This window comes from Rana temporaria, chromosome 1 (assembly GCF_905171775.1).
Source record: "Rana temporaria chromosome 1, aRanTem1.1, whole genome shotgun sequence".
Taxonomy (NCBI): Eukaryota; Metazoa; Chordata; class Amphibia; order Anura; family Ranidae; genus Rana; species Rana temporaria.
The window spans coordinates 178,229,609-178,301,697 of NC_053489.1; the positions used below are offsets into that span (position 1 = coordinate 178,229,609).

General features: G+C 44.6%; 1 protein-coding gene across 1 annotated transcript; it reads left to right on the plus strand.

The window, feature by feature from the left end:
- The first annotated feature begins 1,347 nt into the window (after nucleotides 1-1,347).
- Nucleotides 1,348-57,252, plus strand: PPTC7 (protein phosphatase targeting COQ7). The gene is made up of 6 exons (XM_040346640.1): nucleotides 1,348-1,807; nucleotides 20,229-20,408; nucleotides 32,934-33,132; nucleotides 35,816-35,939; nucleotides 41,462-41,591; nucleotides 54,808-57,252. The coding sequence occupies exons 1-6, from the start codon at nucleotides 1,606-1,608 to the stop codon at nucleotides 54,864-54,866; spliced, it is 894 nt and encodes a 297-aa protein (XP_040202574.1). The 5' UTR covers nucleotides 1,348-1,605; the 3' UTR covers nucleotides 54,867-57,252.
- Nucleotides 57,253-72,089: the final 14,837 nt, after the last annotated feature.

Consider the following 72,089-nt stretch of genomic DNA (forward strand, 5'->3'; position numbering starts at 1 on the left):
CCTACAATATGTCCGCAGTCTGGTAATATCGTGCAGTGTGTCCGCAGACTGGTAATCTCCTACAGTATGTCCGCAGTCTGGTAATATCGTGCAGTATGTCTGCAGACTGGTAATCTCCTACAGTATGTCCGCAGTCTGGTAATATCGTGCAGTATGTCTGCAGACTGGTAATCTCCTACAGTATGTCCGCAGTCTGGTAAAATCGTGAAGTATGTCCGCAGTCTGGTAATCTCCTGCAGTATGTCCGCAGTCTCTGAGCCTCTCCTGTAGTATGTCCACAGTCTCTGACCCTCTTCTGTAGTATGTGTATTAATGTGCCGCTTTACTTGCTCAATTATTTGGGATTGCTCCACTGCTCAGTGAGTGGTAATGATGTGCATTAACCTATAGCAACCAATCAGTGAAGCAAGCGGGAAGCAGAAATGATGTGTTGTAACCTCTAGCAACCAACCACTGAGCGGTAAGGATAGGCTGTAACCTCTGGCAAAGAATTGCAATCACTGCATGATCTGCTGCAGTAAACTAATTTTGAGTCCATCTGCTATTTATTTTTTTAAAGCGGTAGTTCACCCTCACTTGCATCATTTTTCCATCGAGACAGGCATTGTAGCGCGAGCTACAGTATGCCTGTCCTGATTTTTTTACCCCCGTACTCACTGTGTACCTGTACGATAAAGATTTCGGCTCCCGCGGGGAATGGGCGTGCCTAGGGAGAGGGAGGATGATTGACGACCGGCCCTGGCACGTCACTCTCCCCGAAGACAGCTGGAGTAGGTCTCGGCTCTTCACGGCGCCTGCGCACAGGCTATGCGCAGGCAACGTGAAGAGCCAAGCCTATTTCGGCTATTTCCGGAGAAGCGTGACGCGCCAGAGCCGGCCGTCAATCATCCTCCGTCTCCATAGGCACGCCCATTCCCCGGTAGCTTCGATCTACGAGTACAAGGTGAGTACGGGGGTAAAAAAATCGGGACAGGCATACTGTAGCTCGCGCTACAATGCCTGATTTTATGGTACAATAAAAAAAAAACTTTTTTTCGTTCATAGGGTGAACCCCCGCTTTAAAGACAGCCCTATGGCTATATGTAGTACCTGGGCTGCCTGGAAGTGGAGATACAACAGATTTTACACTGGACGCAGCCTCATACACTTGTGTGGACTGGGCCTAACTGCCATTTTGATTTCCCTTTGCACATGCTAGCCTAGTCCTGGTTTCTGATTAGTTGGGTAGACTGCGGAGCTAGGTGTGTGGAGATGTGTCCAGGGATCCTCTACTACCCGCTGACGTCACAAGAACTCCCCCCCCATACACAGCTAGCCACTGCGGGGAATCCTGGTGACGGAGGAGCGACGTCGGCGCGGTCACGTGCCTCGCTGCAGTCACCTCCTTCCTCCGGAGTGTCAGTGCGCTCCAAGATGGCGGTAGAGGTCGGCCGGACTCGTGTTAGCCGGCACTGAGTGCGGAGAGAAAGGTCAAGCTAACTGAGACAGAGAGGGCTGCGGGAAGAGGACGGACCCGCGCCTTGGCGCCACAGGGATAGCGAGGTGCCCTTGAGGAAGACGGAGGAGGACAAGGAGGAGAGAGGGAAGAGGTGGCCGGCCGGGGCCATGTTCTCGGTACTCTCCTATGGCAGGTTGGTGGCCAGAGCGGTGCTCGGAGGACTCTCACAGACCGACTCCCGGGACTACAGCCTGGTGACCGCCAGCTGCGGCTTCGGGAAGGATGCCAGGAAGGGGATCCTAAAGAAAGGCATGTGCTACGGGGACGACGCCTGCTTCATCGCCCGGCACCGCACCGCCGATGTCCTGGGTAAGTGCACGGGGACTACATGTACCAGCGGGCACTCAGGGGTGCTGGGACTTCCAGTGTGGCCATGTACTCATCAGTGTGTGAGGTATGCAGGGCCGGACACCACCACACCATGACCTGGAGTGTTCTACAAGTGTACCCTTATCACAGGTAGAATCTACCTATCCGACCTCTGCGGAGCCGCCTCTTCTCCCCCTTCCCCCCACCTCTGCGGAGCCGCCCCTTCTCCCCCCCCACCTCTGCGGAGCCGCCCCTTCTTTCCCCCCCCACCTCTGCGGAGCCGCCCCTTCTCTCTCCCCCCCTTCCCCCCCCCACCTCTGCGGAGCCGCCTCTTCTCTCCCCCCCCCCACCTCTGCGGAGCTGCCTCTTCTCCCCCCCCCCCACCCCACCTCTGCGGAGCCGCCTCTTCTCTCCCCCACCTCTGCGGAGCCGCCTCTTCTCTCCCCCCCCCCCCACCTCTGCGGAGCCGCCTCTTCTCTCTCCCCCCCCCCACCTCTGCGGAGCCGCCTCTTCTCTCTCTCCCCCCCCCCACCTCTGCGGAGCCGCCTCTTCTCTCTCTCCCCCCCCCCACCTCTGCAGAGCCGCCTCTTCTCTCTCTCTCCCCCCCTCTGCAGAGCCGCCTCTTTCTCTCCCCCCCACCTCTGCGGAGCTGCCTCTTTCTCTCCCCCCCCCCACCTCTGCGGAGCTGCCTCTTCTCTAGCCCCCCCCACCTCTGCGGAGCCGCCTCTTCTCTCCCCCCCACCTCTGCGGAGCCGCCTCTTCTCTCCCCCCCACCTCTGCGGAGCTGCCTCTTCTCTAGCCCCCCCTCTCTGCGGAGCCGCCTCTTCTCTCTCTCTTCCCCCCCCCCACCTCCTGCGGAGCCGCCTTTTCTCTCCCCCCCCCCCCCCACCTCTGCGGAGCCGCCTCTTCTCTCCCCCCCCCCACCTCTGCGGAGCCGCCTCTTCTCTCCCCCCCCCACCTCTGCGGAGCCGCCTCTTCTCTCTCCCCCCCCCCCCCACCTCTGCGGAGCCGCCTCTTCTCTCTCCCCCCCCCCCCACCTCTGCAGAGCCGCCTCTTCTCTCTCTCTCTCTCTCCCCCCCCACCTCTGCAGAGCCGCCTCTTTCTCTCCCCCCCCACCTCTGCGGAGCCGCCTCTTCTCTCCCCCCCCACCTCTGCGGAGCTGCCTCTTCTCTAGCCCCCCCCCACCTCTGCGGAGCCGCCTCTTCTCTCTCTCTTCCCCCCCCCCACCTCTGCGGAGCCGCCTCTTCTCTCTCCCCCCCCCACCTCTGCGGAGCCGCCTCTTCTCTCCCCCCCACCTCTGCGGAGCTGCCTCTTCTCTAGCCCCCCCCTCTCTGCGGAGCCGCCTCTTCTCTCTCTCTTCCCCCCACCTCTGCGGAGCCGCCTCTTCTCTCCCCCCCCCCCCACCTCCTGCGGAGCCGCCTCTTCTCTCTCCCCCCCCACCTCCTGCGGAGCCGCCTCTTCTCTCTCCCCCCCCACCTCTGCGGAGCCGCCTCTTCTCTCTCCCCCCCCCCACCTCTGCGGAGCCGCCTCTCCCCCCCCCCCCCCCCCCTGCGGAGCCGCCTCTTCTCCCCCCCCCCCTGCGGAGCCGCCTCTTCTCTCTCTCTCTCTCTCTCTCTCTCTCTCTCTCTCTCTCTCTCTCTCTCTCCCCCCCCACCTCTGCGGAGCCGCCTCTTCTCTCTTCCCCCCCCCACCTCTGCGGAGCCGCCTCTTCTCTCTCTCCCCCCCCCCCCCACCTCTGCAGAGCCGCCTCTTCTCCCCCCCCCACCTCTGCGGAGCAGCCTCTTCTTCTCTCCCCCGCCCCTCTGCGGAGCAGCCTCTTCTTCTCTTCCCCCCCACCTCTGCGGAGCCGCCTCTTCTTCTCTCCCCCCCCACCTCTGCGGAGCCGCCTCTTCTCCCCCCCCCTCTGCGGAGCTGCCTCTTCTCCTCTCTCCCCCCACCTGCGCGGAGCCCGCCGCACCACAACATGCTGCAGTGCATAGACGTGAATGAATTGTCATTTTGTGACACTTCAATAAAGTAGGAAAAAAAGAAACCATGACTTGCATTGTAACAACGTAAGTCGGCGCCCTTGCCGTCCCACACAGTGAACACCGGATTACTTGCACACTTTAACATGTGGTCCGGTGTGCCCTTAGGAAACCATTGCGTCTTTAGAAAGACTTTTTCAGTTTTGCACATATCAGGGAATAGTTAGACCCCATGTCAAGTTTTCATTGTGGTCTGTGATTGTATAGGGGAAGCCACAATTGCTCTCTAGAGCAAGAGGAAGGTGGAATCTTTTAGTAGGGATGCTTGGTATAAAGGGGGGAGTTCTCCTTTTTTCCTCCGCTTCCTGTTGCATCTCTTTGGACAGGAAGTTATATTCAGGAAGCAACAAAAAACTGACAGGTGCTTTAACCCTTACTACTCTATCCAAATCTACAAAACAATTGTATACAATATGTAGTGTGATGAGCTTACTTGATTTTACCTAAGTGGTGGTGTGGCCAGTTTCAGAAATACTGCAGCACTTTTTATTTTACATTGGACTGCATTCCAAATCATCCGTTGGGGTCATTTGCTTTGATGGCATGAAAATCAGGATGCAGAGCATTTCCCTGCCTTGGTCTGGTGACTTTGAAAGCTGTTCTGCCCTTGGAGGAAACATGGTGCCCTACCTCTTTTGGCATGAAACCCTACCCCAGCCTTGTTTTTGCTGGATTGATTTCTTTGCCAGTGTATATAAAATAAACTTTTCTGTGTGCTGAACATGTGACCTGTGTGTTTCCATTATCTTATTAGAAGGGGAATGTTTGTAGAATACATATCCTCCCTGATAAGTTGTAACAGCCATGTTAGACTTGCAAAGGGTTAATACCGTCATCTAAACATGTACCTGTTCATAAGGTAGTGCAGACTTTGCTGCCCTTCCATACTCAAGGTCACACTGAGGTCTAGACTGGTATAGAAGCATGGATATACGTTTGTCACATTCCAGTTATTTTTGCTACATGTAACCCGCGGTGTTCAAAGACCCACAGAAATTGTCCACTGTAGCCATGTCACACACAATAACAAAGCCAGGAATATGTATCCATATAGATCTCTCACTCACTTTCTTAAAGTTATTGCTGTGAACCAGCTCTTATCTTTAGTTTGTTTGAATAGTGGGGAAGAGTTGGAACCCCTGACTGTTTTTACTGCTACCTTGGCTCTGCTAGAGTTCCCTCATTTCCTGTTCTACTTGCAGTACAGGCATACCCCGCTTTACGGACACTCACTTTACGTACACTCGCGAGTACGGACATGCCCGCGAGTGTACGTAAAGTGTCTCACAAGTAAAAATATTCCGCGCCGTGCACCCGCATTAGACGGAACTGAAGTTCTGAGCACTTAGCCTGCCCAGTTCCAGTGTGCTCTTTCTGTATCCTGGCTGCCTCCCCACCTCCGGTGACATCACATCCCCTCAGGCTTCCCTGTCAGCCACAGAATGCCATGCAGCCTCTCAATAGCACTGTCCTTTGTGCACAGCGCGATGTCCGGGGGATGGATTGGAGTGGCCCCCCTTGCATCAGATGAGCTTATTTACATGTGAGTGTTCCGTTGATGCCCCCACTAAAGCCCCTGGCACCCCCACTACAGCCCAGAAGTGAAAAAAGGCATTGCTTCACTTTAAGTACATTTTCGTTTTACATCAATGCTCTGGTCCCGTTGTGTACTTAAAAGTGGGGTATGCCTGTATTTGATTAGACTGGAATGTAGAGGAACTCTCCAATAGCAACAGACATTAAATACTACAGGTGCACCTAATGGAAATGTTGGTGCCGACACCGAAAATTTAGGATGCACTGAAACCAAAAATTGCAGTATAACAAAATGTTTTTATATATAATTGTATAATTTAAACTTTTTAATTTAAAGCGGAGGTTCCGCCAATTATTTGTTTATTTTAAAAAGGCCAGCAGCTACAAATACTGCAGCTGCTGACTTTTAATAAATGGACACTTACCTGTCCAGCGAGCCCACGATGTTGTCAGCCGAGGACGAGCAATCGCTCGTCCCTCGGCTGCACCCGCCGCCATCCTCGGTAAGGGAAGTCCCTTCTCTACTGCGCATACGCAAGTAGCGCGTCGCGCCGTCACTGGTCCCTGCTCTCCCCTGAGAACAGTGTGTTTCCCAGAAGACAGCGGGGGCTGCGGGTAGAGACGTGTCTGCCGCAGTCCCGTATTCCTGGAAGTGGGTGGAAATACCTGTCTTAGACAGGTATCTGCACCCCCCCTCCCCCCGAAAGGTGCCAAATATGACAGCGGAGGGTTCCAAAAAGCGCAAGCTCCATTTTTGGATGGAGCTCTGCTTTAATATCATAAATTTAAATGAATATGAATTTATTGTTGGCCATTATCGGCACCTTTTTTAGCGCAAGAAAAAGCTCTAGAAAAATGCATCCCTGATTTTGTGTGTGTCATCACTGTTTTGTTGTGCTTCTGTTGTGTTGAAAATCTTGCTTGCTGCATTTTCGGTCAGTTAAAAAAAAAACACATCAATAACGCACCTGTGTTTTTTTGTTGCTGCAGTTTTGAGTCGCATGACCTATGAAAAACGCACCATAAGCGCAGTGTAATCGCAGCAAAATTGCATGCGCCTTAATCGGCACCTTTTATCTCTATCAGCAAAATGCCGAAACACAATTTTTTCCGATGTTTCGGCCGGCCACTGATATTTTGGTGCATCTCTAATAAAAACCTTTTATTTTAGCAGAGGAGGGGGAAGAATAGAAACCCTGTCCGCTATTTCTATCAGTCTGTCTGCAGACTAATGCTGTCCTTTGCGTGGATTTAAAGTGGTTGTACAGCTCAGAAATTAAATATGAACAAAGCATATCCCTCTATGGCAGCCCCCTTGCTCACATTTGGTGGAAATTAGATGAGGGTGAATCTGAAATGCCAGCCGCTGTCAAAGTCCTGCCTACTGGACCGGCTCTTATGATGGGCAATCTGGTCCACTGCCGGGAAATTGTAGTGTGATGTCTATCATAGCAACTGGTCCAGAAGGCGGGACTATGTTTAATGGCTGCTGGCATTTCAGATCCAAGCTGTCACAGCAGGAGATCCCCTCTCTGTGATCCAGCCGGCTCCCCTCCCCGATTGCCCCCCTGTGGCTGCACTGATGGGCACTGATTCATGACTAAAACATTTTAAATAATTTCATGAGATAATTTTATGAGAGTGTGTTTAGGGGCAGGGTAGCGTTTGGGTGGGGGAACTGGTGGCGAACTCTTTACTAGCTAGTAGCTCAGGACTTGCATTTTTGAGCCCTGCTCTATAGTGTGTGTGTGTGTGTGTGTATACTTGTCTCAATTAAGAGCACAAAGTGTCATTTTTGTCTGCTGCTCTGTTTTTTTCTATCGGCATGAGACTCTTTCGACACGTTATCTTGGCACCAAAAAGAAAAAGGAGACACAAGGGAGGGACCTACAGCAGATTGACAGCCTGAGCTCTGTTTTGTGCTGTCTGAGAGGGGGGTGTGTCCTTTCCTTCCAGTCAGCTCTCGGAGCTCCCCCTGCTGAGCTCTGCAGAGTGTAATTTTAGCTATCCACCCCCTTTTTTCTGACAGCTCAAAGCAGCTTTTTTATAAATTCTGAACTTGATTGAATGTAGAGAAGTGAAGGCTGCAAAAAAAAAAAACAGGAACAAGTAATATATGAGGATTTGATTAATCTCTGTATCACCAGAGGCCAGTTACTTCACTGGGTATATGTAAGGGTTTACAACCATTTTAGATTTAATTAAGCTTTGAGGCTTTATGCCCAAGGATGGTACATGATCGCCCTTTCTTTGACTATAAATTTGATACAGTAGTGAAATAAGACTGGGTTTACTCTGTTCCATGTGCATGCAGGCCTTATAGTAATGCACACATGTAGGTTTTACTGACTTTCACACTACACTACAGCACATAGATGTGAACTAACCCCATAGGAAAGAATGGGATTTTTTATTTGGCATGCCTAAGTTTATGCTGCATTAAAACAGACAAGTGTGAATAGGCTGTAAATGAATTGGGGAATGCCTTCCTAATATGAGAAATGCTATTTTACATTTTTTTTAACGTAAGACTTCATGTCTATACGTGGGTATATTTAGTACATCTAAATGTTCACGCGTATGGACAGTGTATTTTTTGTTCAATTTTTTTTTTTTATTATTATTTGGATTTGTGGCCTTGCTAGCATTTAGCACTTGGCCTTCCATTAGGATGATCAGACTTAAAGCTCTGGCACAGCATGCCGCATACTTGTGTTGTAATGCATTTGAGAGCCATTCAAAATGAATGTCCCAGCAATGCACCACAATTTGTGCATTACATTAGCATATGATAAATATGTATTTTAGTGCATATTACTGCAAAACCAAGATCTGAATAATATCCTTATTCTCCAGAAATAAACACCCACTCCCTAATGGCAATGAATCAAAAAAATTTTTTTGCCTCCTTGTAATGTCTTTCTGAAACCCCCCCCCCCCCCCACTCCTGTACATGCAAGTTGTGGTCGTGTGCACTGCTGTATGAAAACCACAAATCATCCCCATTTTATTTGCTGCCACACAGTACCAAATGTGTGAGCAGTTATACGCGTGGGGTAAAGTATTAATGGGCTTCTGGTTTTTGTGGTAAAGAGTAACTTTTATGCTTTTCACCTTTTACAGAAGCTATACATTTGGGGGGGGGGGGGGGGACTACAAATCCCATGGTCTATCTTGGGAACGAGCAAGAGAGGCCACATTCCTATATACTTGAAGGCCTCTTGCACATGATGCTCCCATTTTTAAGCTACTTTTTTCAGATGTTTTTTTCTTTGTATATTTACACATATTTTTGCATATATGCTTTTGTGCAAATGCATTTAAAGCGTATTCTCTCATTCTGCACAATATTTAATTGGGCATTTGTGCACATTCGCACGTGAGGTGTAAATTACTGACCATAATGCAGATTTAAAAAAAAAAAAGATGCACAGTGCTTGGGTTTTTTTTTTTTTTTTTTGTTTGTTTGTTTTCTTAATCGGAAACAAGTTTATTAAAGAACAAGTTTTACATACATGTCATAGCATCCAGTTCCACCAAATCATAGTGCACATACATTATGTCCAGTCATCCCCATCCCACCGCCCCATGCATGGTAATTGCAACTTAGTTTATAAAGAATGCCCATCCGCCCACATGATTTCCTTTTATTTTTATTTATTTTACTTTTTATTTTTACACTGTCCTTTTTAACCAATTTGTTTGGCATGACAGGACCTCCTTAAATGTGATATCTTGGGTTAAAATGACCTCAGATCTCATATTTACACTTTAATGCAATTTTTAAAAAGGTAATTTTATTTTTTGCCAAAAAAAATCCCCATTTAAGACCATTGGGCGCAAGTGACATTTGATGTCACTTCCATCATCCAATTGTATGGAGTCGAGTGGGGGCCATCTTTCTCTCAGCATCCAGCCTCACGGAGGAAAGGATGACATTGTCCATGCCACTACCGACGGGCTCCACTAAGTGGCAGAGATGACCAGGGTGCCCCCGATTTTTAAAAGTGATCTCACGGTAAATTCGCCATGGAGAACACTTATCTGAAAGAGGAACGACGTACAATGATGGCGGGCGGTCTGCAAGTGGTTAATGCATTCTATGGATTAAGGTAAAAAAAACTTCTGTGTACAGCTTGTGCCACCTCAGCCTCCTTTTACTTACTTGAGCTCCATCTCGATCTAGCGGTGTGCATGAAAGCAGTGGCTCTCCCGGGTCTATTTCGCTCTCTCTCCTCATTGGCTCACACAGCAGCCAGAGCCATTGGGCTCCTGCTGCTGTTCATCATAGCCAGAGAGCCAATGAGGAGAGAGTGGGGGGCAGGGCCAAGCTACAACGTGGTTTGAGAGCGAGCCTGCTTGAGTGCCCCCATAGTATTGCTATGCCATTTTCTTTCCTTCAGCCACAGGTTAGATCAATTTTCAGTACAACCAGCCTGCCCTAGATGGATCGAAATTCATCAGTTTCCTACTGAACTAGCCAAGTTTTGATAGTCTGTGGCCAGCTTTAGAGGCCTGGCTAAGATGTTTCTGCTTTTCATTCAGGCAGATCTGCTTTATGTCACTGTGTCTTTAGCTGCTTGTTTTAGTGGGGGGTTAAAGGTTACCTTTACTTGCTGCTCACCGACATAAGATTTACATCTGATTGTTTTGTCAGCGACTTGCGTGTTCCCATCATATAGTTTGAAGCTCATCAAACCTCATCACAGCAGCACCAGTTTTCCAGGTTCCAAGCTAATCTGGATTTCTGAACCATGTGGGGGTCATACTTCTGCTGTCTTGCAGAGTGTATAGATTGCATGTATGACCACAAATGCATGTACACAATAAAGCTGGCCATACATTATACAATCTTCCTATTCAATTTACATTGATACAAGGGCCTACCTTGTTGCATACAAATTGAAGGTGTTAAGGTTCTAGCCTCCTATTATATGGTTTTTGGTAAGTCTAAGCCCTGGTTCACATTGATGCTACTTTAAAAATTACGCTATTTCACTTGAAGTAGCGCAGCTTCAAAGCAGCAAGGTCAGCGCGATTTCAGGTGCTACTTGATAGACGCCTGTGTGGCTTCATACACAAGTGTCTATTGAAGCCGCATCTGAAATCGGCAAAAGTAGTGCAGGAACTAATTTTTAAAATCAGTGTCGCACTGATTGGAACAGTGCCATTGCCGCCAATAGGCTGAGACTTGTCATGCGATTTTATCTCAAATCGCTCCAATGTGAACCTAGGCTAAAAAGAAATTGTATAATGTATGGCCAGCCAATACTTGAATTAGCTTGAATACATGAAAGATGAGCACGGATGTAAACCTGTAAATTGGATCAGGGTAATAACATATAAAAAAGGAAGAGTAGGGGGGGGGGGGGACAACCATAATAATTAATCATGTTAGACTAGTTACAATGGGTTAGAGGACACATACTGTTTGTAGTAGAGGTTATGTATTTGGAAGTGGGCCTGGCCGGTAGTTTTGTTTGCTGGGTGAACAAATGGTTTCTTGGGCTATAAATGGATTCTAAAGCCATATACTGCAACGGCTTTACACGATTTGGGTCATTATAAACTACAGTGCTGTTTTTGTTAGTTTTTCTCTGGAATGGGGTACAATAGATATGGAATGAGTCACAGAAGTATTTTCTATTTTATCTTGTGAATTTTTCCACAGTGAAGACCAAAAAAGTTCAATGACTCATACACGAGGCCAATTCTGTTATTTGATTCAGGCCATATAAGGGATTAACCCTGTCTGCACATTAATTGGTAAGATCGAAAAATCTTCTTTAAAGTGTCTCTTTTTAAATAAATAAAAAGCACAATCCTTTCATACTTTGCTACTCTGTGTAATGGATTTGCACAAAACAGCCCAGCTCCTGCCAAATGCCTCCACAGCAAGCAGATTTTTTTTTGCCAGTAACTGCCTTATGCAGCCCACTTCCTATTTGTCATTAGGATTACGACCTCATGCACAGCTCTCACGAGAGTTTACCATGAAGGGAAGGGGATGAGTCCTAAGAGGGTCAATGAGTACTGCAGAGCTGGAAGTGTGTGTCTGTCTAAATCCAGGAAGTGAACAAGCAGCAGCTTCAGCTGCCCACAATTAAAATGGATGCAGCCAGACTTGGTGGGGGGAGATTTCTGCAGCATGTTTGGCAAGTACAGAATCACAGTATATATAAAATATGCAAAGTGGTTGGAGGGAAGCTTCAGAATGGCAAACATGTTTTTATTACAAATTGTTTGAGCAGACTGCAGTTCCTCTTTAAACCACTTTAATTTATTCATCCCATACCCTCTGTTAAATAACGTGTCTGAGCTACAGTACAGACCAAAAGTTTGGACACACCGTCTCAATCAAAGAGTGACTATGAAAATTGTAGATTCACACTGAAGGCATCAAAACTATGAATGAACACATGTGGAATTATACATAACAAAAAAGTGTGAAACAACTGAAAATAGATTTCATATTCTAGGTTCTTCCACCTCTTGCAGCAGACACATCTCTAGGACTGGTAAGAGGAGACTGTGTGACTATCTGTTAGGAAACCACTGCTAAGGAAAGGCAACAAGCAGAAGAGACTTGTTTGGGCTAAAGAACACAAGGAATGAACATTGGACCAGTGGAAATCTGTGCTTTGGTCTGACGAGTCCAAACTTGAGATCTTTGGTTCCAACCCCCGTGTCTTTGTGCGATGCAGAAAAGGTGAACGGATGGACTCTACATGCCTGGTTCCCACCGTGAAGCATGGAGGAGGAGGTGTGATGGTGTGGGGGTGCTTTGCTGGTGACACTGTTGGGGATTTATTCAAAATTGAAGGCATACTGAACCAGCATGGCTACCACAGCATCTTGCAGCGGCATGCTATTCCATCCGGTTTGCGTTTAGTTGGACCATCATTTATTTTTCAACAGGACAATGACCCCAAACACACCTCCAGGCTGTGTAAGGGCTATTTGACCAAGAAGGAGAGTGATGGGGTGCTACGCCAGGTGACTACCTCTTGAAGCTCATCAAGAGAATGCCAAGCAGTAATCAAAGCAAAAGGTGGCTACTTTGAAGAACCTAGAATATGAAATATATTTTCAGTTTCACACTTTTTTGTTATGTATAATTCCACATGTGTTAATTCATAGTTTTGATGCCTTCAGTGTGAATCTACAATTTTCATAGTCATGAAAATAAAGAAAACTCTGAATGAGAAGGTGTGTCCAAACTTTTGGTCTGTACTGTATATAAAAAAGATGCAGATTTGTACCTTATATCAGAGCGTCCCCCGGTGCTCACGTGACTCTGGCTCTCTCCTCTCCCAGGCTGACGGCTACAGTGGGACGGGCCGAGGTCGTCAGTCGGGAGGAGAGGGAGCTGAGCAGTCATGTGAGCTCCAGGAAACTGATATAGGGTACAAATCATCATATTTTTTGATATAGCTCAAACACTCGGACACGTTTTTATTGCAGCAGAAGGGGAGGGATGGTCAGTGTCTCGAGCGTACAGGGAGGCAGAGGACAGAGCAGGGCGGTGGTTTCAGGGCTCAGCAGATAAATTTTGGTCAGTTTACAGGGGCAAGGGCAGGATCAGCCAGGTATTTTGGGTTAAACAAGGGGCCAATTACACGGCACAAGCACTGTGCTGTTATGCATGCTTTAAAGCAGAGCTCCGCCATAAAAAAATATTAAAAGCCAGCAGCTACAAATACTGCAGCTGCTGACTTTTTTAATATTGGGACACTTACCCGTCCTGGAGTCCAGCAACGTCGGCAGCAGAAGAGGGGCAATCGCTCGTCACTGCTGCCCCCACCGCCATCCTCGGTGAAGAGTGATCAGACTGTGGATTGCTCTTCAGAGGGTATAGCGTGTAAATGAGCCCTAAGGCTGTTCAGGCATTCCTGTATTTTCCAACAAATGAGCAGGGAACTGGGGGCAGGAACAGGACTAAATGCTTACTTCACGGCACTGCTAACCTCTTGTCTGCAGCAATTACAAACATACTTCTGCTCACCTGGGGAAGAAACTGGACTATTTAAATCCTGGGCTTAAGCCCTTCTTGTAATTTTCATCACTATTCATGGCATATATGCAATGGTTTAAGAAAAATCCTGACCTTCTACAGGAATCCACTGGGGCATGTAATTCCCGGGAACGGCACGACCAGCAATACTCCTCTTCTGCACTAAAATCATCACATGGTCCCGGCGGAGTAATCCTTGTGCTGTTGCTCCTGGCAATCTCAAAGCTCCAGCGGCGTGGTATAGAAGAGGGGACAGGACTTTAGTTTTAATTGACGGGGGCCACAGGACAAGTAACACTCCGCCGGGGCCATTTGATGATTTTTGGGCAGAGGAGTAATGCTTCTCCTGCGGTTCCCAGGAATTTCATGCCCCGGCTGATTGCTGTAGAAGAGGAATCCATCAAAACTGTTCCTAGTTCTGTTCCTTCCCCACCCCCAAAGCTGAGTAAATGGAGCCCAGAGCCACATTCTGGTGTGAACAACGTGTCCAGGTCTCGGGTGGACTATGACTCTGACATAGGGTTGCCACCTGTCTGGGATTGAACCATAACTGTATACCTTGCAACCTCTACCGTAAATTACATAGGGAAGAGTGCTTTGCTGCCATTTTCCCTATGCAGTAACAAAATCGTACAATATGTGCATTTAATTAAACGGCTTGTTTAAAACTACTCATTTGAATGTGATTTCTTGTTTATACTCTGTGGCATAACAAGTTGTTCTGTTATAATCAGATGTGTTCCTATTTTGTCTGCTAGCCTTGGGATAGGGCGTTAGCGGCTTCTGTAATTTCTATGGCTCAGTTCTGTTCTCACTTTGTAACCTTCAGTACAGGTTCTTCCTAAAGCTTTTCTGAACAGATGAGTGGTTGAAATGTGACAATTTGGCATTCAAAATGTTAGGCATTTTTAGTGCTGTTCTCAGGAGGCCGTACATCCAAGGCTGACCTCAATGATTGTGAAGCAATCAGCACTTGCAGGGCTTTCCTGAAGGGCGATTGTGCAATTGGAGTGCTGCTGTTGGTTCTGTGAAATATTCAATTTTGCAGGATGTCTGAGAGTGCCCCTTGCAGTAATCACAGATGGGAAATACCCTGTGCTTTATTAGGCTTCATGTACACGGGACGTTTTTTACAACCTCTCCTGAACGATTTAACTTGACAGATTGTAACCCACGTTTAAAACTTCAGTTTTGCCGCATTTACATGCATTGTTTAGCAGTGTTTTGCAGCATTTTTCAAAAATTTTATTAAATAGGCAAAAACGCCTATAAATGAAACGCCGCAAAACGAGAGTTACCACATTTAGCCGCGTTTGGCGCCTGGATGTTGGAAACTTCGATGTCTGAACAAATTTTTCAAAGAAAGGACTATAAACGCAACTGCCTAAAAACCACCGTAAATGAACCTGTGTACATGGTCACGTAAGATAACATTGAATGAGTTCAGGGGCAGTTCAAAAAAGTGCCCAACTTCCTATGAACGTCCGTTTAGCAGGAGCTACTGGGGCCTTACTGGAACAATGTAGACTTTGTTAATGCAGACCTTTTCTGACTTTTACTAAAAATCACAATAGCATGCATAACTCTGTGTTGATGTAAAATCAAATGATTTATTTTAAAATAAATTCCACTTAAAGGTGAACTTCACCATAACGGCGAAGTTCCGCTTTACGCCCTCCTTTTCTTCTGGAAGGGGGTGGGTACCTGCTTTCACTTCTGTCCAAATCACCTAGGTGATTCCACTGGAAATTCTATAACCCTACCCCAACACCCCCACCTGCAACCTTCCAGGACGCGTCTTGGGTCCCAAAGGCTGAGAACCATTCACAAAGCCTGGCTTGTGCAGTGGTAAGCGGTCTGTGCCGCTGGAAGCCGTCCCAGCCAGCTTCTCACAGTAAACATGCTGCCAAAGGCCAGCATAGAACCGGCCTTGGTGAGGACAGTGCTGAATCCCTGGACAGGGGAGTGTTTATATAGACACAACGGCACCAGTGATTATAGTAAATATATTTCCTAAACCGTGGAGGTTTAGGCGATATTTCTTGCACCTACAGGTAAGCCTTAATCTAGGCTTACCTGTAGGTTAAAGTGGTTGTAAATGGTTTTCAACCACTTTAAGTCAGCAGCCACAGTATTTGTAGCTGCTGAATAGTAATCTTTTTCAAACAGGGTGAAGAACCTCTTGTCCACTTCCTGGTTCCCCTGAGGAAACTAGAGATGTAGTCATGGTTGCACGGAACACTTGTGCATCCCCCGTGTATGTAAACGCAGCCCTTAATGGGTATAACCTTTAGTACACCCTGTGTGAATCAGGCCTAAAATGTACAAAGAAAAGCAGCATGGACACAGGTAAGTATACTTATGTACACCATTTTGGATATTGTTGCCATTTTCCTTGTGGGAAACCTCTTTACGGTGGGCACACGCACTCATTAAAAAACTGGTTGTTCTGAAGTACCTTTCAGCTGATCTCTACATTAGTGAAGCAATGAGCAGTGTTTGGGTTATTCATTAGTGCCCTTTCACATGGGCAGACCATTCAGATCCGCCTGTCCATTATCGGGTGCATCTGAACGGACGCTCCATACATCTCTATGGAGCGACGGATGTCGGCGGTGACATGTCCTCTGACCCGCTCCACTAAATCCAGACGGATGGAAACCCTATTTTCCATCTGTCTAGCGGATCGGATGAAAACTGACAGAGGGTCCGTTTTCATCAGATCCCCCCTCCAATTGAGGAAAGCAGAGATCTGATCGGTCCGTTTCTGCACAGTGTGCAGAGACGGACTAATTTATTCGCCGGCTCAGCGGGGATCAACAAAGCGATCACCGCTGAGCAAGCGGATGTTTTTAACACAGATCCGCACATGTGAAAGGGCCCTTAGTAGTAAAGATTAGTAAAATATCCAGTGGATTGTTTAACTTAATGTTATGCTAGTTATGATTATACTGGTCCCTCATTGTTCCCTGATGGGATTATATTCTTTATATTGTATGCAGTGAGATTATTGCACAGGTTTTTTTTTTTTTTTTTTTTTTAAGGTGAATTTATTTGTTAAAGCCAAACGGGAACCTCTCCCAGCCTAATAGTAGGTCTCTGTGTTAGACTGACAGCGCTGTGCAGTGCAGCAGTTCCTGATTGACTTGAAAGGCTGCCCCTTCCTCCCCCCAATCTGTCCTGAATTACATTTCTGTATGCCAATATAAAGACATATTCTGATGCTTTTTAAAAGGTTTTTTAAATAGTTGTAATAAATGCTTAAGTGGTCAAATGTGGATCTCCTATATCTGCATACAGTTTTTCTTTAGTAACGATAACCTGTGTTGAAGTGAGCAGGTGGTTGAAGGGTTGACCTCTATTTTTGGGCTGAATCTGATTAATCTGTGCAGGCGGTGTGAGTCTGACAGCAGGCAGTTTGCAGATTATCGGGTTCATAGCTAGGTCAAGGCAAAATCTTCTTCTCAGTCTGAAAGGTCTTTCTTGAAGGGCATGCACATGCAGCTAATAGTACTTTCACTCTACGTATAGTAAATGTTCTTTGAGTGGAGATGTGTTCTGAATGGTTTGGGTTTTGTTTGCAAGTATACGCTTAACCACTTCAGCCCCAAACCATTTGGCTGCCCAAAGACCAGCGCACTTTTAGCGTTTTGGCACTGCGTGCTTTACTGACAGTTGTGCGACGTGGCTCCCAAACAAAATTGACTTCCTTTTTTTCCACAAATAGAGCTTTCGTTTGGTGGTATTTGATCACCGTGTTTTTTTTTTTTACGTGAGTAGCGCCCACATATGTAAGCGGTATTCAAACCACATGTGAGGTATCGCCGCGATTGGTAGAGCGAGAGCAATAATTCTAGCCCTAGACCTCCTCTGTAACTCAAAACATGCAACCTGTAGAATTTTTTAAATGTCGCCTATGGAGATTTTAAAGGGTAAAAGTTTGTCGCCATTCCACAAGCGGATGCAATTTTGAAGCGTGACATGTTTGGTATCAATTTACTCGGCGTAACATAATCTTTCACAATAAAAAAAAAAAAAATTGGGCTAACTTTACTGTGGTCTTATTTTTTTAATTAAAAAAAGTGCGCTTGTAAGACCGCTGCGCAAATACGGTGCGACAGAGTATTGCAACGACCGCCATTTTGTTCTCTAGTATGCGTGTCGGACACTTTTGGCACCATTTACATTTTTACAGCGATCAGTGGTATAAATATGCACTAATTACTGTATGTGACTGGCAGGGAAGGGGTTGACACTAGGGGGCGAGGAAGGGGTTAAATGTGTAGCCTAGTGAATGTTCTAACTGTAGGGGGAGGGGACTGACTGAGGGGGGTGACCGTTCTGTGTCCCTATGTACAAGGGACACAGAATCGGTCTCCTCTCTCCCTGACAGGACGTGGATCTGTGTGTGTTCACACACAGATCCACGTCCTTGTCTGTGTAACCGGCGATCGCGGGTGCCCGGCGGCCGCCAGGCACGCGCGCCCCTCAGTGGCTGGAGGCCTTGTATAGACAGCCTCCCGGCAATTGGGATCCACACTGCAGCCGTACGGCCGTCAGGAAGTGGTTAAGCTAGCTACCTTTTTTTTCCCCCCTTCGTTTATTTTTTTTGTCTTAATTTCTCACTTCCTGTTTCTCCTCAGTAAGCTTCCCCCCCCCCCCCCCCCCCCCCATCATCTGAGCGGTGGTTAGTCAGCCAAAACACCTTACTGAGGAGGAACAGGAAGTGAGAAATTCAACAAAGAAAAAAAAAAACATTTTAGAAGGGAAATCAAAGGGTCCGATCACGGAGCTTGCGGCAGGGGGCGCACACGCCCACACGGTGGCAAATTTAAAGTGATATATATTTACGTCTATTTGCCTGTCTGTGCCATTCTGCCAACGTAAAAGTGCGTGACAGTCCTTAACTTCTTGAGACCCGCGCTATAGCCAAATGACGGCTACAGCGCGGATCTGAATATCCAACTGGACGTCAATTGACGTCTGCCCCTTTGGGCGTTCCCCGCGCGCGCTCCAGAGCACGCAGCGGGGTAACTCTGCGTTGGCCGTGTCCCTTGGACACAGCCAATTACAGATTGCCGCGAACGGCCAATCAGAGTGGCCGTTTGCGATGCGATCTGTGCGGCCAATGAGAGATGATCTCATATGTAAACATATGAAATCATCTCTCATTGCCGGCTCACACAGAGACAGCGTCCTGTCTCTGGAGAGGAGACCGATCTGTGTCCCTTGTCCCATAGGGACACAGATCGGTCACCTCCCCCAGTCACCCCCCCTCCACCTACAGTTAGAACACAGTGCAGGGAATACATTTAACCCCTTCCTCACCCCCTAGTGTTAACCCCTTCAATGCCAGTCACATTTATACAGTAATTAGTGCATATTTATAGCACTGATCGCAGTATAAATGTGAATGGCGCCAAAAATGTGTCAAAAGTGTCTGATGTGTCCGCCATAACGTCGCAGTCCCAATAAAAATCAGATCGCCGCCATTTCTAGTAAAAAAAAAAATAATAAAAAATAATAATTCTGTCCCCTATTTAGTAGGCGCTATAACTTTTGCGCTTATTGCGATTTTTTTTTTTTTTTACCAAAAATATGTATAAGAATACGTATCGGCCTAAACTGAGAACAAAAATTTGTTTGCCATATTTTATTATAGCAACAAGTAAAAAATATTGTATTTGTTTTCAAAATTGTCGCTCTTTTTTGTTTATAGCACAAAAAATAAAAACCGCAGAGGTGATCAAATACCACCAAAAGAAAGCTGTACTTGTGGGGAAAAAAGGACGTCAATTTTGTTCGGGAACCACGTTGCACGACCGCGCAATTGTCGGTTAAAGCGACGCAGTGCCGGAAGCTGAAATTTCACCTGGGCAGGAGAGGGGTATATGTGCCCAGTAAGCAAGTGGTTAATGTAAGTTAGTGGTTAGTGTAAGCAAGAACTTTCCTCCTTCTCCTGACCCTGTATATATTAAAACAGACAGACAGACCACCTGCAGAGCGGTTGTTGCAAACCCCTTCTCCAAGAGGCAGAAGCACATCCAACTTCTGGGGAAGTTTATTATACAGGTTATATTAGTCAGTATCAGCCCACTGCTAAGATTACAAGTCTGGTGTTCCAGTCATATTGTGCTTTGTAATGGCAGCATTTGATGTGGATGGTTATTAATACGGCTTATTTAATATGTGGCTCTTCGGGCAATATATGAAGGATAAACTTGCACGATATTGGTCTGTACAAGATGCAGTTAAAGGGGTTGTAAAGGTACAATCCCCCCCCCCCCCCTAAATAGCTTCCTTTCCTTAGTGCAGTCCTCCTTCACTTACCTCATCCTTCCATTTTGCTTTTAAATGTCCTTATTTCTTCTGAGAAATCCTCACTTCCTGTTCTTCTGTCTGTAACTCCACACAGTAATGCAAGGCTTTCTCCCTGGTGTGTAGTGTCGTGCTAGCCCCCTCCCTTGGACTACAGGAGAGTCGGGACGCTCTCTACGTTGCAGAGAAAGGAGCTATGTTTTTGTGGGCATCCTGAGTCTCCTGTAGTCCAAAGGAGGGAGCGAGCACGACACTCCACACCAGGGAGAAAGCCTTGCATTACTGTGTGGAGTTAGATAGAACAGGAAGTGAGGATTTCTCAGAAGAAATAAGAACATTTAAAAGCAAAATGGAAGGATGAGGTAAGTGAAGGAGGACTGCACTAAGGTAAAGGAAGCTATTTGGGAGAAAAAAAATTGTACCTTTTTACAACAAGTATTTTGATCAGGTGTACAGTTTCCAGACTTGTTTTGTGATACATTTTCTAATACAGAAGTAATAGTTTGTCCTTTTTTTTTCCTTTCAGGTGTGGCTGATGGAGTGGGTGGCTGGAGAGACTATGGGGTTGACCCCTCTCAATTCTCAGAGACTCTTATGCGCACATGTGAACGTTTGGTTAAGGAAGGACGGTTTGTGCCAACCAATCCTGTTGGGATTCTCACCTCCAGTTACCGTGAATTGCTTCAGAACAAAGTACCTTTACTAGGTAGGTCTGGATTACCAAGCACACAAATGGTACCCTTTTTCTGGTCAATGCATGTCTTCATGCCAAGTTAATATTACATGTCGACATCCCCCAAATTTGTAGGAATAGGTGGGCTTAATGTGTGTGTTCAGAGGTAGTAAAATGTGTCAGGGGAGTGCCTAATGCACAGCTATTAACACATGGAAACTCGGGACCCTTATGCTTACACTTAGTTCAACGTTAGGCTCAGGTTAAATTGAAATATCCCTAGCTAATCTGAAAAATGTTCCCCACTGGACACCTGTTGGTAAAGTCTGGAGTGGTGACATCATCCATTGGCCCTCCCTCCTTTTCCCTGCCGGCATCGCTGACTGACACAGGGGAGCTGGATCACATGACTGGAGTGAGCTCAAAATAGAATGTACTTCTTATGCAGGTTCGTAAGCATAGGTGGTAGGAAGGGTCATTTTTATAAACTAGTTGGGTTTCTCCTACTTTTACCTGAAACTTTGACAGAAGCAAAGTCTGCCTCCCACCTGTGTGCAGGTGCGCCACTGGGCTCTCTTGGTACATAAGCGGCACATCTGCACAGGGAAAAAATCTTGTCTAGGCAAGAATTGCAGAAGTGCTGCTTGCAGCACAATTTTTTTTTTTTTTTTATTTTTTTTTAAGAGATGTAGTGGGAGGAGGCAGAACGGCTCATAATGCCCTTTATGCCTCGTACACACGGTCGGACTTTCCGAGGGGGGTAAAAAAAAGTCAGACGGGCTTTTTTTTCTCAAAGTTCGGTCGTGAGTAGCCTCAATCTGAATTTTTTGGTCGAAAGCCCGACGGACTTTAGATAGAGAACCTGTTCTCTCTCTTTCCGACGGACTCACGGCGGACTTCTGCATGATCAAAAGTCCGACTTGGTGTACGAGGCATAAGGGGGGTGATTTGCTTTAAATGTTGTTTTGCAGGGTTAGGTTGCATAAGAGTTAAGATGTGAGTTGACTGTTAAAGTATAACCAAAACTAAAAAAAGCTTTGACTTTGGATACCGTGGAGAAGGATAAGAATGCCTGTCTGTTTTATTGCTGTCTGTGCCCGTTGGGGAGCTTCATCCTTTCTACTTGTCCTGTTTAAAAAAAAATCTGAAATTGGGGGTTGCAATTGGAATCCTATGGCCTCAGTCTTTGCGTTTAAGAACCATTCTTATCCTGCTTTTTATCAATCTTGGCAACAATAGTTAATGCACAATATAGAATCGTAAACCGTTGTACCACACTAATTGCTTCTTTGAGACTGTCTGGTGTGCATGTAAGACCTAGGCTCTAGATCAGGGCTCAAAATTTCAAGTCTTGAGCCACTAGCCAGGCCTCAAGGGTTACTCGCCACCAGTTTCCCTGTCCAACACCTACCATGCCCCGCCCCTAATTCTGCCGCTAATCACGCCCTCAACTAGCCACGTCACCTGCCACAAGTTGTGGATTGTCCACTGGCCACGTCACCTGCCACATCAACTGGCCACGTCACCTGCCAAGTTGTGAATTGTCCACTTGCCACGTCACCTGGCCACGCGACCTGCCACAAATTGTGGATTGTCCACTGGCCACGTCACCTGGCTATGTCACCTGCCACGTCACCTGGCCACGTCACCTGCCATAAGTTGTGGATTGTCCACTGGCCATGCCACCTGCCACGTCACCTGCCATGTCACCTGGCCACGTCACCTGCCACAAGTTGTGGATTGTCCACTTGCCATGTCACCTGGCCACATCACCTGCCACGTCACCTGGCCACGCCACCTGCCACAAGCTGTGGATTGTCCACTGGCCACATCACCTGGCTATGTCACCTGGCCACGTCACCTGGCCACGTCACCTGCCACAAGTTGTGGATTGTCCACTGGCCACGTCACCTGCCATGTCACCTGGCCACGTCACCTGCCACAAGTTGTGGATTGTCCACTTGCCATGTCACCTGGCCACGTCACCTGGCCACGTCACCTGCCACAAGTTGTGGATTGTCCACTGGCCACATCACCTGCCAAGTTGTGAATTGTCCACTTGCCACGTCACCTGGCCACGTCACCTGCCACAAGTTGTGGATTGTCCACTGGCCACGTCACCTGCCACATCAACTGGCCACGTCACCTGCCACAAGTTGTGGATTGTCCACTTGCCACGTCATCTGCCACGTCACCTGACCACGTCACCTGCCACAAGTTGTGGATTGTCCACTGGCCACGTCACCTGCCACATCAACTGGCCACGTCACCTGCCACAAGTTGTGGATTGTCCACTTGCCACGTCACCTGACCACGACACCTGCCACAAGTTGTGGATTGTCCACTTGCCACGTCACCTGCCACAAGTGGATTATGCACTTGCCAAATCACCTGGCCACATCACCTGTCACAAGTTGTGGATTGTCCACTTACTACGTCACCTAGCCACGCCACCTGCCACGTCAACTGGCCACGTCACCTGCCACAAGTTGTGGATTGTCCACTGGCCACGTCACCTGCCACATCACCTGGCCACGTCACCTACAACAAGTTGTGGATTGTCCACTTGCCACGTCGCCTGCCTCAAGTTGTGTATTGTCCACTTGCCACGTCATCTGCCATGTCACCTGGCCACCCCACCTGCCACAAGTTGTCGATTGTCCACTGGCCACGTCACCTGGCCACGTCACCTGCCGCAAGTTGTGGATTGTCCACTTGCCATGTCACCTGGCCATGTCACCTGGCCACGTCACCTGCCACATCACCTGGCCACGTCACCTGCCACAAGTTGTGGATTGTCCACTGGCCACGTGACCTGACCACGTCACCTGCCACATCACCTGGCCACGTCACCTGCCACAAGTTGTGGATTGTCCACTGGCCACGTGACCTGACCACGTCACCTGCCACATCACCTGGCCACGTCACCTACCACAAGTTGTGGGTTGTCCACTTGCCACGTCACCTGCCACAAGTTGTGGATTGTCCACTGGCCACGTCACCTGCCACAAGTTGTGGATTGTCCACAATGCAATACAAGCAATTACATTTTTTATGTTTTTTTATGGTTTTTCATCATTTGCCATCATTTTTGAGATTTCCAATGTAAAAAAATAGGTCACCTTTAAAAACGCCTATATACGAAATCGCGGCAAAACGCCGGTGCCGCGATTTGCCGCAATTTGCCGCGATTTGCGTCTAAAACGCGAAAGCTGAATGCTTCTGAACCCAAAATTTTGGGTTTGGAAAAACGGCCCTAAACCCAACTGCTTTGAAACGCCAAAAAACGTGATTGTGTGCATGGACACATAGGATAACATTAAATGTGTTCAGGGGCAGTTGGAAAAAATGCCCAAATGCCTCTGAACTCGAGTTTAGCAGCGTCTCGTGTGCATGGGGCCTAAATGTTTTATGCAGAATTAAGTTGCAAAAATAAATATTAACAACAACTTTATCAGTTCCCCTCAGCACAGCTTTACCTGTGCCCATAAATGCAGGCTCACCTGTGCCCATCATTGCAGACTCATTGTGTGCCCATCATTGCAGACTCATTGTGTGCCCATCATTGCAGACCTCCCAGCATTGGACCCGCATTCTGTCTATTACAGGTGTGGGTTAGGAGGAGGCGGGGCTGTGTGTGAGAGCGAGCAGAGCGGAGGAAAGTTCAATGAAAGGCTGTTACAGCGGGCTATACTGCTCGGCGATACCGCGGCTCTCCTCTACCTTCATGCTCTCTGCCACGGGATGAACAGTGGGAGAACAGCTCCCGATCAACCCCGCCGGCAGTGCTTGCCCCCCCCCACTCCCAGGCAGCCCAGCTCCTCGCTAGACCTCATTTTCCACTCGCAAAATGCGAGTAGGCGAGTGGAAAATTTGAGGTCTGCTCTAGATAACATTATGTTGTAATTGTTTTTGTGCATTCCTAGTATACTGTCATGTCGGAAGGTCCTTTCAACCTGTATGGTTATCTGAACTTTGTTTTGGATAGGATTACTGTGTAGCATCATGGCACATTTCTCTTCTACTTATTAGTATATACAATATTACGGTAGTAAATATTGATATAAAAGAACAGTAACGTTTTTGGTTCGCACTAGTGCGATTTCAGGTGCAACTTGAGTGGCACAGAATCGCATGACAATGCAAATCGTTGTTTTCAGTGGTACCAATTGACATCAATGCAGCGCACCATGATTTTGGAAAAGGGTTCTACTTTGGCACTTCCTGCCTCATAAAATATGCAACCACATCCAAGTTGCATCATATAATCGCACTCAAAGTCTGATCAAAATCTGATTGCAACTGTATGAACCTGATCTGACGGATGGGGAAATCTTCCCATGGGGATACTAGTTCTGGTGATACCCTGGGAATCCCTAACTTTGCACTCGGATTTTCTCATTTCCTGTTTTGGCTGTGAGACAGAAAGTGAAGGGAAATCTCCCCTATGGGATACAGATGGGCAAAAAAGCTGCTGGATTATAATAGGGCTGCAACTAACGATTATTTCCATAATCGATTAGTTGGCCGATGATTGTTTCGATTAATCGGATAATAGCCTTAAAAAAATAAAAATTTGCATTTTTTTTTTTTTTTTGGGTCAATTTGTTGGGCAGATTACAAAACACAAATTGCCGCAAAAACACATTACATGCTTTTCTGCAGCTTCTCCATTGAAGTATATTGAACAAAAAACAAACAAAATAGCCCCGTTTTGCGCTAAAAAGTCTTTGCCTTTTCCAAATACGCAGCAGCTGAAAAAAAATCATGGATGTGAACGTGTCCCATAGGAAAACATGGAAATGAATTGTAGTGTGTTTCTGCAAAAAGCACCAAAAAACAGAGGTGTGACCCCGGCCTGAGATGTTGAGTAACAAAATGGGGTTATAAAAACAAAAATAAGTACAAAAAAGAGCAAATAATCGCTACTGTTAGAGCCGGTTCACGCTGGGGTGACTCAGCCGCCTGACAAGTCGCGTCCCATTCTATTCAATAGAACCGTTCTAATAGGAGCGACGCAAGTCACTCCGACTTAGAAAAAGGTTCTTGTACGACTTTGGGGGCGACTTGCATTGACTTCTATTCAGAAGTCATTTTGCAAGTCGCCTCTGAAGTCGTCTTCAGGACGCCTTGCCGAGTCGCCCCCGAAGTCGTGCCGCCGCAGTGTGAACAGACTCTAATGCATAACGTCATTTAAAATGACCGTGTGTGGGGAAAATGTCATTTTATGTCTTCTGAAAAACGAAAAAAATAAATAAATAATTCGAACATGCTTGAATTTTTTTGTCGTTTTTTGTGTCATTTAAAATGATAGTGTGTGGGCAAAACAACGTTTAAAATGAAGTTTTTAAACACGCGCATGCTCAGAAGCAAGTTATGAAGCGAGCTTCAATGGAACAGAGTTCCGCCGTACTTGCTGAACGTAACTGCACTTTGCTAGAGCATTTTGAAAAAACGATGGTGTGTATGCTTCATCGTTTTTGAAAAACGTCGTTTTGTTTCATTGGTTTAAAACGTTGTTTTAAATCATCACAAAAAACGACCGTCTGTACGCGGCATAATGGTTCATTTTTTTTACTGTGGGACAGTGAAAGTAATATTTACAGTAGCGATTTGCTTTTTTGTACTATAAAAGGCTAATTTTAGTTTTTTTTAACCCCATTATGTTACTGGCCGATTAATCGATTATGAAAATTGTAATCGATTAATTGTTTCGGCCCTAGATTATAACCTTCTTGCACTCAAATGTAAAAATAGCCTTTAGTTACAAAAGTGGACTTAAGTTCTGGACATGCTCTTGATTTTGTTCCTTCCCACCCCACCCCCCTTCCCTTTTTGCAGTTAAAATATTCTGATGCATAACTGACTTTGTATCCACAGCTGGAGGGTCTTGAATTTTATGTCCACTTTAAGGCTCCATTTACACCATGGCATTCCAGTGTGCGGGTGGAATCTCTGCGATTCTGCCCCCGATTTGGAAATGCCACAGCGTGATTTGGGTGCCATTCAAAGTAACCTTGCGTTTTCAAATCATGGCAATTTCGCACAACTGAATGCTATGGTGTGAATGGAACCTAGGGTTGTAGTCTAGGTATTTGGGGACTATTCAGGCAGAATATTACTTAAAACAGATTCTTGTCACCAAAGTGCCATGAAATGTTGTACACTGTACACTCAGCATGCGTGCCTATGCAGAATAAATTAGTGTTTTATTCTATGCTTTGCATTTTTTCTCAGCCAGGATAAAAATACCTTTGCATTTGTTCCTCTAATACTCAGAATCCTTAACCACTTAAGACCCGGACCATTATGCAGGTTAAGGACCTTGCTCCTTTTTGCGATTCGGCACTGCGTCGCTTTAACTGACAATTGCGTGGTCGTGCGACGTGGCTCCCAAACAAAATTGGCGCCATTTTTCCCCCACAAATAGAGCTTTCTTTTGGTGGTATTTGATCACCTCTACAGTTTATATTTTTTGCGCTATAAACAAAAATAAAGCGACAATTTTGAAAAAAAATCTATTTTTTACTTTTTGCTATAATAAAATATCCCCAAAAAAGATATAAAAAATAAATGTTTTCCTCGGTTTAGGCCGATGCATATTCTTCTACCTATTTTTGGTAAAAAAAAAAAATCGCAATAAGCATTTTTTGATTGGTTTGCGCAAAATTTATAGCGTTTACAAAATAGGGGATAGTTTTTATGGCATTTTTATTAATTTTTTTTTTTTTTGTTACTACTAATGGCGGCGATCAGTGTTTTTTTTTTTTTTTGTGACTGCGATATTATGGCGGACCCATCGGACAATTTTGACACATTTTTGGGATCATTGTCATTTTCACAGCGAAAAGTGCTATAAAAATGCACTGAAAACTGTGAAAATGACCATTGCAGTTTAGGAGTTAACCACTAGGGGGCGCTGAAGGGGTCAAGTGTGACCTTGTATGTGTTTCTAACTGTAGGGGGCGGGGCTGGACGTGAGACGTCAGTGATCGTCTTTCCCTTTATCGGGGAACAAACGATCACTGCCACAGTGAAGAACAGGGAAGGTGTGTTTACACACACCTCTCCCCGTTCTTCAGCTCCGGTGACCGATCAGGTCCCGTGGTCACGGAGCTTCGGACCGGGTCGCGAGCACGCCGCGCTCGCAACCCCACGGCTGGGCCTTAAAGAGACAGGTACGTGCTTGTGCCCAGCTGTGCCATTCTGCCGACGTATATCGCCGTGAAGGGGTGGTTAAGAGAAGTGTTTTTATTTTCTCCCCCATCATACTTTTACAAGGTAGATGCCGCATTGGACCGATGCAGCATCTGGTGCCTCTGAACTAAGAACCGAGCGATCGAACACCACCGACTGCTCAGTTTTGGCAGCTCTCCGCTTGTGTCCGCCCTCATCTCACGCTCTTAGCGGCTCGATGAGAGGCTGAGATGGGTGTCCGATTCCTGCAATGTCATCAGAGAGCGGACTTCAGACCAAAAACGGGTTACAAGAGTGCAAAACGCATTGCATTCCTGTGACCCATATGAGAAGCCCAGCCAAACGAGCTCAGGCTGGTCTTCTCCTTTTTAAAGGGGTTGTAAAGGAAAACATTTTTTTTCATAATAAGCATCCTTTACCTGCAGACATTCCTCTTTTCACTTCCTCATGGTTCGTTTTTTTCTCAGAAGTTGCTCTATTTCTTCTCTGTTCTGTTCACTTCCTGCTTGTCTGTTACTCACCACCGTGACGGGAGGCTTTACTGCGGGGGTCAGTAACGTGCTCACCCCCTCCTGGGAACTACATCTGTGTGGCAGGACGCTCTCTAAGTGTTAGAGACTTCAAGGAGTTGTGAATTACTGGGCGTGCCGCAATGCATACTGGGAAATGTAGTTCTTGCATGAACGAACGATGCAAACCACGAAGTGAATGAGAGAACAGAAACTAGAACGCCGGAGGTGATATAGATGAAGGAATTTAATAGGCATTTACTTGTTTTTTAACAAAATCATTACACTATTCTGTCTGTCTACCTTGCAGACATTAATTTTAGGCAAAAAATTGTTTTCCTTTAGTGACCCTTTAACCACTTCCCGCCCAGTCAATAGGAGATTGACGTCCGGGAAGTGGTTGTGAAATCCTGACTGGACGTCTATGGACGTCCTGCAGGATTTCATACCGGCGTGCGCCCGTGAGGGCGCGCGGCGATCGGTGATGCGGGGTGTCAGTCTGACACCCTGCATCTCCGATCTCGGTAAAGAGCCTCCAGCGAAAAAAAAAAAGTTTTAAATGCAATCTATGCCAATCGGTGCCCACAAATGGGCACTGACTGGCAACATGGGCACTGACTGTGCCCAGCAATGCCACCAGAGCCGCCTATGAGTGCCCACCAGAGCCGCCTATGAGTGCCCACCAGAGCCGCCTATGAGTGCCCACCAGAGCCGCCTATGAGTGCCCACCAGAGCCGCCTATGAGTGCCCACCAGAGCCGCCTATGAGTGCCCACCAGAGCCGCCTATGAGTGCCCACCAGAGCCGCCTATGAGTGCCCACCAGAGCCGCCTATGAGTGCCCACCAGAGCCGCCTATGAGTGCCCACCAGAGCCGCCCCATCGGTGCCCACCAGAGCCGCCCCATCGGTGCCCACCAGAGCCGCCCCATCGGTGCCCACCAGAGCCACCCCATCGGTGCCCATAATTGAAGAAGAAAACTTATTTACAAAAAAATTTACAGAAAAAATAATTTTTTATTTTTTTTTTCTTCCAAAAAATTTCGGTCTTTTTTTAGTTGCGCAAAAAATAAAAATCGCAGAGGTGATCAAATACCACCAAAAGAAAGCTCTATTTGTGGGAACAAAATGATAAAAATTGTATTTGGGTACAGTGTAGCACGACCGCGCAATTGTCATTCAAATTGCGACAGTGCTGAAAGCTGAAAATTGGCTTGGGCTGGAAGGTGCCTAAGTGCCTGGTATGGAAGTGGTTAAATAAAATCCTACTTTATTTATTTTTAAATATTGCCAGACATGCTGCTATATCTGAGCTGGTTAATGACTAGACTTTTAAAAGGTACATACTGAAATGTATCTGCTGGACACTTGCAGGCCTTGTGATAGAGAACATTATACTCTCTATCTAAATGTAAATGTCAGACGGGAGCAGCATGTTCTTCTGGAGGCCAATTTACTGCTTTCTAAGTATAGGCCTTTATATTAATAACTTGGAACACAGGATGGGAATGGGTTCAGAATATGCCCCCTGAAACTGGTCCATGTGCTAACTAGCAGAGAGCTCCTTGCATCATTTGGAAGTCATAACATGATGTAGATAGAAATGTGAAATATTTAAATTGAAGTGGTCATGTGTCGGGTTATTTTGGTTATTCATTACATTGCAATACACAGTACAATAGACCTTTATTCTGAGTTTGTGTTCATGGTCTTGCAAGCTAATATGGTTAAAGGAGTTGTAAAGGAAAATATTTTTTTTGCTGAAGTGACTGTTTAAAGGGTATAGAGACATAATAGTTAACTGATTCCTTTTAAAAATGATAAAAATCAATCATATAACGTACCTACAGTTTCAGGTTCGTTTTTGCATGTTTCCTGCTTCTCTGCTGCACAGAGCCAATACAGGGCAGTGATGGTTTGGAAAACGAAACTGATTGGTGTTGAGGGGTATTAGACACACAGTAATCACACCTCCTTGATTAGTGACCACAGAGAGAAATCTCCCATGACTTTTTTCATCAGGAAACGGACAACCAGGAAGTGTTCAGATCAGAGAAGGATTAGAGCAAAAACTAACAATGAGGACATGAAACCAGGACTGCAGTAAGGTAAAGGAAGCTATTTAGCTAAAAAAAAAAAAAATCCCTTAGTGACCCTTTAAAGGGTCCTGATGTGAAATTTAAACCACATTTTTGACTGTCATGTATTAGATGTTTGAAAAGATATATTGTGTACTAGTGAGTGACGAAAAGGTTCAGGAATAATTTCAACAAAGTTCCCAGAAGCTCAACAGTAATTCCACAAACTGTCACCTGATTGTGGTTTTCTCAATCGCAGTGAAATCCCTTCTTTCTGGGATTGGTAGTGGCAACCAAGTGAGTCATCTTCCTCCAGGTGGTGGATGGGGCTAGCAGGATTGGCTTTAGCAGTGGCCAATTACAGTCCTCCTCCAGGAAACAGGGACTTGACCCTCCCTAGCAGAACTGCACCCAATCTCTTCCCCATCACAAAAGCTGACATTCACAGCTACAGCATAGTTGACGAGAATCAAACGATGTTTCCCATCTTTTACCATGTGTGGGGGCACAGTGCCCCCCCTTCAGTGCAGGTGCGGCTTGGGGAACTCTGAAATGGGAATGCGTTAGTGTCTCACTGACACTTCCCTGCTCTGCTGATGGGGAGGGAGCAGAGTGCCGCCAAGAGGCTTTGCGTGCCCGGGGTTACCTACCCCTGCTGTAATCCAAAGGAACTCCTGTATAAATTTGTATTTTTAGGTAAGTCACATACACCTTCCTGAGCCCGTCCCTCTTAACACATTTCACCCACAATAAGGATTAATGCTGTATTGAACCCAAAAGTAAGAACTTGTTATCTTGCAGCTTACCAGTTCTTAGATGTGCTGGCTGCTTTAGGTTTCTCTTATAGGCTTTCTTCTGCTTTGCTGTTACTGATTTATAAAGAACAGTTTTCTGTAACTGATTATAAAGTGTGCTCTGGAGTTTGGCTTCAGTTTACTAGTGCATGTAAATCTACATTCAACACCCCCTGTTCTCGTTTCTCCAGAGTTATGTCTCACTTGGGCTCTGTTCACACCTTGGTGTTCCGCATAGAATCGCTGCAAAAATGCAGGACGTACTTTCACTGGCACTCCAACCGATTGTCGCCTGACAAATCATGGCAAAATTGCAGGACACCTGGTCTCTGGCGTTTTGGCTTTAGTTTATTGGTGCCTGTAATGCCCCTGTTCTCATTTCCCCAGAGTTATGTCTCACTAAGGCTCCGTTCCGTTCACTCCTTGGTGTTCTGGATTGCGGGTGGCCACAGCTGCAGGCACCATTCAGATGTAACCATTTAAAGCCCACAACGTCATACCACGGTATATGTTGGGCAAGTGTCTTGATACTGCTTTTATGCCTTGAGTTTTTACTAGAGACCTGGAACTGAAGAAGAAAAATGCTAGCAACCCAAGCCCTAAAGCATATTGTGTTTTTAGAGAGCTGCTAACCATTATGAAGTATATGCTGACTTGTGTTTGTTTTGGACCAGAGAAGTGCTGCATAACCTGCTAGCTCTTTGCTGTTGTTTCTGTGATGATTTTCACAGCGTGATGCTAGCGGGCACAATTCGGCATGACCTTGTTCTTAGATCACACTTTGCATGTTTTTCTCTAGTTTGAACAGTCAAAATCTGTTGTAGTTTACTGCAGATGAGGACTTTACTCCCATAATATAATCGTATTGGCATGCAAAAGATTCTCTTTCAGCTATGGTCTAATATGTTGACTACAGTAAATGTGCAAGGGAAGGGTATGTGAACACATGGAGCAACACCCAATATGCACTGGTAAGTCCAATAAGCCTTAAGTTGACGACCCATGTCTTGCAAGGGCCTTGTACAGATTGATTTTCATAGCTTGATTAGGTCCCCATATTAAATTTTCAATACATTTTTAAAGTACGATTGTATAGTCAGATTGTAACATTTATGGTAAGCCTAAAAGCTGGTTTTGCTACAAAGAAAACCATGTATAGTGTAGAGACAAAAGCTGGTTGCGGAATTCAACAGATTCACATTCTTTTTGTAGATTTTTTAAATGGTGTAAAAATGCTGTGAGGGGAATAAAAATGCATTGCTTACACTTCAAACAATTTTAGCTGCCATTCACACTTTATAGCATGTCAGGTGTATGCACATTTTCATGCTTTGTACAACCCATTGATTTTAATGGGATGCCCCAAGTGCGAGAAGCACGGCAAATAAACACAAATGTATTTTTGTGCTTTTGGGCTCTGCATTTTTTAATCTTGCATTTTGAGCAAGAATACCCTTGGGGGAAATGTATGGTTGACCTATTTCAAGTCAGTATTTTCATGATTAATAGTTCATATTGGTCAGCATTTTGTTTGAGGTGATATTAAAGGCAATGTGTTTTTTTTTGTTTTTACAAAAAAAAAAAAAAAAGTCATACTCTGTGTAGTGGTTTTGTACAGTGCAACTGTGATCCTCCTCTTAGGTACCCCGCAAGCGCTCCTGCCCCTCCTACTGAGTGCCCCCAGAGCAAGCGGCTTATTCTGGGGGCACCCAAGCAGGTTTTTTCCTGAGCCACTGCTCTACATGTCCATTCAGACCGAACCGCTGCTTGGGCCCTGCCCACAAAATCTAGCATCTAGTATAGTTTTCTATATTTTTTTGCTGATGTTTGGCTATCCGATTTATTAAGAGTTGCTGCACTACATTTATTTTTCTTTGTACTGTATTGATCACAATGTTGCCAACGTGTACTGATTGTAGGCCTTGATCAGAAATACATGAGTAGAAGCCTAATATGATTGCCATTTCTGCCTCTTTATTTAAGGAAGCAGCACTGCTTGTCTAGTGATTCTCGATAGAACAAGTCATCGATTACACACAGCAAACTTGGGTGATTCTGGGTTTCTAGTGGTACGAGCAGGAGAAGTTGTACATCGGTCAGACGAACAGCAACATTACTTCAACACTCCATTCCAGTTGTCAATAGCACCGCCTGAAGCTGAGGGAGTTGTTCTTAGTGACAGGTATGTCTCCTGTATGTGCTATAGTTTGTTTTTTTTTTTTTTAACAGCACTTTAAAACATGCATCCAATTGTAATAACATATTTGAAGATAAGTAACAGACCATAGTTGCCAATTTCCTAAAAAAGAGTACAGCTTACCCCCAACCCCTCCTTAAGCGGCACTTTTTTCCTTCTTTTGTGTGTGTCTTGATATTGGCAGACTGCCTGAAGTTTACCAATTGTTGTTTTTATATCTATAAACCCTGAATACAGCCAGTGTGATCAGGGACTTGTAGCTTAATTTACAGGCTGCCCCATTTTTTGGGATAAAAATCAGTGTAAATTATGTATTTTATTCCGACACATGAGCAAGGCTTCTATCTGACCTCTCGTTTCCTTAGCACAGAACACTGGGCATGTGATCAAAGTGGTCTCATGTTGCTTTCACATCAGTGTAAAAAGAAATTCCAGCAGCACATAGTGTCCTTGCAAAAGGAAAGCAGCTCCACACTTGGCCGCAAGCTCTCTTTTTAATGGGAGTGTACAGAAACCAGGCTGCTCATAGGGTGTGTGGGAGAGCTCAATCACATGAGCAGACAGCATTGGCACACAGTGCACATTCAGCAGGAGCTTGACCATTGAACTGAACCTTGATTTGTAATTGACAATGTTTTAATAAACAAAAATGTGAATTCTAGCAAATCCCCAGTTTTTATTTTTTTATTATTTTTATGCAGTGCATCTGGAAAGTATTCACAGAGCTTCACTTTTTCCACATTTTGTTATGTTGCAGCATTATTCCAAAATTTATTTCATTCTTTATTTTCCTCAAATTCTACAAACCATACCACATAATGACAACGTGAAAGAAGTTTGTTTAAAATCTTTGCAAATTTCTTAAAAATTTAAAAAATCATGTACATGTACATAAGTATTCACAGCCTTTGCCATGACACTCAAAATGGAGCTCAGGAGCATCCTGTTTTTCATTGATCATTCTTGATGTTTCTACAACTTGATTGGAGTACACCTGTGGTGAATTCAGTTGATTGGATGTGATTTGGAAAAGGCACGCACCTATCTATATAAGGTCCCACCATTAACAGTGCATGTCAGAGCACAAACAAGCATTGAAGTCTAAGGAATTGTCTGTAGACCTTCCGAGACAGGATTTTATGGAGGCACAGATCTGGGAAAAGGTACAGAAAAAAATCTGCAGTATTGAAGGCCCCAATGAGCACAGTGGCCTCCATTATGCGCAAACAGAAGTTTAGAACCACCAGGAGGTTCCACACTTTCTAGAGTTGTCCGCTCTGCCAAACTGAGCTTTCGGGGGAGATGGGCCTTGGTCATGGAGGTGACCAAGAATCCAGTGGTCACTGTGACCGAGCTCCAGCGTTTCTCTGTGGAGAGAGGAGAACCTTCCAGAAGAATAATCATCTCTGCAGCAATCAGGCCTGTGTGGTAGAGTGGCCAGATTGAAACCGCCACTCAGTAAAAGGCACATGACGGCCCACCTGGAATTTGCCAAAAGGCACCTGAAGGACTCTCGGACCATGAGGAACAAAATGGTCTGGTGAAACAAAGATTAATTGTTTATATTTTTATATATATATATATATATATATATATATATATATATATATATATATATATATATATATATATATATATACAAAGATTTCAAACAAACTCCTTTCATGTTGTGATTATGAGGTATTGCTTGTAGAATTTTGTGGAAAATAATACATTTTAATCCATTTTGGAATAAAGCTGTAACTAGGGATGCACCGATGCCACTTTTTTGACACCGAGTAAGAGTACTGATACTTGACATGTACTCGCCGATGCCTATCGCCTAGGAAAAGGGGTGGTTTGGGAGGTCGCGGTAGTTGAGGGTAGGGTGGGAGAGTTGGGATGGAAAGGGATGTAATCGCTGGGGGGGTGGGGGAAGGATGGGGATAGGAGGGTTATTGGGGAACATGGGGGCAGGGGTGACAGCTGGTAGACGGAAGGAGGAGGCAACAGACAGTCGGGGGCTGCAGGCATGGTACAGGAGACAGTCGGAGGCTGCAGGCATTGGCATGGTACAGGAGACAGTCGGAGGCTGCAGGCATTGGCATGGTACAGGAGACAGTTGGGGGCTGCAAGGAGGAGGGAGAGAGCCCTGCTGCTCAGTACAACAGGATAGGATGTACAGTGTCTTCACATACCTGTTCTCTGCCTCAGCTTCGGGGAGAGCCCGGATCCAGTGCTCTATGTGGCCGGGAGCTGGAGGAGGGAGGTGTGCGGAGACAGGCTGATGGGCTGTTAAAACAGGAAGCCAGACAGGCCTGCACCACGTGATGACGGGAAGAATGAGCGGGGGATGGCATGGCATTGTCCGGAGGGGAGGTGGTCCGCTCCCACGCAACGTCACTTCCGGTATCGAGCATTTTTGTGAGTACCGATGCTCACGAAAATGCCTAGTATTGGCACAGATACCAGTATCGGTGCATTCCTAGCTGTAACATAACAATGTGAAAAAAAGTGAAGCGCTGTGAATTCTTTCCAGATGCACTGTATATGAAACTCTATACTTGCAAAACTAAAAGTAATGGGAATTAAACACCACTTTCTTTGTATATAATTGGATGAGCTATAGAGGTACTAATACAAACTATGATTTACTAAAGGGTTTTTTTTTTTTTTATTCTCTTAACAGCCCTGATGCTGCAGACAGTAGTTCATTTGATGTCCAGCTCGGTGACATCATTCTTACAGCCACTGATGGACTTTTTGATAACATGCCTGACTACATGATTCTTCAGGAGTTAAAAAAGTTAAAGGTATGCCCAACCAATCAAATGTAATCCTTTATACTTCTTCCCTTTGTGTGTGTGTGTGTGTTCCATAAGGATGCTTTAGGTTTGATCAGAGAGAGAGATCAAATTGTCTTTGCATTCATTGTTGTGTTTGAGTGTTGGAACCAATCTACTGAGATAGTGGCCTCAAAGTTCAGTAAACCCACTCTATTTTCTTTTAAGCAAAGTCTTCTAATTCATTCTGGGTCTGGTGGAGAAAACTAGATATGATTATAAGTCGATGGAAAAAGGAGCATGAAAGTGTAATGGGGACTATCTGGAACAAATATAGAAACTTTTTGGTAGGATATCCATTTTAATTATAATTCTTGACCAAGACCGTGGAAGGAATGCTCAGTTGACATCTGCTTTGATCATATGTGAGGTGGTGTTAAGTCCGTTTGGAACCTAGAGACTTTGTCTGGCAAGGTTGAGATTTGAATGGATAGGAGTAAGCTTATTGTGAATTTTCTGCATAGGCGAGGGAGATGTTCAACATGTGAAATTTAGCTTGGGGGATGCTTTTAATATATGGGTTATTTGCAGGGCCACTGATAGATGCTTCATTGTGCAACCTGGCAGGAGTCTTTGAAAATGTAGAAGGGATTCGTGAAGCTGACGTCGGTCCTAATCCTAGCCGATAGTGTGAAGTATTGGGTTATTATTTTGGCAATATTATCTCCGAAGTTCAGTTGAGTGAAAGTATTTAAGGAGTTGGCTGCTAACTCTGTCAAATGCCTTTAGGACATGGTCAGATTGCAGTTTTGTGTTCAAATTTTGTTTTTATATGTTCTTCGGCTTATCTGACAAACCCTACCTGTTCTGTGTGGATGACAGAAGGCATAACAGACTAGTCATATTGAGGCTCCATGCACACTTGGGTTAAAGAAGAAAAAAAGCCAGTTCCCTTGGCAGAAAAAACGCTCATATAGAGCATTTTTTTTTTTTTTTTTTTTTTTTTTGTACAAGGTTTAAATTTTTGCTTTTTGCTTTTTTTTTTTTCTTGCCAGAAAGCTCCAATCCAGAATTGCAAACCAGTCATTCATGGATGCAGGTCTCCTCAAATGTATTAATCTAGTTAGTGGCACCCGCACCCAGAAAAAAAAGTCCGGCTGGTTCAACAACCAGCTGTCACTACTGAGGCAAGAGCGCAGAAGGGCGGAAGCCGCCTGGAAAAGAAGCGCTTCAGAGGAAAACCCTCATCACCTACAAGACAATAACAAGAAAATATCATAAAGAAATCTTCAAAGCCAAGAAACAACATTTTTCTATGGCGATCAACAATGCCCTAAACCGCCCCCAGTGAACTTTTCAAGATGGTCACCCAGACCATGAATCCAGGATGCCTTGAAGCCCCCAATTCAGACACCCAAGAGTTTTGTGATGAATTATCGGATTTCTTCATCAATAAAATTGAGGGAATCCGGGAAAGCATTCTGCAAAACAATACCCCCCTCAGCCCACCACACAACACCCAGAGAAAATTTCTACAGGCAACAAAGTTCACTCTGAAACCCATCTCCATCGATGCTACAAAAAATCTCATCGGTACTCTGCGAAACAGCACAGCGCCCAATGATATTATCCCCACTAAACTGCTGAAGGAATGTGCTGACATCCTGGCACCACCTATCACGCAGCTTATAAACCACTCATTTAAGGAAGGCATAGTGCCCTCCCTGCTGAAAGAGGGCACAATCCAGCCCATCTTGAAAAAACCGACCCTCGACCCCAAGGACCCAACTCACCGTCGCCCCATAACAGGCCTAAATGTCTTCTCCAAGGTACTGGAAAAAACAGTGGTATAACAGCTGCAACAGCATCTAGATACCCATAATCTACTGGATCCATTACAATCAGGCTTCCGTCCCGGACACGGGACAGAAACAGCTTTACTCAAAATATGGGACGACGCCCTTGAGGCCGCAGACTAAGGAGAATCTTGTCTCCTGGTTCTGCTGGACCTAAGCGCAGCCTTTGACACGGTAGACCAAAAACTGTTACTGAGGCGTCTGGCTGAGGTAGCCAGAGTCGCAGAAGGTGACATACCATGGTTTTCCTCCTTCTTGGAAAACCGTTCACAAACAGTTAAACTGGGATCTTTCGTATCTGAGAGGCGCACGGTGTCCTGCGGAGTCCCCCAAGGATCCCCCCTGTCACCGGTGCTTTTCAATATCTATCTCCGCCCTCTCTTTGATATTATCAGTAGCCAAAAACTACTCTATCACTCATATGCAGACGATACGCAACTGTATTTTCGCATCTGCAACAAAAAGGATCATCATTCCAGTTTAGAGAAATGTCTCTCTTTGATAGAAAACTGGATGTCTAAGAGTTATCTTAAACTCAACAATTCCAAAACAGAACTTCTCCTGTTTCAGGCCAGTCGCAAGAGTCAACTGGCAACAACCTGGACACCCCCGCCCATTCTGGGCCAAACCATCACCCCTAGCTCCAAAGTCAAAAGTCTTGGGGTCATTTTTGACACCTACATGACAATGGATGCACAAATAGGCTCAGTAGTCAGCAGTTCTCACCATCTGCTGCGCCTACTACGCAGACTTATCCCATTTATCCCTAAGGAAGACGTAGCAGTCGTGGTGGGAACAATTGTGAACTCCAGATTGGATTACGCAAATGCTCTTTACCTCGGACTCCCAAAGTACCAAATCTCTCGTCTGCAAGTCGTTCAGAATACGGCCGCCAGACTTGTGACTGGGAAAAAAACATGGGAATCAATCTCACCTTCACTGAGAACCCTTCACTGGCTGCCAGTAAAGGACAGAATTGCTTTTAAAGCACTCTGTCTGACACATAAGTGCATCCATGGGAAGGCTCCGCAATATCTTTGCGACAAGATAGAACCCCACAATTCCAATCGCCTTCTGCGATCTACGGGCCAAAACCTGGTCAAGGTACCCAAAGCCAGATACAAATCCAAAGGAGAAAGAAGGTTTGCATTCCAGGGTCCAAGACTATGGAACGCTTTACCAACCAGCATTCGGTTGGAGGAAAACCACCTGGCCTTCAGAAGACAGATTAAAACTCTGCTCTTTTGATGTCAAGAGACAGGAACCATCAAGCGCCCAGAAGCGATTCAGTTCGCATGTGCCGCGCTATATAAGTTTTTCATTCATTCATTCATGATGCAGTCATTGAGAGCATTCATATGGACTGAGGTAATAGGGGGTCAGTTGCTTCTTTCTATACAGTGGCCACAAAACTATGCGAACCAGTAAGAATTCACTTCTTTCTGCAGCAATCTTGCCATACAATGTGATCTAAAAAGGGTGTAGAAAAACTGCGCTAAAATGCAACACAAAAATTATGAATATAAGCAGCGATTCCCCTCTGATATAGAACACAGTATAGTGTAGATTTAGATAATTAGAATCACGCTAAATCTAGAGTTCGTATATAGAAAGTCCACCAGTGCTTGAAAGCTCATCCACCATCTGCAACGTGCAAACTCCACCACCAGATGATATGCCTTTCTCCTTACCAGATCCACGTGATCCCCCGTTTTTACTGAAGCCAGTCAGACAACGGTACATGTAAAGTTGGCCAGTTCATCAGCCAGTGTGTACCGGGCTTTAGCATGGTTTTTGTTATCCGCTTAAAGCAGAGGTCTGCCCAAAAAAAGAAAAACCATCAGCTTCACATACTGCAGCTGCTGGCTTTTAATGCGACACTTGGCTGTCCTGGAGTCCAGCATTGTTGGCACCGCAGCTGATGTTTTTAATCAGCTGCCGCCGCCATTTCGGCTAGGGGTACCCGCATGCCTGAGGCCCGCTCCTTTCTCCTACTGGCCAGATGACAGGGGGGAGGAGGGAGTCCCAGCCGTGACCTCAATATCCACAGCTGAGGCTCCGGAAAGTGGGAAACGATACTTGTCAAGATCTTGGTTTGCCAATCTAGCCACTGGTTTCCGAATCCCCAAAAGAGGTGTCAGAATGGAGTTTTTTGAGGAGATGGCTGTGTCAAATGCAGCAGAAAGGTCTATTGGCAGTACTGAGCAGTGGCCATTGGTTTTTGTGGCATGATGTAGGCAAATGCCAGACTGTAAAGGGCCAAGGAGGTTATCGGTGAGGTACCAGCTCAGTTAGTTGTAGACTAGGTTTTCTAATAGTTTGGATGTGTATGGGATCAAGGACATGGTTCTTGGGTTGTTTAGACTGGTGGGGTCCATGTGGGGCTTTTTAAGTGTAGAAGTGACCAGTGTAGGTTTTGCGGTGATGCCAGTAGAAAGAGATTAAAGAAGTAACAGGAAGATCTGAGTACTTGTGAGGGAACTGGGTTCAGAGGGGCGGGTGTTGAGGTGGGCGTCAAAGAAAAGCTTGGCAACCTTCTCTATAGTGATGGGGGCAGATCTGCTTTATGGCCCTCTGTTGTGCTTGATCTATTTTTCTCTGGGTCCAATTGTGCGGGTAGTGTGTGGATGTATGCATGGAGATGTGCATCCATCTCATCCACATCCAGCTCAGGTGCTGGCCCAAATTGGGAAATTCCTTGCAGAAAGATCTCTGGGAAGGAAAGGAGTCTAGGTTGTGTGGGGGTCAGTCTTATCAGAGTGGCTCTTCAACAGCAGCCTGCACCACATTGGTAGTGCTGGCAGGAAGGGGAGGTCCTCAAAGCTTGGACAAATAATGCACTTGACAAGATCTGTTACTGCCCGCCTTAGCAGTGAATTTGGGGTGGTTCCTTTTTTCCATGGCAAGTGTGAAGAGCCAATTTTGAGTTATGGTGCCAAAGCAGACTAGAGGACTGGGAGCTGTTGCTGGTCTAACATCTTCTGCATATCGGCTAGCCCCCTTGCCCCTCATTCCAGAAGTAGAGGTCTATTTCTACATTAATGACCACCCTATTGCACACGGCCATGCAACAAATAAGACCTATACATTTTAGTAACGGCTTTATAATACAATACCAGTGTTTACATGTGTTGGTTTGTTGGTTGGTTTTGTTTGTTTTTTTGTTTATGAAATTTCATTTTCATGCTATAGATAACATCTTAAGGCCCGTACACACGGTCGGACTTTTTACCAACAAACTTCAAAATCTGCAAGTTTTCAAATTTGTCCGATCGTGTGTACGCTCCATCGTACCAACTTTTTCGGGTTTCACCGGACAAAAAGTTCGGTCTGCAAACGGACAAACTTTTCGGCAACAAAAGTCTGATGGTGCCTAGTCCGACCGTGTGTACCGCAAGCCATCGGACTTTTGTACAAAGTGCAAATACGCATGCTCAGAACGAATGTTCAAAATCAACCAACAATAGCAGAAGTTAAAACAAAGGGTGGCGGTAAAGAGCAGAAAAACCATGTGATGTTGGGAAAGTTTTAGGAAAGTTTGCAGACAACTCCCTTCGGACAAAAATCCAAGGGAAAGTTTGTTTGATGTCCGGCCGTGTGTACGAGGCTTTAGAATTATTTTCCTCTTTTATCTGCACAACATGCTTTGAAAGAACATGCTTATATTGGTATTCCTTTTTTTCTGCTTTCCTCCAGAATGCAAACTATGAAAGTATACAGCAGACAGCCCGCAGCATTGCAGAGCAAGCTCATGATCTAGCCTATGATCCCAATTACATGTCGCCATTTGCACAATTTGCATGCGATTATGGACTGAATGTCAGAGGTAAGCCTGGGATTTGATGTTCAAGAAGCTTTACTCATTCCAAATATACAAGTGGCTGTTTCATGATTTTACCACCGAACCTGAATATTTTACAGTGTTGCAAAACAAGCAATGTATAAAATCAAATGTTTTCATTAAGACAAGTTTTACTGTCCGAGCCATCTTTATTTTTTCGAAGTCAAGGCTCCTATAGCCAGCACTTGAGGCTTAAAAATTCCCGGATTGGCTCTCCACACACAGTGCCTTGAAGTATTTATACCCCTTGAAATTTTCCACATTTTGTCATGTTAAAACCAAAAACGTAAATGTATTTTATTCAAATTTAATGTAATAGACCAACACAAAGTGGCACATAATTGTGAAGTGGATGGGAAAAAAACCTGAAAAGTGTGGCGTGCATTTGTATTCTGCTCCTTTGCTCTGATACCCCTAACTAAAATCTAGTGGAACAAATTGCCTTCATAAGTCACCTAATTAATAAATGGAGTCTACCTGTGTGTAATTTAACCTTTGTATAAATACAGCTGTTCTGTGAAGCCCTCGGAGGTTTGTTAGAGAACCGTAGTGAACAAACGTCATCACAGGTCAGGGATAAAGTTATTATGGAGAAGTTTAACCACTTAAGACCCGGACCAAAATGCAAGTCAAGGACCCGGGCAGTTTTTGCAATTCCGGCACTGCATCGCTTAAACTGGCAATTGCGCGGTCGTGTGACGTGGCTCCCAAACAAAATTGGTGTCTTTTTTTGTCCCCCCCCCCCCACAAAAAGAGCTTTCTTTTGGTGGTATTTGATCACCTCTGCAGTTTTATTTTTTGCGCTATGAACAAAAATAGAGCAATAATTTTGAGAAAAATTCAATATTTTTTACTTTTTGCTATAATAAATATCCCCCCCCCCCCCAAAAAAAATTCCTCAGTTTTTAGCATTTACAAAATAGGGGATAGTTTTATTGCATTTTTATTAATTTTTTTTAATTTTTTTTTTACTACTAATGGCGGCGATCAGCGTTTTTTTTTCCCCCCCCATGACTGCGACATTATGGCGGACACGTCGGACAATTTTGACACATTTTTGGGACCATTGTCATTTTCACAGCAAAAAAAATGCATTAAAAATGCATTGTTTACTGTGAAAATGACAATTACAGTTTGGGAGTTAACCCCTTCAGCGCCCCCTTGTGGTTATGTGTGACCTCATTAGTGTTTCTAACTGTAGGGGGGTGTGGCTGTAGATGCGACGTCATCGATTGTGTTTCCCTATAAAAGGGAACACACGATCGTTTACGGCGCCACAGTGAAGAACGGGGAAGCTGTGTTTACACACAGCTCTCCCCGTTCTTCAGCTCCGGGGACCGATCGCGGGACTCCAGCGGTGATCGGGTCCGTTGGCCCCGCGGTCACGGAGCTTCAGACCGGGTCGCGGGCGCGCGCCCGTGACCCACGGCTGGGCACTTAAAGAGGACGTACGTGCTTGTGCCATTCTGCCAACGTAAATGTGCAGGAGGCGGTCCTTAAGTGGTTAAAGCAGGGTTAGGTTATTAAAAAAATATCCCAAGCTTTAAACATCCCACTGGGAACTGTTTTAATATCATCCGAAAATGGAAAGTGTGGCACAACTTTAAACCTACCAAGACATGGTCACCTAAACTGACAGGCCAGGCAAGGAGAACCTTAATCAGAGAACAGCCAAAGAGGCCCATGGTAACTCTGGAGGAGCTGCAGAGATCCACAGCTCAGGTGGGAGAATCTGTTCACGGACAACCATCAATCGTGCACTCTACAAATCTGGGCCCAGATTCACGTAGGGCGGCGTAACTTTTTGTGGGCGTAGCGTATCTTATTTAGGCTACGCCGCCGCAACTTAGAGAGGCAAGTGCAGTATTCACAAAGCACTTTCGTCCTAAGTTACAGCGGCGTAGCGTAAATGAGCCAGCGTAAGCGCGCGTATTTCAAAGTAGGCAGGTCGTGGGCGTGTTGTATTTAAATTAAGCGTGATCCCATGTAGATGCATGGCCGAACGAACGGCGCATGCGCGCATGCTCAGTATCGCGTCGAATTTACGCTCTAAGATACGCCGGCTCAATGCCTGTGACATGAATGTAACCTACGCACAGTCCCATTCACGTAAGACTTGCGTAAACGACGTAAAAAGATACGCTTGTTCCGGCGTCCATACCTTGCATGGGCTGCACCACCTAGAGAGCAGCTTTATCTTTACACTGGCGTATGTCTTGCGTAACTAATTGCGAAGGGCGTACTTACATTCGTGACTAGGCGTATCTACGGCATTTTCATATTCTAGGCGTAAATCGGCGTACACGCCCCTAGCGGCCAGCGTAAATATGCAGCTAAGATACGACGGTGTAGGAGACTTGCGCCGGTTGTATCTTAGCAACAGATAAGCGTATCTCAGATTGAGAATACGCTTATAGATACGACAGCGCCGCATTCGGACTTACAACGGCGTAAGTCTTTGTGAATCCGGGCCCAGGTCTTTATGGAAGAGTGGCAAGAAGAAAGCCATTGCTGAAAAAAGCGATAAGTACCGTTTGCAGTATGCGAGAAGCCATGTGGGGGACACGGCAAACGTGGAAGAAGGTACTCTGGTCAGACGAGACCAAAATTTTAGTGTTTGGCCTAAAGTCAAAAAGCTATGTGTGGCGGAAAATAAACACACGTGGTGGCAGCATTATGTTGTGGGGATGTTTTTGTTCACCAGGGACAGGGAGCTGGTCAGAGTTGATGGGAAGATGGATGGAGCCAAATACAGGGCAATCTTAGAAGTAAACCTGTTAGTCTGTAAAAGACTTGAGACTGGGGTGGAAGTTCACCTTCCAGCAGGACAGCGACCCTAAACATACAGCCAGAGCTACAATGGAATGCTTTAGATCAGGGGTGTCCAACTCAATTTAGTTGAGGGCCGCATCAGCAGTGTGGTTGCCTTCAAAGGTCCGGTTGTATCTGGTTCGCACTACGTACAGAGTGCAGGGTTCAGGACTACGTCAGGATTATGTATCCCTACAGAGTGCGCTATGTACAGAGTGCAGGGTTCAGGAGTGCGCTGTGCCCAATGTGCAACATCTCGCTTCCACCCCTCCTCTTGGCTTCTGACCCCTGCACCCAGCACTCTGCTTCTATCCCCCACCTCTAAACACATCTTGCTACACACCTCCACAGTCCTCCTCGTCCCCACCTTCCAAAGCAAACCTCACATCTGTACACTCTCCTACCTGGTGTAAGATGCCATTTACAAGAATGCTTTCTCAAATCGCCTTTCAGGACAACCTTGGAGAGCGCAGCTCCGCCTCTTCTGTAGGAAACACCCACAGGCTTTAAATCCCTCCTCTTCCACCATGGCTTCAGTTATTGTGTTTCCTCCGCCATGGTGGAAGCATCAGGTTGGAGCCAGGGAGCTGCGTTCTCTCCAAGGCTGGAGACAGGCTTTTCCCTCATTGTTTTGCCTTCTTGGTGAGGTTGTGACTAAACCATCCCAGCTCCCCCACTGTACCTTTAAGGGGGGATGCTCCGGAGTCCTCTGGTCTCGCCTGCTCACGGGAGCTTTAGGATCCATAGGGGATGCTGCGTCTGGTGCCCGGAGTCCGCAGGTCTTGGCCCCGGTGGTCGGGCAGGTACCGTTTCTTTGCAAAGAAACATGTCCTGCATGTCGGTTCCGGGTCCCGGTCTGGCGGGTGACGTCACGCCGGCGACGCGGCGTTTCCTGTGGAGGCGTGGCGCTCGTGGCTCATGGCGCCTGGAACGCAGGGACTAGAGGGCGGGTTCTCTGACCGGCGCTTCCGTTTCCAGCTCCTATTGATGACGCGGAGCCCGGGAAACTCAAAAACCCAGCGTTTTCCTCTACAGCTGTCTCTCTGCAATGGAGGAAAGAGTTACAGCGATGGCGGATGCAGGCGCCGTCAGCACCGGTCAGGCCCAGGTAAGAGGGGTACAATGGTGCCTTTATTCTTATCCTTATGGGCTTACTACTGTTGTGTTTTGTTGTTTCCTCCTTATGGGAGCCTGCTCTGCTCTGATGGAAGCTTGTGCTGGGCCATCTAGCAGAATCTCTGGTGGTTGCTATGTTTTTTCTTTCTTCTTAAAGGGGACATTTTTTACTCTGGTGGTGGTATTGGCACGGTGGTGTTTTTCCCTTGCTTAAGCTAATAGAGCTTTGATTTAAATCAGTTTAATTTTCTCGTTTCAGGAGAAAACTGCTAGTAAAACTAAACCAGCAAATCCACCAAGCCAAAGGAAATGTCCTTCCTGTAAAAACCCTTTGAGAGACTCTTGGCAGAAAGCCATGTGTAGATCATGTATTAAAGACCTAGTTGAAGAGGAATCTTCTCAACAAATTAAAGAATTATTTTCATCAGTCAGGGAACTCTCGGACTCACTTAGTTCAGTTAAATCCATGCTAGTACAGAGTTCGGTCCATACTGAGCCCCAGCAACCACCAGCAAGCCCAAGAGCTTCCACCTCCAGACCAGTAGTGGTGGACTCTGGGGATGAAGGGACAAGTACTCTTCCCTCACTTATAGACTCTGAGGAAGAGGAAGAAGAGGATACAAGCAGAACCTCTAAATATAAATTATCCCTGGAAGATGTGGATGAACTTTTAGGTGCAATCTACACTACCCTTGATATTCAGGAGGAAAGAGTACAACTATCAGTCCATGATAAGATGTACCAGGGTATGGATGACTCCAAACATAGAGTCTTTCCTGTTCATAAAGTGTTATCGGACACAGTTAAGAAAGAATGGAAGGACCCGGAAAAAGGTCCCTTCCTACCTAAATCTCTTAAGAGAAGATTTCCCTTTGAAAATAAAGAAACCGAGGTTTGGAATAAGAAACCCAGAGTGGATGCTGCCTTTTCACAGGTTTCTAGAAGCACAGATCTGGCCTTTGAAGACATGGGGGTCTTAAAAGATGCGATGGACAAAAGAGCAGATGCTCTCCTTAAAAAAGCTTGGGACTCCGCATCCGCCAGCCTAAAACCAGCCATGGCTTCCACGGTGGTAGCAAGAAACCTAGAATGCTGGGTAGAGAAACTGAAGGGCCACATTGAAGCAGGCACCCATAGGAAAGACCTTTTAGACTCCTTTCCTCTAATCCTTAATGCAATTAAGTACATGGCTGATGCATCAGCCGAATCAATTAAAATGGCAGCCAGATCCTCGGCACTTGTCAATTCAGCTAGGCGTGCAGTCTGGCTAAAAACGTGGTCAGGGGATACAGCCTCAAAGATTAAACTTTGTGGCATCCCTTTTTCAGGGGATTTTCTTTTTGGGCCAGACCTGGAAACAGTCTTAGATAGAACGGCCGATAAAAAGAAGGCTTTCCCAGCCAAGAAGAAACAGGCGTTTAAAAAGAATTTTCGTGCTGTTCAACAACCCTACAAAAATAGAGAAGATGTCAACAAAAAACGTTGGATCCCTCAAAAGGGTAGGGGAAGAGGTGGGGTTCTCTTCAGATCTCCTCCAGATCAAACCCCTAAAGACAAATGACAAAACTACTCCAGTAGGGGGAAGACTGTCATCCTTTCTCCCTCAGTGGAGTCAAATATCCACAAGCCCTTTCGTAAAGAACATCATTTCACAAGGTTACAAACTGGAATTCTCGGAGTGTCCGCCAAGCAGGTTTTACATTACAGCCCTTCCAAGAGACCAAGAAAAGGCTTCGGCCATGATGAACCTTTTACAGGATCTGATTCAACAAGAAGTCATTATCCAGGTCCCGAAACAGCAGGAGGGTCGGGGGTTTTATTCCCATATTTTTCTTGTAAAAAAACCTTCAGGCAAATACCGGTTGATTCTGAATCTAAAGATCCTGAACAGATCAATACGGTACAAACACTTCCGTATGGACACAATTTACTCCATCACAAAATTGTTGTCTCCAGGCTGCTTCATGGCATCCCTGGACCTAAGGGATGCCTATTTACATGTGCCAATAGCACCAGCTTCCCAAAAATTCCTTCGCCTGGCCATCAATCTGGGAACATCAGTATGGCATCTCCAATTCAGGGCCCTACCATTCGGCCTGTCATCTTCCCCCAGAGTTTTCACAAAGATTATGGCGGAAGCCCTGGAGCCTCTAAAACTGAGAGGGATCTCGGTCGTACCATACCTGGACGACCTATTATTTTTCGCAGATTCCAGGGATCAGCTTGTGACGAACCTCCAAACGTCACAGACTCATCTCAAAAATCTAGGTTGGATTTTGAATTTAGAAAAATCGCATCTAGATCCCTCTCGGGAGATGAGGTTTCTGGGCTACACCCTAAACTCAGTAGTGCAAAAGGTGTTCCTGCCTCAGGAAAAGATAGACAAAATCTTTTCAGCAGTGGGTCAGATCCAGACGAACCTTTCAGTACCAGTCAGAACAGTTATGTCAGTTCTGGGCCTTCTTACAGCTACAATTCCAGCAGTCCAGTGGGCAAGACTACACTCCAGACCACTTCAGAAAAACATCTTGCAGGTCTGGTCACACCAGGTGCCGTTCGAGAAACGTTTCAGACTATCTGCGAAAGTGAAACGAGCACTATGGTGGTGGAGGGACCCTTCCAATCTAACGAAGGGTCTCCCATGGTTTTTTCCCCTGGACAAGCGTCTAACAACCGACGCAAGCTCCTGGGGTTGGGGAGCCCACCTGGAGGGTCAAACCGCTCAAGGCACGTGGTCAAAAATAGAGGCAAGAAAATCGTCAAATTGGCGAGAATTGAAAGCCATTCATTTGGGTCTGATAGCTTTTCAACAGGAGGTCAAAGGACATCATGTACAGATTCTGTCAGACAATACGACAGCAGTGATCTATGTGCTAAAGCAAGGGGGAACCAGGAGCAAAGGGCTCATGGACTTAGCCAATCAACTTCTGTCATGGGCGGAAATAAATGTGGCCTCCCTATCGGCAGTCCACCTGAAGGGATCACAAAATCTCCTAGCAGATCTGCTAAGCAGAAAAAGAGTGGTGGAAGCAGAATGGAGTCTGAACCAGGAGGTGTTCGATATGATATCGGAGGAATGGGGTCATCCCCAAGTGGACCTGTTTTCAAGTCAACAAAATGCGAAGGTCCAGGAATTCTTTTCGATTCACAGAATGGATCAGGCAGTGGGGATAGACGCCTTAGCACACCCATGGAATTACCGGCTGTGTTACGCCTTTCCCCCTTTTCCACTAATCCCTCTGGTCCTAAGGAAATTCAGGGAGGAAAACACCAACTTGCTCCTGATTGCTCCTTTTTGGCCAAAAAGGCCTTGGTTTGCAACACTTTTGAACCTGGCCTCAAAACCTCCCTGGAGATTACCATACAGAAAGGATCTATTGACACAGGGCTCTGTGTGCCATCCGGAAGCAAGCAGGCTACATCTAAGTGCTTGGTTTCTGAAGAAGACCTTCTAAAATCTAAAGGACTTTCTGATAAAGTAGTTAAAACTCTACTATCAAGTAGAAAAGAGGTAACTAGGTCCATCTACCTCAAGGTATGGAAGAAATTTAACTCCTGGTGTTCTTCCAAAAATTTCGAAATCAAGAGTACTATTTCAGTTCTGGAATTTCTCCATGAAGGAATGGAGAAAGGTCTAGCCGCCAGCACCCTGAAAACACAGGTAGCGGCTCTCTCAGTTTATCTTGAAAGATCTTTGTCCAAAGAAACTTTAATTTCTAGATTTTTTAGGGCTCTGGCTCGAAATAGGCCGATAGCCCTCAAAGTTTTCCCTTGTTGGGACTTATCTATTGTTTTGCAAGGTCTCACGGGAGCTCCGTTTGAACCTTTACAGAGTGCATCGTTAAAAAATTTAGTTCTTAAAACAATTTTTTTAGTTGCCATTACATCAGCAAGGAGAATCAGTGAGCTACAAGCTCTAGCAATTAAGGAACCCTTCCTTAGAGTTTTGCCAGACCGAGTGGTCCTTCAAACGGATCCAGCCTTCCTACCGAAAGTGGCCTCAACTTTCCATCGGTCGCAAGAAATAATTCTACCAACATTTTCCTCAGTTCCGGCTAATGCAGGAGAAGAAGCTTTCCATACACTGGATGTAAGGAGATGTCTGTTACAGTTCCTTTCCGTCACCAAGGAGTTCAGGAAATCAAACGCTCTTTTTGTGGTATTCTCTGGTTCCCGTAAAGGGGAAAAAGCTTCTAAGAGTACGCTCGGTAGATGGCTTAGACAAGCAATTTCTGAAGCCTATCAAGCAAAAGGAGAAGTTCCTCCTTCTGGGATCGCTGCGCACTCTACAAGGTCAACCGCAGTTTCCTGGGCCGAAAGGGCCGGTGCTACGCCTGATCAGATCTGTAAGGCTGCTACTTGGTCCAGTTTCTCAACTTTTATTCGGCACTACAGGTTGGACTTACTGTCGGCCGCAGATCAAGCCTTCGGCAGGAAGGTACTGCAGGCAGTAGTCCCACCTTAGGGTAAGTTACTTGGTTATCCTCTCCAAGGTTGTCCTGAAAGGCGATTTGAGAAAGGCCTAGTTAGACTTACCGGTGACGGTATTTCTAAGAGCCTTTCAGGACAACCGCTATTTCCCTCCCTAAATGTGTATAAAAAAGTAAAGTATGTATCTATCATGGTGTTGTGGTTCTCTGTGCTTTGTTTTCCAGTGCCGGAGGCCACACAATAACTGAAGCCATGGTGGAAGAGGAGGGATTTAAAGCCTGTGGGTGTTTCCTACAGAAGAGGCGGAGCTGCGCTCTCCAAGGTTGTCCTGAAAGGCTCTTAGAAATACCGTCACCGGTAAGTCTAACTAGGCCTTTCATGGCCAGTACTGCTACAAGTCCTCCAAAACCCCTCCTTCAAGATGCAGCCACCGAATGCAGGTTGGAACACACAGCCGCCGGATGCAGGTTGGAACACACAGCCGCCGGAGCCTTCAGGTACCTCTGCCAATGACGGGCTATGCCGGATAGATGACGGCGCATATGCTCAGCTACACACACAGCCGGTGTCCTGCCAAGGAAGGTCTCCGGCGGCTAATGCCCGCCCTGTACGGCACAGGTGCAGCACTTGCGGCGCCGTTGGAGACTGAAGGAGAGCGGAGGAAGTGTTTACTTCGGTTGCCAAGAAGACCTGTTCGTGACAACGGTAATCGGCTGGTGAGAACAGGAGGTGGAGGCTGGCGGCCACTGCATGGGCCACATAAGGCCTGGCGGGCCGGATTCGGCCCGCGGGCCTTGTGTTTGCCACCTGTGCTTTAGCTCAAAGCATATTCATGGGTTAGAATGGCCCAGTCAAAGTCCAGACCTAAATCCAATTGATAATTTGTGGCAAGACTTGAAAATTGCTGTTCAGACGATCTCCATCCAATCTGACAGAGCTTGAGCCATTTTGCAAAGAAGAATGGGCAAAACACGTCGCTCTCAAGGTATTAACCCTTTCCCGCTAAGCGTATGCAGATGTGCGTTCTCGGCTTTCGGGGCAGCTGCAGGCATCATCCCGGTATCATCTTTTAGAGCCGGCGATTGGCTTTCCAGGGATAACAACCGATGCAGCTAAAAGTCGCTTGGTTATCCCATAGGAGCGGGAGGGGACATATTCTGCCCTTTCCTTACTCTTACCGGGCCTCCCTTCCCACCTGGAGTCCCGATCCACGACGCGCCACCTCCGGCGCCTATAGAGAGACTCAATCGAAGCCTCAAATGTCTATGATTCAGTCTCTTCAATGTAAACACGGAAGCGCCGTCATGACGTTACTTCCGGGTTACTCGGCTGCCAATGGCGCCGGATTTTAAAAAATACACAGTATTCAGAATCGCCGTTTTTTGGCGATCTGAATACTTTGAAGTGCAAAGGAGGGATTGGGGGTCTTTTAGACCCCCGATCCCTCCATAAAGAGTACCTGTCACCACTTATTACTGTCACAAGGGATGTTTTCATCCCTTGTGACAGCAATAAGTGATCAAAAAAAAATGCACAATTTTTATATTTATAAAACCAAATAAAATACGATTTTTTTTAAGTGCCCCTGACGCCGTGAGCTCGCGCAGCAAAGAAAACGCATACGGAAGTCGCGCCCGCATATGTAAACTGTGTTCAAATCACACATGTGAGATATCGCCGCGATCGTCGGAGCGAGAGCAGTAATTCTAGTTGTAGACCTCTGTAACTCTAACCTGGTAACCGTAAAAGAAATGTAAAGCGTCGCCTATGGAGATTTTTGTCACCATTCCATGAGTGCGTGCAATTATAAAGCATGACATGTTTGGTATCAATTTACTCAGCGTAACGTCTTTCACATTATACAAAAAAATTGGGCTAACTTTCCTTTTTGATTTTTTTTTTTTATTCACGAAAGTAAATTTTTCCAAAAAAGTTGCGTTTTAAGAAACCGCTGCACAAATACCTTGTGACATAAAATATTGCAACAATCGCCATTTTATTCTCTAGTTTCTCTGCTAAAAAATATGTGTTTTTGTTCAGGTTGCACACGTATGAATGAGGCCTTAGGGTTCACTTGTCTGGAAAGAGACCTCACACCCACCAATTATTTGGCTAAATAAAGTAAAAATCAAATATCTAGTCTAGAAGATCTCATGGCAGCCTTTAAATCCTTAAGACCAATTCCACAAAATGTGGTTCTAATTTAGATTTTATTCTTTTCACCTGAATACCACATTCCCATGGCAAGCCTACAGGTTTTCCTCTTTCTTTGCAATTGAACCACATGGCCTTCTACAGCACCCAGTTTTTTCCAGGTCCTGTTGCACTTCAGGGATCCAATCAAGGCTGCCACCAACAAACCAATTGTTTTTCTCACTTTCCGACACCCTCATTTTACCCTCCCCCACATTCCATCCCACCACCTTGGTCCTCAACCCCCATTTCCTCATTCTTTCTTTTTGTCAGTCTACTTTTCTGGGGCCTAATAGAGGGACTTTCCTTCCATATTTAGCATTATCCCTGCTTGATGGTCAGGTTTTCCATAAAAGTGATAACATTTGTGCAAAACGACATTGGGCCTCTTCTTTTTTTATCATAAAGGCATTCAAGCCTATTTTATATTATGAATGTGTGCTTTTTTTTTTTTATTTTTTTTTTTAAAGATTTTCTGATATTTAAAAAATAGAAATACTCTGCAACACAATGGAAGGCAAAAGAGAAAGATGCACAGGAAGTGTAGTGGAGCACAAAACACGTGGAGCGTCAATATTAAATAGGCGCATTTCTTATGCCTCAGCAGTACGGAATGAATTGGCAATTATCGCACAGAAAACACTAAAGTTACCAGCATTAGAAAGCAAGAAAAGGGCACATCCAATCTATCCAGTTGGACCAGATTGTGTCAAACTTGATAAGTGTGTTACAATTTATATACATATCAGAAATCCAGTAGTCTACAGAGTAGCAGATACCCACCGTGAGGCTTTTGTGCAATAAAAAGAGGCCTTAAAGTCTAATTCATGCGTGCCGGATATCGGGAGACATCTGCTGGTTTCTATTGAACTGGCTGATGTCCTCTAACGTTCAGGCCTGTGTGTATGGCAACCGGTCGGCTTCTGACGAATGGTCAGGACCGAAAAGGCTGACCGATCAATGGCTAAAAACACTGATCGGAGAGTTCTGGGGGGGTGGGCTCTTTCTGAATACAATAGAACAGCAGGGGAGATTGCTGTAATATCATCAGATTGTTAGTACATCGTCTCCTACCTTGGGTGTCTTTTTTTTTTTTTTTTTTTTTTATATTCAACCAGAGTTGAACGGAAGGATACTAGTAGTGTACCAGGCTTTAAAACTGTAGGTGAGAGGTTAGGATTGAAAGCATTTGGATCGATCTATCCTAGGATGCATAAAGTGGGCTCGGTAGTCGGGGCAATATCATATAGAGCATTCAAAGTTGTAACCAACCCTTGCCAGTAGTGTTTAAGTTTATTACATCTCCATAGTAAATGCATTAAAGAGGTAGTACACTTCCTCTTATGACATTTACTTATAGGTATAAGGCTTACCTATAGGTAATGTAAATATCTCCTAAACCTACACCATTTAGGAGATATTTACATTAAATGCAGCCAGTGACCTCACTGGCGCATGCGCTCTGAGGGAATAGCCACCGGTGCCGCTCTTTCCGAACCCTGTGCCGTGAATGGCCAGGGCCAGAGCAAGTGAATCCAGAAGCAAGTCGGAGGAAAATGGAAGCAGCTGCAGCGCTGACATCACTACGCTGCAACAGCTTTGTTTTTAAGGCAAGTTGTACATAATGTACTAGCATATTATGACTTTACCTTGCAGGGAAAAAAGTGACCTTTTTCTCCCTCTTGTTGCCATTTCTATTTTGTGTAAACCCCAATATAAAAAGAGTAGAAGACCCCCTTCTCACCTGTGCACATTAACACAAATAGAACCTCCTATGTTTTATATAAGAATGGAATTTGGTTTTGAGTACAGTCATTTCTCGAGTTGAATAAATACGAGATAAACACCTATTGCACAGAAGATATTGGGTAGCCTCTCATGCCAGAGATGGAGGAATCATAGGATTGATTATTACCTTTTAATTGAGAAGCCATAAATGATTTTAACACGTGATTTTTACAATTTTGGAAGCTGCAGATTTTTCACTAGCACACACAGAAATGTGCTTGCCTAAGAACTTCAAGGGGCTACAGCAAATCAATGAGGACTGTATGTTCCATGAATGTTGGGTTACTTTTAAAGGAGGACAAAATCTATTCAAACATGTACTTAAAAGTAGATTCTATTGCTCTCTCCTCCAAATCCTTCTTTTTTTTTTTTTTTTTTGCTGCTGTGATCCAGCTTTCTGTTAGAGGGTGGCTATGTTCGAAACGTAACCACCCTTTCTGAATTGCTCTTTCTATGAACTAGGGGATATGGTGTTCAAAGAGCAGTGCATATTACTGCAACTAATGTGCGCTGCTCATGTCAAACACATTGGGGGGGGGGGGGTTTGACTGTCTACAGATAATGTTACAAGGAGACAGAAAAACACAGTATAAAACTAATGGAAAAAAGATTGCAGGGCCATCAAGTAGCAAATGTATATGGTTTATCTTTGCAAAATTCTGTAGTTTAGTGTCACTTTAACTCTGTATACACGCTGCATGAGTTTTCATGTATGTTTTATGGAATGTTCCAAAATCCCTTTGGAGGAGAACGTACCAGTAAACATGTATTTTACATGCTGGTATGCTGACCTGAGGCTGTTGTAATAACCTCACATGATACTGACAATGTTCACTAACCTTTTTTTTTTTTTTTTTTTCAGGAGGAAAGCCAGATGACATCACTGTTCTTCTTTCGATTGTAGCTGAATATACAGACTGAGATGCCTGAAACATCTGCTACAAATTTTATTTTTGTATTCCTGTACAATCCTAGGACTAATGATTTGTTGCACTGTATCCTGCTGGCAGGACTGCAATTTACTTTTCAGTGTATTTTCAAAGGCCTGTTCTGAAAGTAATGAAATGCTGTCCACAAATGAAGACTGGGGTCTTCATAGGAACCACTACTGTCTAATGCTTAGGTATTGCTTACAGAAGGGACTTGCCTCAAATGCTATATTCCAATTCTAGTCTTATACACTTGCATGCTTTGGGGGGTGTAGGCACATATGTAACAGTGTGTTTGCCTCATGACTTGTGTGCTGTGCAGCAACAACACTGAGCCTTATTTATCAGTTATTTCAACTGTGTTGCCCTAGAGAAACCCACTTGATCCAAATATACATGTTGCTGCTGGCGTTTTTACAGCACAGGTGTAACTTTTGGAATTTGGCAATAGGGAAATACAAACAGTACAAAGTTCACAATTTTTCAATAAGTGGGGCTCGCTACTGGGCTGTATTATGTAAACTGGGACAACTAGAACAAAAGTGGAGGAGTTGCCAGAACAACCAATCACTACATATTAAGATTACATTCATCAAGTTACCGTGTACCACTTGACCAGTTTTCCTAACAGTCCTTATGATCAAATATCATTTCTGTACCAAAGCTGATAAGTTACACTGGGATCGTAAGCTCGGAATAGTAGGCTGCACCTCAGTTCCCAAGGAAGAAGGAAACCTTCATGTAGAGACTTACTGCAACATCTATTGCTGATGTCCTTGTATAGATAGTTACTTGACTGCGATACTTTCCCTAACTGACCTGAAACAAGCATGCAGATCGTACAAGTTAGAGTGAAGTTAGAACTCCAGATCGGAATAATCAGTCATTCACAAAGAGTATTGAAGCTGTCAGATCAGCATGACAGGCAGTGAGCTAGTATTTCTAAGAATAAGTCATCAGTAGCAGCCTCCACACATCCTCAGTACAGACCTATAAAGGAAATCTATCAGAATTAAATACTGGGAGCTTTAATTTCACTAGTTGTAAAGGTGCTTACTCGTAGACTAATCCTTATTTTACTTACTGGTGGGTCACTACCACAAAACAAGCATGTGCACCTCTGACATCAGGACACCTTACAATACAGTACACGTTCTTCTCACAGATCCATGATTCATCAAGTCGTAAAATAAAAATTGTAATAACAGCCCAGAAATATGCATCCTTCTAAAACTAGTTATCAATGGCGGTTCCATATTTCTGTCATGATTGGTTCCTTTAAGTTGCCTTGCTAATTTAGTAAGGAATGCAGACTGTACAGCAGGTATGCAGTCAGTGTTCCTGAATATATGCACGTGTATGACACGCACACGTCAATTGTCGATAAGTCGGTGAGAAGCCAGTGCACTGCAGAATAACTGCACCGCTGCATAAGTGTGTGTGTGTGACCCACCATGTGCAGATTCAATCTAATACATGTTGATTTTTGTAAAAAGCATTGTTAATTTTATGGAGAGAAAAAATTCAGTGCTTTTTACAGTAATGTAAAGTGTTCTATTGCCAAAAAGCACACTTGGAAAACCTCAAAGGCTATTAGAAATAGTTTTCATGTTTTATATTTTGATCGATTTGATGTTTCTGAAGTTGAACGAAACTTCAGTTTGGCTACCATCCTAAATCACATGACCTTGGCTAGAAACCTTTGATATACTGAATTGTTGTATAATACACGGAGTTCCTTCCAGTGTTATGTAATCGCTAACTTGACTTAAAGCCATGTTTATATATGTGTTATATACAGATTTGTATATAATATATATTTTGGGTAACATTAGTGATTGTGCAGTGAAGATGTATTTGTCACTGATCTATTTTGGAAGTAACTTTCTTATCAAAATATTCTTATTGGATTTAAGTTTGCTTCTCAAAATTATTCTTTGACTGTACCTTTATTGCATTTTATGTGCTGTGTGTGTGTGTTACCTCATATTGTACATATTTTTTTTTTTCACGTTTGTGAAATTGTACTGTATATTTGCATACCCATGTCAAGCGCTTTATTTAAACATGTTTTTAACATGTACCATGTACATGTAATGTTGCACATCATGCTTGTAACAGGCATTGATTTCATAATGATGAGAGGTTAGTTTGCAAGCAGTCAAAAAAAAATTGTGTTCTCTTGCTAATGTGGTATGTTGTCCACCTGAGGTCACCTTAAATGACTTTGGATATTGCCTTAACTGCTGAAAACTTGATAAAGCAGCAAAAACCAGCATATGAAATCACAAAGAACATGGTTTTTACATTTCTTTGGCTTTTTAACAAGCCTTATAATTCTCATCTGGATGACTTATTAAAAAAGAAAAAAAAATGCCCTTTTTTTTGTGTGTGCCTCATTTTCCCAGTGTAGAATTAAAAAAAACTGCATCTATGAATTTAGAGAATGAACAATTTTTTTTTTTTTTGTGAGGAATTTTAACAATCAAATGGCAGTGCATATAAATACATGGTAGTTGAGTTTTTTTTCTTGTCACTAGATCCCAGTTTATGTTGAATAGAGTTTGTATTTGAACTACACAAAGTATTCAGAGAACTTTATTCCAGTTATTTTCCTACCAACTTCTGTATATCAGAAATCCCAGCTGTATGTGTGCCTGTACTGGGAGCCAATCACTGGGTAGGTAGTATGTGGTTTTGAAGACAGTAGGTTTTTCTTATCTCCACAGAACATCCAGATTTTGTATACTGGGGAAAGCAGAGGTATAATTCAGCCAAAGGTAACTACAGATGGAGAGTTCAGATATTCTGGGGGCGATAGGGAACGCTGCATTTATCGCTGGGGTAGGGGACATCAAGTGCGGAGTCCCCGAATTGAGGAAAAGGAGGAGCTGACCAGTGTGTGATGCCAATTCATAGTCTACCAAGGCTGGCCATGGATTAGGCAAAATCAAGGAAATTTGCAATTTTTCTTTATCAACAAAGACTGTAATGGGGGGGGGGGGGATTACCGCCTGCTGTGCTATTGTATTCTGATAGCAGGTGGTTATCGGGATACAGTGACCACTGCTGGCAGCTTATAGCTGCTACTAATCACATGAAAAGACAGGCTGGTTGTATGGAAGTCTATCAATTGACTACCATACAACCAGCCACCCCATAGTTGGATAGAAATGTGTAGTTCCTGCTGAATCGGATGAATTTTGATCAGTCTATGCCCGGCCAAACCAAACCTGGATGCAAAGTGGTGACAGGCTGGCTGCAAAACGTGCTCTCTCGTACTGTTCATTTCATAGCCATTAATTTGCTTTAGGGTGTGGCAGCAGTATGTGAGTCACAAATGTTACTGGTCCAGAGTCATGAATGTTCTGCCAGATAAAAATATTACTGTATTATGTAAGTAGTAGTATTGAGAGCCATGATAAATATTCTCTTTAAGATCAGCAACCATCTAGAAAAAGCACTGCAAGGCAATGTCCATTTCTAAAAATGTTAAGGTGCCTGTATGACCCTTAGTACAACACTTGGCCCTAATTCACAATTAAGTGTTTTGTAGCTTGAAGCTAAAAGCTTTAACTAGTAGCCGACCAGCCACCGTCATTATACGGCGGCAGGTCGGCTCTCCTGGGCGAGAGCCCGTAGCTATACGTCCTATCGTATAGCCGCCACTAGGGGGCGCGTGCGCGCCGCCGGAGGCGCGCGCGCGCGCTCCCCGCTCGCCCCCGACTCCCGTGCGTGTGCCCGGCGGGCGCGATCGCCGCCGGGCACACGCGATCGCTCGGTACAGAGCGGGGAACGGGAGCTGTGTGTGTAAACACACAGCTCTCGTTCCTGTCAGCAGGGGAAATGCTGATTTTCTGTTCATACAATGTATGAACAGAAAATCAGTGTTTCCCCTAGTGAGGCCACCCCCCCCCCCCCACAGTAAGAACACACCCAGGCATACTTAACCCCTTCCCCGCCCCCTAGTGTTAACCCCTTCACTGCCAGTGGCATTTTTATAGTAATCTAATGCATTTTTATAGCACTGATCGCTATAAAAATGCCAATGGTCCCAAAAATGTATCAAAAATGTCCGAAGTGTCCGCCATAATGTCGCAATACCGAAAAAAAAATCGCTGATCGCCGCCATTACTAGTAAAAAAAATATTAATAAAAATGCCATAAAAATACCCCCTATTTTGTAAACGCTATAACTTTTGCGCAAACCAATCAATAAACGCTTATTGCGATTTTTTTTACGAAAAATATGTAGAAGAATACGTATCGGCCTAAACTGAGGAAAAAAAATGTTTTTTTATATATTTTTGGGGGATATTTATTACAGCAAAAAGTAAAAAATATTCATTTTTTTCAAAATTGTCGCTCTATTTTTGTTTATAGCGCAAAAAATAAAAAACGCAGAGGTGATCAAATACCACCAAAAGAAAGCTCTATTTGTGGGAAAAAAAGGACGCCAATTTTGTTTGGGAGCCACGTCGCACGACCGCGCAATTGTCTGTTAAAGCGACGCAGTCCCGAATCGCAAAAAGTACTCTGGTCTTTAGGCAGCAATATGTTCCGGGGGGTAAGTGGTTAAAGTGCTCAATAACCAAAATCCTAAGCTTTTAAATGATCCCTTTTCACACAAGTGCTCAGGCATCTGTAGCCCAATGCCTGTTGTCAAGAACATTCATAAGCTACTTTGGAAGCAAAATTTGGTGTGTTTTTTTTGGCTCTATAGACTTTAATGGGAGCACGTGAAAAATGCCTGAAAATTAATTTTTTTTAGACCTAAACAACCATCTCCTCCTAGTAACTAGCTTTCTGTTGGCTAAACAAAAATGCTGAATAATGAATACACCTGGGGGGGAAAAAAGCACTCAAAAACAGAAATCTCTGTAAATGCGTGAAGGCAGCTAGACGACACAATCGGATTTTATCGCACGCGTTTTTATCACAGCAACGGTCAACAGAAACGTTTTGTTACTTTTAGTAGCTGATGTTGCCAATGTGCTCTTTAACAATTCAAGCAGAGTTTGCACTTGGATAGCCTTGAATACCACTTTACCTACATATTTCCTTTTTAAAAACTTTCTGGAGAGGCGGATGGATGATGTCACGATTTCCGCTTCAGCCAATCGGAGGAAGCCTTGTATTCATTGAAATAATAATACAATGCAAAGCTTCTCCTGATTGGCAGAAAAGCATTCCGGCAGACTAAATTCATTTTTGATAGTGGACGGAATGTTGTACATACTGCTGCCAGGACGCGACTTCACTGTCTGATGCTACTCTACTGTATAGTATATTACAGCGCACTCTTCAGCTGCCCCAGTAATGGAAATTGTTTCTCTGGGCCAGCTTGGCCCAAACCAACTAAAGTCAAAGTAAACCTGGGATTCTACTTTAAATACTTTTGCCAGGTAGTTCTGTCTGACTAAGCACATGTTTAAACACATGACTATATTGAATTTTAAAAGAAGATGAATTCAGATGTTTAAGGTGGAGAGAGATGAGTTACATTCACCATCATGTTGCCCTTCAGAAAATATTTATTCCCAAATATCACAAGCTTCCAGTCCCTGCATTTTACCTCTGTAGATTCTTAAGATAAATTGTCAACTCCCCTACAGATATCTCTTTAGATATTTTACCTGTATCATGCAGGGACTAGGAGAATGTGGGTAGATGAAGCATAGTGGTGGGAGTTGTGGTATTTAAACATCATATTTCCACAAAGATGCTATGACGTTAAGTGTAATTTTGCACATCTTTGTTTACCTATTTTTATCTTTAATTTGGTAAGCCATTTCTCATGGGACCAACATTTTACTATGGTTTTGCTATGAGGTTGATTAACTAAACATTTTTGTCATAAGTCCTGGAACCCCATAGCTTTGTGTATAGATGTACAGACAATCACATGGCGAATCATTTGTAATTGTTTAGTACCACCCTGAAATGAGTCTAGCATTATGAACTATGGCCTTCAGTTAATGTATAATTACAGTCTGTTTTTTCATCTGTATAGTACAGTTATGCAATCGGATGCATTCTTTTGCTTAGCTGCGATACCTCTATTCACGTGTTCAAAGTTTGGAATAACAAATGTTGTGGCTCTTAATTTCTCTCACAAACGCCAAAGACGTGAATATCTTTCAATCTGTTTATAAAAGCAATACTGTAATATAAATGCTTATTTTTACCGTCACTTGTATGAAATTCTGCACTCAACATATCGATCTAGTCTCTTCCTTATAAAGCTGTCTGCGCACAAATAAATTTTCGAAGAAAAACCCATGCACTTACTAAAATGAAATAGTCATGTGATCGGTTGAGATGTTGGGTCTGTTCGATGAGGCATATACATATAGCTTCTTACTGGTGGAGATTTTAGTGATCTTGTGAATGTTGAGAGTAAAGCAAATAGAAAAAGGGATATATAGCTACTACAATGCTGCTTTATCAGCATGTCACTACATAGTGTACAATATGCATTAGTGAGAGTGTGTTCTTTTCGCAAGCGTGCTGAATGACGATTGTAATGTAGAATTTGGTGTACTTGAGTGAATGTGTGACATTGTTAGTTGTACCAGGTTTCCCCACGGGGTGCACCCCCCCCCCCCCCCCCCAATTAGAGGGCTGGGATATGAAACCTGACCTTATATGAAGGTAATTACAGAAAGAACTGTTACTCAGAAAAGCTATCAATGATTGTGTAATTCAGTTATGAGACTGTGTCCAATTTCCCTCTTGTAGTCTGAAAATCTTCTAAGATCTTAAGACTGTATGAAGTAGTCATTGGCAGCAAGGGTACATGAACCAAGTACTTTTTATACTTGATTTTTTTTTTTATTATTATTCTATAAACCAGGGATATGCAATTAGCGGACCTCCAGATGTTGCAAAACTACAAAACCCATCATGCCTTTGCCTCTGGGTGTCATGCTCGTGGCTGTCAGAGCCTTGCTATGCCTCATGGGATTTGTAGTTCTGCAACAGCTGGAGGCCAGCTAATTGCATATCCCCGCTATAAACCATTGCTTATTTCTAAATGCAAATGTCTGCAATTCGTGTATGATGTGTCATTTAAGGGGAACCTGTCAGGATGGTTTTACCTGACCCACTTGAAGATGTCACCCAGCGCATGAGGCACCAATTGCAGCTTCCTGGGCAGTGGCAGCAAGCATAGTGCTTGCTCTAAAACCAGTACAGGTTCCCAGAGGCCTAATCGGTCTCCAATGTTGTATGTGAATCTTGGCTATGGTAGGTAACAACGTCCTGGCAGATTACCTTTAAGTACTGAAGTAGATATGTAAATATATAAAATGTAAACTGTAAGATTATTTAATAAATAGTATTTATATTAAAATGCTTTCTCAGTTTCCTTTTCTGTTTATATGTATTTATATTGACACCCCATATTTCACTAACTATTATACTGCAACCCCAATCCCCAAAAAGTTGGGACGCTGTGTAAAATTATCAAACACAAAATGCAATGATTTGCAAATCTCATAAAACCATTTTCTTTTTCATAGATCATGAGACAGCGGCCAGGCCTATATTCCTTAACTTCTGGGTTATACTTCATCATCAGGTGAACGACACTGGTAGATCAATGATCTTTAGACAGGAATTGCCCCTCTCTGTTACGGATGAGCCGAACACCCCTTGGTTCGGTTCACACCAGAACATGCAAAAAATTAGTTCGAACACCGCTAAAGTCTATGGGACACGAACATGAAAAATCAAAAGTGCTAATTTTAAAGGTTGCTATGCAAGTTATTGTCATGTGTTTGGGGACCTGGGTCCTGCCCCAGGGCATATATATCAATGCAAAAAAAAAAGTTTTAAAAACTGCAGTTTTTTCGGGAGCAGTGATTTTGATAACAATAAAAGTGAAATATTCCTTTAAAATTTGTACGGGGGGGTATAGTTTGCCTGAAAAGTAGTGCATGTTTCCCATGTTTATAACTGTACCTGCACAAAATCTAATAAAAAAAACTACATCTGTGTGAAAGCAGCCATAGGCCCCTTTCATACAATCGATCGGGTCCGCCTGCTGTTTTTCAGGCGGACCTAATTGGACCCTCCATTCACCTGTAGAACATCCTTTTCCGTCTGAGTGGATAGAGAGTAGAGTGGGCTGTGTCTGCTCTGCATATGCAGACCGGTTACAAAGTCGTTAAAGTGGCCCTCGCTCTTCAAAAGGTTGGGCACCCCTGCTCTAGACAATGGCATGAAGACCAAGTGACTACCAAAACAAGTCTGGAAAGTTTTGCAGATGTATCCAGCATAGTTGTGTTATTAACCACTTGCCCACCGCAGTACGAGAATATACGTCCTCGGTTTTGTGCGGTGATATCTGAATGATGTCTGCAGCTACAGGAATCATTCAGATATCACCATCTTCAGCCGGCGATTCTGTGCACAATAAGAACGATCAAAGCGGCAGTTCCGCCGCTTGATCGTTCTCCCGCCGCCATCCGGTGCTTCTCCGGGCTTTCCGTGCCATCGGGGGCCCGGAGAGCGAATCGGCCGGCGCTCGCTGCAGAACCATAGAGATGAATGGTGACCAGATGGTCACAGTCATCTCTGACCGTTGGAGGCCCGGGCACGACCTTATGACGTCGCGCCCGGTACCCAGAAGTAAACAGCCGCAATCGCGGCTGTCTGTGTGAGATCGGTGAATGTTTTTTCACCGATTTTCATGCTTGTAAGCCTGGAGGAGAGATGTGGGGTCTTATTGACCCCACATCTCTCCATAAAGAGGACCTGTCACACTGATTCCTATTACAATGGATGTTTACATTCCTTGTAATAAGAATAAAAGTGATCAAAAAAAAATAAGAGTAAAAATAAAAAAATGAAGTAAAATAAAATGAAAATGTATTTTTTTTTAAAACGCCCCTTTTCCCGGTAGCTTGCGCGCAGAAGCGAACATGCATGCAAGTCCCGCCCACATATGTAAACGCCGTTCAAACACCACATATGAGGTATCGTCGCGTGCGTTGGAGCATGTGCAACAATTCTAGCACTCCTCAGTAACTCAAATAGTAACCTGTAAAAAAAATTAAAGCGTCGCCTATGGAGATTTTGAAGTACCAAAGTTTGGCGCCATTCCATGATTGTGCGCAATTTTAAAGCATGACATGTTGGGTATCTATTTACTCGGCGTAACATCTTTACATTATACGAAAAAATTGGGCTAACTTTACGGTTTTGTTATTTTGTAATTCATGAAACAGTTTTTTTCCCAAAAAAAGGTGTTTGAAAAATTATTGCGCAAATACCGTGCGAGGGGGGAAAAAAGTTGCAATGACTGCCATTTTATTCCCTAGGATGTCTGCTAAAAAAAATATATATAATGTTTGGGGGTTCTGATTAATTTTCTAGCAAACAAATTGTGATTTTTACATGGAGAGAAGTGCCAAAATGGGCCCGGTGGTCAAGTGGTTAACCACTTGGTTTCCAGCCCATAGTCAAAATACGTCCTGTTTTTAAAGATGGATATCTCAGTAACGGCAGCAGCTGCTGCCACAACCGAGGTATCCATCTTTAGTGCCGACGGTCCTGTACACGATAACGGCGGTCTCCGCGGCGGATTCGCTGCGAGATCGCCGTTATCGGTGGCGGGAGAGGCCCCCCCCTCCCGCCGCTGTCCCGCGCCCTCCGCCGCTTACCGGAGCTGTCGGTAGCGGCGGAGGGGATCGCGACCATCCGGCAGCTTAGCGGGGATGAGACTGAAGGAAAAATCTCCTTCGCCCGTCCCCCATAGCTCTGCTGGGCGGAAGTGACGTCAAAACGTCAGTCCCACCCAGCCTCTTAAAGAGACATTATTTTTTTTTTTTTTTTTTTTTGAAAAAATGACATTTCCAACATTTTTTTTTTTTTTTTTTTTTTGCATTTAAGCCCAAATATGAGATCTGAGGTCTTTTTGACCCCAGATCTCATATTTAAGAGGACCTGTCATGCTTTTTTCTATTACAAGGGATGTTTACATTCCTTGTAATAGGAATAAAAGTAATAATTTTTTTATTTTTTTTATTTCAGTGTAAAAAATTGTAAAATAACAAAATAAATGCGAAAAGCAAAAAAAAATTTTTTTTTTAAAGCGCCCCGTCGAGCTCGCGTGTAGAAGCGAACGTATACGCGAGTAGCGCCGACATATGAAAACGGTATTCAAACCATACAAGTGAGGTATCGCCGCAATCGTTAGAGCGAGAGCAATAATTTTAGCCTTAGGCCTACTCTGTAACTCAAAAAATGCAACCTGTAGAATTTTTTAAACGTCGCCTATCAAGATTTTTAAGGGTTAAAGTTTGACGCCACGAGCGGGCGCAATTTTTAAGCGTGACATGTTGGGTATCATTTTACTCGGCGTAACATTATCTTTCACAATATATAAAAAAATTGGGCCAAATTTATTGTTGTCTTATTTTTTAATTTAAAAAAGTGAATTTTTTCCAAAAAAAGTGCGCTTGTGAGACCGCTGCGCAAATACGGTGTGACAAAGTATTGCAATGACTGCCATTTTATTCTCTAGGGTGTTAGAGAAAAAAAAATATATATATAATGTTTGGGGGTTTTAAGTAATTCTAGCAAAAAAAACTGTTTTAGTCTCGTAAACACTGAATCTGAAAAACAGGCTCGGTAACGAAGTGGTTAAAGGAGAAAATAATGCCATATTTTTGAAAGGAAAAACAAAAGCACCATTACATTTATTTAAGAATTCCTATGCAAGTTAGTCCAACAAAACTCAGGAATTGGATGAGGATGCTCGAATCGGGAGGCTAAGTGATAACTCCAAATTAGCTCAGATGGGAGAAGACAGTCACCAGGCACAGCTAAACTGTAAACTCCACAGAACTGGACATTATTAACCACTTGCCCACCGGGTTAATTCTGGCACTTCTCTCCTTCATGTGAAAATCACAATTTTTTTGCTAGAAAATTAATCAGAACCCCCAAACATATATTTTTTTTTTAGCAGACATCCTAGGGAATAAAATGGCAGTCATTGCAATACTTTTTGTCACACCGTATTTGCGCAGCGGTCTTACAAGCGCACTTTTTTTGGATAAAAATCACTTTTTTGAATTAAAAAAGACAACAATACATTTTGCCCAATTTTTTTATATATTGTGAAAGATAATGTTACGCCGAGTAAAATGATACCCAACATGTCACGCTTAAAAATTGCGCCCGCTCGTGGCATGGCGTCAAACTTTTACCCTTAAAAATCTCGATAGGCGACGTTTAAAAAATTCTACAGGTTGCATTTTTTGAGTTGCAGAGTAGGTCTAGGGCTAGAATTATTGCTCTCACTCTAACGATCGCGGCGATACCTCACTTGTGTGGTTTGAATACCGTTTTCATATGCGGGCGCTACTCGCGTATGCGTTTGCTTCTGCGCGCGAGCTCGTCGCGATGGGGCGCTTTAAAATTTTTTTTTGGGGTTTTCTTATTTATTTTTATTTAGTTTTATAATTTTTTACACTGAAATAAAAAAAAAAAAAAAATTGATCACTTTTATTCCTATTACAAGGAATGTAAACATCCCTTGTAATAGAAAAAAGCATGACAGGTCCTCTTAAATATGAGATCTGGGGTCAAAAAGACCTCAGATCTCATAATTAGACTTAAATGCAAAAAAAAAAAAAAAAAAAAAAATGTAATTTTTTCAAATGACAAAAAAAAAAATGTTTCTTTAAGAGGCTGGGCGGGACTGACGTTTTGACGTCACTTCCGCCCAGCAGAGCTATGAGGACGGGTGAAGGAGATTTCTCCTTCAGTCCCGTCCCCGCTCAGCTGCCGGACACATCCGATCCCCTCCGCCGCTACCGACGGCTCCGGTAAGCGGCGGAGGGCGCGGGAGAGCGGCGGGAGGGGGGGGGCCCCTCTCCCGCCACCGATAACGGCGATCTCGCGGCGAATCCGCCGCGGAGACCGCCGTTATCGTGTACACCACCGCCCCCTGAAAAGATGAATATCTCGGTTGTGGCAGCAGCTGCTGCCGTTATCGAGATATTCAACTTTAAAAACAGGACGTCTTTTTGACATGGGGCGGTGGTCAAGTGGTTAAAGAGTGCCTGTGACAGAGGTGCAGGTGGAACAGAACGCATGCAGAGGGCAGGAGAGAGCACAAGGTTCTTTGAGAGATTGGGCTGACAGAGTTGGGCAAGGATACGTTCGGAAGGGCCATGCAGGCATAGACAGAAAATAAGGGAATTCTGGCACAACAAAGGTTTAGTCCAGTGTCACAGGGAAGTAATCGGGGTACAGCCAGGGTAAAGACCAGCACACAGGGCAATAATCTAGGCAGAGTAGGATAGGCAGCAATGTGGTACAGCAAGCATCAGGTGACTCACCAGCTCACAACAACCTCAGCCAGAGGATCCAGATAGGGTGGCCGGTGCAGTGGACCTTAACAGGCTAATCGTGGTTCCTTTAGAGAACTGTGGGGGTTATTTACGAAAAGCAAGTCCACTTTGCACTGCAAGTGCACTTTCAAGTGCAATCGCTGTAGATCTGAGGGGGACATGCAAGGAAAAGAAAAAACAGCATTTTAGCTTGTACATGATTGGATGATAAAATCAGCAGAGCTTCCCCTCATTTCAGATCTTCCCCTTAGATCTACAGCGACTGCACTTATAAGTACACTTGCAGTGCACTTGTACTGCAAAGTGGGTTTGCCTTTTTGTAAATAACCACCATGGTGTCCTGGCTGCAGCTTCTTCTTGTGAGAGGAAAAGAGAAAAAGTCCATGGAGTAGCAATGTGGAACCGCAATGGGGAAAACTGCAAGTCCCAGTGTCCAGAATGCAGTCTATGCGGGCAGTAGGCCTAGTCGCCTTCCAGTAGAACTTCCAGACATGAGTTCCCCTGTGTTAATAACTTGGGAAGATCTGAATAGTCTGACCCTTTCTCCTCAGCAAAGGGATGTTATCTGGTAATTCAAATTTAGCCAAGATCTCAGCCAAAAATTGTCAGTGCAGAGGTGTCTGGTTCTATTCTGGTCCAGAGTACAACACCTTTTATACTACCTGCTGAGAGCTCTCATCTAAAACCCTCTGTGGGGGACACAGAAACTCATAAACCACATTTCATGGTGCCTCCATGGCAGCATACCTGTGATAGATCTCCGCCTCGACAACTCCTTCAGGACTAGTGAATAGCATAAATTAAAGGCATAGTACCTCCCCCCAACATTCTCCTTTTTTTTCCCTCATACCTTCTTGTGCTGGTGAAGAGTAGCAGTACGTCCATACCTCTGCATTTGGCAGCGTCTGCCGGGTTTAGCCTTTCCCGTGCGCAGTCCCTGTTCTTGGGCCGCTCACAGCGCTGATAAGACTGGATTTGTTGGTCTTTTCGCAGAGTTTCCTCACAGGAACGCAGTCTGCTATCGCATCCATGATGAATGCAGTGGAGTTGCAAAAGGATCAGCTCGCATCCTCCCAGGCTGGTGGTTTCCATTTTATTTTTTGGCATATATTGTTTTTTGTCTCTCCCCTCTCCCATCCTTTCCTTCCTTTTAACTTGCATGTTAGGTCTCCTTTTAAAAAAAAAAAAAAAAAATGTGTGCTTGTTGTCTTACTTTGTGATGGTCCGGTCAGTTTGATGGGGCAGGTGCCTTTTTATCCTGACAGGCTTGCAGTTGTTTGTTTGCCCCAAAATCAGCGGGGGGGGCTACAGTTTTCTTTTGTACATCACTCGACATCACTGCGGCCATCTTGGATTCTGGAAAAAGGGCCAGATTTGACCTTTTTTTTTTTTCCAGAATCAATTTGCAGTGGTGGTTTATGGGATTATCCCACCCACCTGAGCCTATTTAAGTTCAGTTTCAGGGGCAGCTGTCAGTCTCCTCAGCTGTGCCCTGCTAGGTTTCTCTGACTCTGCTCTGTTGTAGGTACCTTTTTTTTTTTTTTTTGTTTTTCTTCTAAAAAAAAATGGTGTTAAAAAAAAAAAGTGACAAAAACTCCATAGTAAATTTCCACAGCTGATCCTTCTGCCTAACTCCGCAATGAGTTATTCATCCCGAAACAAAGATCCTCACACTTCTATTAGGTATGTGACCAACTATACGTGAGTATAAAAAAGTGCGCTCACTGGTCTAACGTGAGCTCCTTACATCGTAGCCCTGCCCACTCCAAGAAATCCAGAAAATCTTCAAGACACCATGATGATGACAGCCCAGACCGCAGGTCTCATTCTTCACGCCACTGGTCCCAGGTCCCATTCTTTACGTCATAGATCAGAGAGGTCAAGATCATTCCCCCTCTCCTAGGACTTATACAAAGAAGAAATGCTGGACATGTGGGGCTACACCTCTACCAGAGTGATCTGTAAGGACAGTTTTATGGACTAAGCGTCCAGCCACAAGCTACAAAATTGGCACGCTGTACATCTGCTCAAGCGAACAATGAAGGACTCCTTCTCTGAGCTTTGGTCCCTGCTCAACCAGTTGAGCAGATATCCCAGGCTCAGGATATAGAACCTAATCTCCCTGGTTCTTCAGTCAGTACACCGTCAGGCCAACCAGCTAGAGATTCACCACCTGAAGACTCTGCGGAGGACTCTTCAGAGGAGTCAGAACCTTCAAGCTTCAGTCTCTTCTTGGTAAAGCCGTTCATCCAGGCAGTCAAAACTGCAATCGCCTGGAAAGACGCAGAAGAGCCTCCACCAAGAGTCTAAGAGTTACTTCCCATTCCTCAAGAAGGAAGCAGGTTCTCTTCTCGTCATTCAGAATGAATGGTCAAAGACTGAAACTTTCATTGGGCCGGTTCAATAAACTATACCCCTTACCAGAGTCGGGAACGCAGTCACTAAACTTCATGCCAGTGATAGACGCATTGATGGTGCAAAAAATATAAAACGTTACCAATGGAGGATTCCGCTTCCTTCAAAGACCCTCTAGACAGGCAAATCGACCTGGAGCTGAAGAGGAGCTACTTAGCCGCGGGAGCCCTCACATCGGTATCAAATGCCATAAGATCTTGGACAGATAATCTTTGCGTCAGGATGTCCCAAGGAGAATATAATTAAGGCTTGGAAAGCTTAGATTGTTGGCAGACTTTGTCGGGGTAGCAGCCATTGACATGATCAGGTGCTCTGCAAGATCCATGTTGCATTCAGTAATGGTGAAGCGGGCCTTGTGGCTGAAACCCGGCACGGCTGACTTCTCCTCCAAACAAAATTGGTGCAAAATCCCAATCGATGGGAAAGCACTATTCGGAAACAAAATGGATGGGAGCCAGGCTAAAGTTCTTCGTCCCAGTCTGGGCCACCCGCTGCCAGGACCCCTGGGTTCTGTCAACAATTCATTGGGGGCACTTTTGGAATTTCTCTCATCCCCCACCTCGGAATTCTTTCAAAGGAACAGAGATTCCATCCTCTCTGCTGAAGGCTCAAGTTCTAAAAAACTTCCTAACATTACTCCAGCTTTAGGGGGCGACTGTTCTGGTTCCCTTGGCAGAGCCTTTGGTAAGCTTCTACTCCACCCTATTTCTGGTCCCAAAAAGGACAGGTGGGTGGAGGCCTGTGATAGACCTAAAGAGGCTCAACCAGTATATTCGCCCCGAAAGCTTCAAAATGGAGTCCCTGAAGACGACCATTCAGGCAGTCCAGCCATCAGATTGGATGATTTCATTCGATGTGCAGGATGCAAACCTACACGTTCCAATTCTACCTGCATTTCAAAAATATCTGAGATTTGCAGTGGGACGAACCCACCTACAGGCTCCTGAGGGAGTCTGTCCAGATGGTGGCAGTACTTCTGTATTGGCCGAAGAGCAGAGGCGTATCAAGTGAAAATGGGGCCTATGGCAAGCACTGAAACTGCGCCCCTGTCAAAACATTTTAAACCCATCTTTCAGATAACCTTAACAAAAAAAAACAGCTGACAAATCTTCAAGTCAAACTCTTTAACCTTCCAATTAAAGTTGTTTTGCCTAAAATTAATGTCTGCAAGGTAGAAAGACAGAATAGTGTAATGATTCTGTTAAAAAAACGAGTAAATACTTATTAAATTCCTTCATCTATATCACCTCCGGCGTTCTAGTTTCTGTTCTCTCATTCACTTCCTGGCTTGCGGTGCTCGTTCATGTAAGAACTAAATTTCCCAGTATGCATTGCAGCACGCCCAGTAATTCACATCTCCTTGATGTCTCTAACACGTAGAGAGCGTCCTGCCACACAGATGTAGTTCCCAGGAGGGGGTGAGCACGTTACTGACCACCGCAGTAAAGCCTCCCTTCACGGTGGTGAGTAACAATCAGACAAGCAGGAAGTGAACAGAACAGAGAAGAAATAGAGCAACTTCTGAGCAAAAACGAACAATGAGGAAGTGAAAAGAGGAATGTCTGCAGGTAAAGGATGCTTATTATGAACATTTTTTATTTCCTTTACAACCCCTTTAACAAATTATGGATTGGCACTACATAAAAATTAGAACTGCACCCTCCTTGCTTTTACTGATGCAAACTGGTCTATGATCTGCTCAAAGTCAGTTTTTTCTGTTTCTTCTCTTTCTACACTCAGCAGAGCAAGATCACAGAGTCTGTCTTGACCCATGGAGGCTCTCAAATACGAAAGTATTAGTTTTAACTTGCGAAATGATCTCTCACAGCTGGCGATGGAAACTGCAATAGTTGGCATTATCTAAATAGCAATGCGAAGATTGGGGAAGACACTCTCATCTCCATATTGAACAATAAATTAGAGAAGCTCTTTAGGTCTTGATATTTTCATGTTGGCACAACTTAATAGCAACATTCTGCAATCCAAAATTTCTTCATATAGCTGCTGTCCATCAACATCAGAGCTGTAGAATTCTGCCAAATTTTCACACTTCTTTTTTAGGTCGTTATTGTAGGCACCGGAACACAGTCCCCCAACATCGAGAAGGAACCCAAACTTGGCGTCAGTGTCATGCAAACTGGTGAACCTTTCAACATCTCTTAAGTTCTCACCAGGCATTTGTTTCTTTTGTCTCCGACGTCTTTCAACTTCCATATTCCAGTCTTGACAGAGACTGAGTCCTTCTTCGAGTGACTCCCTGACTAAAACTTCTCTGTCATCATCAAAATGATCTCGGAGGGCTTTCAAATCCAGGGCAGCATCGTGAAAGTTCATGCTAGGATCCTGCAGCCTCTTTTGAATACGGTCGATGCAAATGAGTACTTTTTTCCAAAATCCTAGCAAAGTCAGAAAATCGTAACTCAACATGCGGT

Excerpts from the sequence above, each read along its gene's own strand:
- PPTC7 (XM_040346640.1), top strand. The coding sequence starts at position 1,606 with ATGTTCTCGGTACTCTCCTATGGCAGGTTGGTGGCCAGAGCGGTGCTC. Across the intron at positions 1,808-20,228 it reads CCGCACCGCCGATGTCCTGG|GTGTGGCTGATGGAGTGGGT; the intron begins GTAAGTGCACGG and ends TTTTCCTTTCAG. Across the intron at positions 41,592-54,807 it reads TTATGGACTGAATGTCAGAG|GAGGAAAGCCAGATGACATC; the intron begins GTAAGCCTGGGA and ends TTTTTTTTTCAG.